Genomic DNA, 72,089 nt, shown 5'->3' with positions numbered 1-72,089 from the left:
CCCCAGCCTGTGGTGCCCCCATACACAACCATCAGCCAAAAACAAAATCAGGCTGGTGTTCCCAATGCGCGCTAGACCTTGCACCACTGTGTTGATACATTTATCTGGGTGAGCCTGAGTTTCTCTTCTGTCCCAGCAAATCCTATCTTAGAGAGTTGACTCAGATCAAGGGTCACTCCTTGTCTGTTCCCAAATTCAGGAAATAGCCAGGGAAGGAATGCCATGAGTTCAGCTGAAGAAGTGCACAATATCGGCAGAGAGAGAGATGGTTAGCAAGTCCTTGGGGTGGGGTGGTTAGTTACAGTCTGGTCAGAGCTGAGAGCTCACAGAACCCCCTCCCTTGGTTTCCTTGCACACCCCTGGCTGCTCCCCCTTAGTCTCTCACTGAAATCCCCTCTCATTGACACTGAGGCTGGAGAGTCCCAGATTCAATCCCCATCTTCTTTCTCTTTCATGTACAGTCACCTCCTTTCCATGGGTCCATCTCTACATCTATACATCCGTCTATACATCTATACATGATCTATACATCCGTCTCTCCAGCCTCAGCCTCTCCACAGCTTCAATGAGTGCATCCGACTCCCTACGCCACAGATCCACAGAAGTTTCTGGAAGGCATGCATACCTTATCATATTCAAAACTTATTATTTTCTCCTCCAAACTTGCTCCTTTCATTGTTCTTCCCATCTTGGCCAATGGTATTACCCACCCACAGAGTCGCCCGGACCTCAAATCTAGAAGCCATCCTTCATTTCTCTCTTTACCCTGCAGTTCGTATGTAATTCATATCTGCCAGTTCCATCTCAAAAATATATCCGGATCCTGCCCTCTCCTCACCAATTCTCCTACTTCTTCCCACGTCTGAGCCATCCAGATCTCTTGCACAACAGATGCAGCATCGCACCTGGCTCTGAGCCTCACATCAAGACCCAGACCACCAGGGCTTGACTCTTACCTCTGCCCCTTATTAGCTGGGTTAAGTCTGTGCCTTCGTTTCCACAGCTGTAAAATGGGGGAAGTAATATCTCCCAGTCTCCTGGGGTTGCTGAGGGGCACATAGTGAACACCCTCTCACACGATCTTAGTCTTCAATAGACCTCCTGACCGGTCTCTCCTCTTCCACTGTCGTCCCCTCACAGCCCATCTCCTTGGCAGCAGCCAGGGTAAACCAACATAAACAAATCACATGGCTTCCTCGCTTCCACATCACCCTACATTGGCTTCCACTTTTTATTAGAATCAAATCCACCCTCTTTCCTGGGGCGCACGAGTGTGATCTCTCTCCTGCACCATCTCTGACTGCATCTGCTACCAGGACCCTCTTGGTTCAATACCATCCAACACGTCCACCCATCCTTGTGTTTCCCGCACACTCCAGTTACATTCTTCCTAGGAGCCAGTGTACTCTCTCTATCTGGAATGTTCCACCTGCAGTCTCCACCGGGCTGGCTTCTACAGGACTCAGCCCAGATGTCACTTGCTCGGAGGATTTGCCTTGACCGTCCTATTCTGCCCCGTCCCAGCCACTCTCCCTATGTCACTGCTATGTTGTGTTGCATTCACGACACTCACCATCCCTCTCTCTCCCCTCTAAAGACCCCAGCTTTGAATCTCATGTCCCCAGACTATATTACCCACTAACCCTAATGAGGCTGCCAACTCTCCCTCTCATTTCTAGCAGGTATGATTTCCTAAGTCAGTGTCACTCTCCCAATGCCACTCTCTTTTATGCTGGGCAACTTCAATACATCTATAGTCCAGGCTGTGGACTCTTGCTTAGTTCCTTGAATTCCTCTCTTCCACAACGCCTGAGCCCTTTCACCTTTCTTCCCTCTCTCCCTCCTTACTCAGCTCCCATTCCTCGGGTGATCATTACAATTTTTCTTTGCCCATATCCCTGACTCTTTTGGCTTCATGCATTGTCATCCTTGCTTGGCAAAACCACTACCTGGAAATCCATCTCTGCCAATTGAATGTAGCTGGAGAAAAACACATGCTGACTGATCTCACTTGAAATTCACGATGAAGAAACTCAGGTGGACCTTTAGGAATGTCAAGTATATGATCTATCGACCCTGGTTTACTCACTTTCCCATTTCTCCTGAATGACTGCTTCACCAGCTTTTCCTCTTTCCTCAAATTCCCAAAACCTTCTCTCCTCTCCCCACTTTCAGCTAGTGACCTGGCTTTCTACTTGACTAGGAAACTGGAAGCACTGCGAGGAAGATGTTCAGACTGTCCCCACGCCATCTCTCTTCTTACAAGCATCTGTGTTTACATATTCTGCCTTCCATCTGCTCACCAAAGTCTGTGGTTCTCAGATTGTGACCCTGGACCAGCAGCATCAGGGGCTCTGGGAACTTGTAAGAAATGCAGATTCACAGGCCACATCACAAAACTCTGAACAAGCCCTTGGGGAATTCTGATGCAGGTGCAAGGTTGACAAACACTGCTTGCAAGAAACCCACGATTAGCTACATCAAAGGTCAACATTTTGTGTTTCCCATCCCCTCTGCCCTACTCAAGGGTGTTGCTCTAGCAAGGCCCCCTTTCTCTCCTAAATATATTATGAACCTTCCCCCTTTCTCTGAGATCCTCCCCATCAGCATAGAAACCTGCTATGAATCATCACATCTTACCAAAAAAAATTATTTGACCCTCAGACAGAAGCTGATGCTGCTGTCTTGGGGCAGAATTCCTTCTTCTGTAGAAAACCTCAGTTTCGCTCTTAAGGCCTTCGACTGATTGGGTGAGGCCCACCCACATTGTTGAGGGTAATCTCCTCGACTTAAGGTCAACAGATTTGACCACATCTACATCTAACTATGTGTATAAAATACTTTCAGAGCAATACCCAGATTAGTGTTTGATTAAATTACAGGGTACTATAGCCTAGCCAAGTGGACACATACAACTAACCATCCATGTGCTGTGACTCCCCAGATCCATATTTTAGTCTAGGCCACTTTCCTGTACCACAGACTTGTGTATCTGTCAGCTCAATATCTTCACTTGGAGACTCAATGCAATCTTCAAAGTTGAACTTTACTGCCAATTTCTCCATCTCACTTGGTGGCAACTTCATCCATCCAGCCCCCCATTCTTAAACCTCTGAGTCATTCTTAAGGCCTCCCTTTCACACTCCTCAAGCAAATCTTGTTAAAGCTCCCTTTCTCACAGCCTCCTCTGAGACCACCTTGGCCCCCAGCACCATCACCTCTGGCCTGGATGCTGTAATGGCCTCTGAAACACTTCCACCCTTGTTCCCTAATCTCAACAGCAACCTGAGTGATCCTCTTCATATGTAACATGAAACATGCCATTTCTTTGCTCTGGACCACACTCCATCTCCACCTTGTGCTCAGAATAAAAGGCAAATCCTCACCACAGTCCACCAGCCCTACAGGATCTGCTCACTTTCCCTCACGGACCAGACCTTCTGCTCTGCCCTTTATGTGTACCTCTCTGACCACACTGGCCCCTGGTGCTCCTTAGATACAGCAGACAATCTCCAGGACCTTGACACCAGAACACTCCCTCTGCCTGGGATGCTCTTCCTCAGATACCCACATGCTCACTCCCTCCTCCTTCAAGTCTTTACTTGCAGCTCACTTCTCATCAAGGCCTCCTGAGCCTGTTATTCCAACCTGCACACCTGTCCACTCCAGTGCTCTGACCATCTTCATCCTGCTCTGACTCCCCCTTGGGTTCATAACCTCCTCACTACATTTATTTCACTCCTCACTTGCATGGTCTAGCCCTCCCTCTAGAATGCAGCCTTTCTGTCCCTTACATGACATCTCCCACATGCACAGAGGGCACCTGGCACGTGTGGAAGGAATTAGCCATCTTGTGAATGTATCTTCTCGATGCGTTTTTGCCTTATTTCTCTCCTGAGCTAGAGTAGAAGCCCCTTGAGGACAAGGACTTGCCTCTCATTCAAGTGCCTTGAACAGTCCCTGGCACAAGGCAGGCTCCCATCTTTAGGGGGTGCTGGGAGCTTGTCTTAGTCCATCAGGCTGGTATAACAAAATACTTTCAAACATACTATAAACCACAAAATCCATTTCTCACAGTTCTGGAGGCTGAATGTTTGAGATCAGGGCACCAGTGTGGTTGGATAGGGGTCCGCTTTCAGGTCACAGACTTTCCTTGTGTCTTCATGTGGCAGAAAGGGTGTGGGCTATCTTTTATGAGGCATTAATCCCATTCCTATGGCTCTAACCTCATGACTTCAGCATCTCCCAAAATCCCTACCTCCTAGTACCATGACTTGGGGGTTAGGACTTCAACATACCAATTTTAGGGGGACACAAACAATCAGACCGTGGAAGAGCTCCCCTGACTAATGATGGTCTTCAGGGATGAAAGACAGGCCAGTTCCTGCGAGTTGCACTAACTCATCATCCTCTTGCCCAGGTGCAGTGGGCTGGGCTTGCTGGCTTCTGGAAGGTTTGGAAATGAGCACTACTTTTAACAACACAATATCCAGTTTACAGACAGCCCCCACTCTGCTCTTTTCCCTTCAAAATCAGATGCTCAATATCATATAGCATCACTTCTATGTGGAGGCTAGAAAAATGGTACAGACTAGCTTATTTGCAAAGCAGAAATAGAGTCACAGATGTAGAGAACAAACGTATGGTTACCAAGGAGGGAAGTCGGGGTAGGATGAATTGGGGGATCGGGATTGACATATATACACTACTATGTGTAAAATAGATAAGTAATGCAAACCTACTGTACAGCACAGGGAACTCTGCTCAATGATCTGTGGTGACCTAAATGTGAAGGGAATCTAAAAAAGAATAGAACTGATTCACCTTGTTGCACAGCAGAAACTAACACAACATTGTAGAGCAACTATACTCCAATTAAAAAAAGAAAAAAGGTGTCCATATTAAACTGATTTCTCCTGGGTGGGCATCCTGATAGGGTAGGAGAGGTCCCACCCACACAATAAGTCCTGTCTTGCTGAAACTGACCTGAACATTTGAGCCTCAGAGCAGGTCAAAAGAGGCCCCTGGAACCCAGCCAGGCATCCCTTTAGAACCCTGGATCTATCAGCTGCTCCATCTCCAGGCATCGGAGGCCTGTCTTCCCCATCACTCAAGAGCACCTTAGCCAGAGACTAAAAGGTATTCGTATTAGAACTCACATCTACCTCATCCGTGACTTCAAAACACTTTTAAAGGCAATAGCTTTTTCTTTTCCTTCTAATGCTGGAACTAAATGTTGTGTTGTCAAGGAAAAGGATTCTGACTTATAAAAAACATCCTTTGGGGAAAGGAGGGATGATTTTTATCTGGAAACCGATGGGGCAAAAAGGCTAACAATTGACACGCTGCAATCCAAACCAGGAAAACTCTTCCAAATGAGGACAGCTGGGGAAGGGCAGACACTCCTGAACAAGAAGACAGAGCTATGGCCCTTGGGTGGGTGTTGCTGGAGCTGACAAAGAGCAGGCGTCCGTGAGGTCTGCAGACGGTCCTCTCCTCCCGATGGCTGTGTAAGGGGCTTGTCTCCAGCCTCCATCAAAGTGCTGCAGCCCCACTGCCTTCCCCTCTCTTCCCTCGATTGGCTTCTGAGTATGACATTCACTTTTAAACCTGGCCGTTTAAAGGCTTGCCATAGCCTGACTCCCCGTCACCTAAAAGAATCATTACAACCTGTGTCTCTCCTCAGACACGTGAACCATCTCACTCAGGCACGTGATAAGATCATCTCAATGATTCTACTTTAACTCCTTAGCTATTAAGAAAAGCAGTAACGTCAGCAGGCCCAACTGGCCCTCGAAACAGGAGTTGCTCCCAAGAGCATCTGGTTAGCTTAGCAGATGCAAAGGCCTGGCTGGCCCGGGGGACACCCCAGCCAGAGTCGTCTTCTGGAAACCAGATGGCCTCGAGACTGTGTCCATCTGAACTCCACTGGGGCCAGGGGTGGGGTTCTACTTAATCACCTTTGGGCCTGCCCTGCGGGAAGTCCTTCCTCATGTCTCACCTGAACTCCTCAAGTCCATGTCCTCTTCTCTGCATGACCATTTCCTGAATAGGCTTTTGGGTCCGATTTCCTCTAGAATAAAAGTATTCTATACCTCTTTAAAGGAATAAGATTATTCCATGTTTTCTTTTTTTTTTTTTTTCCCTTTTGGTTATTTCTAGAGCTTTAAAATGTAAACATAAAACACCAAAACTGTGTTATCATCTCAGAAAGGCCAGAATGTTGTGAAATATACAATAGCCAAATGAGTCTCAGTTCACAAGCTCATATTTCAGAAGAAACCACACGCAGTCAAGGAGTTAATGATCGTGACACTTTTAGAACATGACACCTTCAGAACGGGTACTTGCTCAGTACTAGAGTGCCCAGGAGTATTGGGGTTGCATCATCCAGGGGTCATGATCCAGCCCCTGGGAGCTGAGCTGCCTGCATTCAAATCCCAGCTCCTCCTCTTGTTAGCTCTGTGACCTTGGGCAAGTGGCTTCACCTCTCTCTGCTTCAGTTTTACATCAGTAAAATGAGGATGGCAACAGTACCTAAGGCATCAGGAAGTGGTGAGGTTTAAATAAGCTAATTAACATAAAGAACAAAGTATGGTACTGAACATCTTGTACCATAGAAAGGTCTACTAAGATCATTCATTCTTAATTTTCTATGAATAAATATAATTTTGATTCGAGAATCCATCTAACCAGACTAGCAGGAAACTTACTTCTGGTCTTCAGGGGTTTCTCTTGGGAAGGGAGAGTCTCTGAGCCCCTGGGATGTCAGCAGACCCAGGTCTGCCTGCACAGACCCCTGCCAGGCCCTGGGATCTCCAGCAGGCCCTGGGGTCCTGGGCCAGGCTTGGACCAAAGCACTCTGCCCAGGTCTCCCAAGAGTCCACATGCCAGGACACACCTCAGGCACAGGTATTCCCAGCATCTGGTACAAGGCCTGGAGTGTGCCCTGCACTCAACACAGGCAAAGAAGAAATGACAACAGTCAGGCAGTAGGAATAGCCTTCTACTTAAGCATCAGTGAAAAGGATTCCTCCCCAAATCCCCAAACTGCCCTTGAGGACCCAACTGGAACAGAAAATCCCACAGTTCACTTTATAAGGTCAATTTACAGGACACAAAATGCAGCCATACTCTCAGAGTACAGATAAAACTTAATCTTGGATATTGTAGCAGAAACTTTAATGACATGGAAAGATGTTCACAATATTTTGTTAAATGAGAAAGGTCAGGTTATAAAACAGAATCAGGAATTGTGTCTGTATGAAGTTTCCAGGGCTGCTGTAACCAAGTACCACAAAGTTTGTGGCTGAAAACGAGAGAAATTTATTCTCTCATAGTTCTGGAGGCCAGAAGTCCAAAATCAAGATGTGAGCTGGGCCATGCTCCCTCTGAAGGCTCTAAGGGAGGACACTTCCTCACGCCCCCAGCTTCTGCTGTTTGCCAGTCCTTGGAGCCCCTTTGTCGTGCTAACGTCATTCATGCAATGCTCCCCCGTGCGTCTGTCTTCACACGGCCATCTTCGTATAAGGACAGGGGTCATACTGGATTAGCAGTCCACTCTACTCAGATGACCTCATCTCAGTTTAACCACGTATGTCTGCAATGACTCTAGTTCTAAATGAAGTCATAATCTGAAGCTGAGGACTTCAATGTATCTTTTTTGGGAGACACAATTCAGCCTGTAACAGTCTCCCATGTTAAATTAAAGAACCTATGTCGTTTTCAACAACAAAACATGAATGCATCTCTTTATGAAGCCATACATACACATACTTTTACCTGAATGAGATCTTACCCCACATGCTGTTTTCACCACTGCTACCACCTCCTCCCCAGCTCCTCCCATCACCCCACTCCCAGTACCAGGTGAGCTATGTTGACACCTGTATCCTTCCATATGCCTATATTTACCCATAGGTTCCTGCCCCTGCCTTTGGAGACATACACTCATGATGTAAATGTGCATCTCCAGGGGAGGGTTTGGTGTTTTAAAAAATAAAATATTTGCTGTGCCTTTTCTGAATCTTGTTTTTCTCACACAATAACATCTAGGAGAAATCCCTTCAAGCCACCTAATAAGGCTCTCTATCATTATTTTTAACAACTGTGTAATACATTCTCCAGTGTGGGCATTAGACAAACATTAACTGTGATTATCTTAAGATACTTGGGGACAGGGATGCTCTTCCATTATCTCTGTTTATCTGAGCCTAGCACGGCACCTAAGATAGGATAGCTCTCCAATAAACATGTGTGTCTTTGAGTTGCAGCTAAAGCATTTTTCAGAAATGTCAACTCTAACTCCAGTAGAACTGAGACCTAAGTAATCTCATTCCTGCCTGAGAAGGACACTGACATTTTAGGATCCAAGAGACTAGTGTTTAACATTCTACATAAACCATCAAATTTAGTTATCCTAGCAGTTCAAGGGGGTAAAGTTCAGCTACAGATAAGGAAAGGGTCTCTGAGATGTGAACACCAAGCTGTGTAGTCTAGTGGTCAGACTGAGGACTCAACCCCTAATCTACTGATCCTGCAAGAACATCACTCGGGTTTCATAAGAGAAAGCCCATCTCATTTGCTAGAACTGTCTCAGAAAAACCGAGATTTGGCTGTTCCCAAACCCACCTTGCAAAGTTTTATGACTATTGAAAATATACAAAACAAGGAAGCAGACCAAAAATTTTTGAAGTTTTGGCTATCCAGGATGCAGCCACTCTGCAGAGAACTGTTTCAATTCTCCTTTGCTTATTTAAAATCAATGACTTGACTTTAGAGCCAGATGTGTTACACAAAAAGGGTCTAGATTCTAAGGGCAGAATAGAAACATTAGCTCATACACAATGGGGCAGTGAGTCATCAGGAAGTGGTGAGAGAGGCAGGAACCTGGGATTTCAGGCTCTGAATTGAGGATGGACAGTGGTGACCCGTGAAATCTTAACAGGGCTAAAGTTGCTATGTATGCCTGCCATTTCTGGGAGAATATTTCCTAGGAAGATGTTTGAGAGCTTTTAACAAAGATACCATATGAAATTTCCATTCCTTTAGTTACTTATAAATTTATGTGTGACTTTGACAGATACTGTAAACCTTGATGCAAAAAGTGACAGAGGACCATTGTAATTAGGAAGGGATGTGAATTTCATAGGTGAGTGCCTAGAATTTTCCTTTCTTACCTTCCTTAAATAGCAGATAGTAATGTGGTTCTCAACCCGGGCTGAACATCGTAACCACCCAGAAGGCTTTGAAAGTACTGATGCCTGAGTCCCAATTAAATAGTATTGGATGCAGCTGAGCATTGAGAGTCTAGAAAGCTCTTCAAGTGACTCTAATGTGCAGCAGAAGTTGAGATCCACATCCCTAGAATATTAAAGGATTAAATCTTTAGTTTAAGAAGTGGAAAGGATTAAAACTGCTAAAAACTAGAAGGGCTGTTTGTGAAATAAGATAATGTAAAGAATGAAAAATAACCTCCTTCAAGTGGCAACACAGCCTTCTATGATCTGATCCACACCTCCCTCAACACAGCCTTCTATGATCTGATCCACACCTCCCTCCCACTTCCCTCCAATGACTTCTTGCACTTTCTTGCAGCAGCTGAACTGATCTTTCTCTACATAAACCACACCATTTCTCTCCTCCGTTCCTTCACGTGTCCTTACACTCTTCCAGGAATCTTTCCTTAAAGACCTGTGATCGTTCTTGGCAATTCAACCCATGGTCTATCTCAGTGAAGCTTCCCTATGATCCTCTAAGGTGTGAACTCACTGCATTGCATTTAGTGATCTGTTCTGGTGCAGGTTCTCCACTTGACACATCCTAAAAGCAGAGATTCTGCCCATTCATTTCAGGTTCCCATCACCTATGCTAGCAGGGGGCCCATCAACAAATGATTGTGAGATGAAGTCAGGAAGCAAGACCACATTAGGAAGCATTGTAATATCGATATCATCAATTGTAATATTGGGAAATGTATAGTCTTGACAGGTATACACATTTAAAAGAAAATTTGCTTTGTAGACAATAGCATCCAAAAGCTTAGATGAGAACATTATGGAAAAGGAGGGCAATATAGAATTAGTTGCATTTTATACAGTGTTTATAAATTTGTCTGCATTTCCCCCCTTTGTCCTTATTTTAAAAAGCCAAGTAACACTCTATGGGGAAGCTTTTCACAATGTATACATGTATCAAATCATGATGTACACTTTAAAAATCTTACAATTTTATGTCAGTTATACCTCAATAAAGCTGAATTTTTTTTAAAAAAAGGCCAAGTAACATAAAACCATCTTAGTAGCCAGGAATTTTTTCCAGCCTGTTGGAAATATAAGATACTCAATTTCTACAAGTGGCCCTTCAGATGAAAAGCTTTCCCTTGGGGAGATTGCAATGCCCTGAAACATGGCTGCAAACATTTGCTGACCTGCCAATCATCTCTTGCAAGTGAAGTAGCCAAATGGCAGTGACACTTTAGAAATATCAGAACCTGGTAATTTATTCCTTGACTGTCTGCCCAGACAATTAAGAACCGAACATTTCCTGTGTGCTCAGTAACCCCCGGGGTACTCCTTTCCAGCAACTTCGCAAGAGACACTGTCAGAACTCCTTACCAACAATCAGGTCTGAAAAGGGGTCTCTGGAGAGCGTCTGCATCTGAGCAAACAGTGCTGGAGCCGAAGCAAGGGCAAACTTCTCCTGCCAAGTGCAGCGCGTGCTGTTAAAGATGAAGTTCTTATCCCGGGTTTCTCACAATCATGTGGCACTCTGGATTAGACTTTGCAGAATGACAGCAATTGGACCAACAGTGCTTGGCTGGCGGATGCTTTATGTATCCTGTCAAGCTTAATGTGGCACGCTCCAGGCGATTCCACAGTGCTGGGCACGTGGCGAGCCTGTTGAAGGCTGTCAAGTGTCCCACAGGATGAGGATGGAGCAGAATCACAGGGTGGTCAGCATTCAAAGGGGGTCAAGAGATCATCTCTGTCCACCCCTTCATATTGCAGATGAACTAAGAGAGACCAGAGACTTAATGGTTTCTTGATGAAGGATCACACAGATAAGTAGATATGTGCGTGCCCGATCCAGATTTGCAGGCTTAACTGGAGTTCTCTGCCTGCATGCTCTAAATTGGCTGTTTGCACTGTCCAAACACAGCAGCTGCTTTTCAGAACTTCATTTGACTCTTCACCCTATAGGCAGCTTAAGGATGACTGACTGTATCAACTTGGGCAAGTCAAGCTGGAGCTGTACAGAAGGTTTATATCCAATCACTTCTGCAGTGTATCCCTAATACGTATGGCTCAACTAATCCCCGCTGGCATCCAGTTATTTTGCTGTCACTCACCAAGTCTGGCTGACCCTTATCTTTGACCTAAAACTCCTCGAAAGTTAATTCTTGGAATTTAAAGAGTTTCCAACAGGTATGTGAGGGTAGAAGCACTTCTATTAAGATCTTTGTCTCTTTTCTAAAAAAAATAGGAATAAAGGAGGAGATAGGAAGCCAAAAGGAAATATAATTATAGTTCTCTTTGCCTTGCCTTTCATCTCAGAGGGAAATGTGGAGTCTTGTGTAGCCTGTGGGTTGATTTCAGTTGAACCACGTTCAACTCATTAGAAGCTGTTAGGGTATTTTGGAAGAGACTACAGAGTGGAGGTTGTGAGTGAAAAATGAAAATGTTTTGTGTTCTAAAACAAGAATAAATTGCCTTCAAAATATAGAGACAACATTAAGAGAAAAAGAAAGATAGAAGTACGGTCTCAGATTAATTTCCCGCCCACCCACCCATAGGTAAGAGCTATGCCCAAACAGTGTTTAGTTTATACAGGCACCTGTGTACCCTGAGTATCTATTTTCTCATATGGATCACGATTTCATAATGATAATAGCTGTGCCCTCCTGTTTGAAAGCAAATACAACAAAAGTGAGTTGGCAGAGCAACTCTCTTGACCTATCCCTCCCTCAAGCTGAAATAACGTATCCATTGTTTTAAAAGAATTGCCATCTAAATAAGAAAAAGGAGCATCAGCTGCAAGTGGGGAGAGCTTCCTCTGGGGCATTGGAGACAAAGTAATAACTTCAAAAGCAAGGAAACAACGGGAGGCCTTAGATCTTCCCTCCAGGAACAATTTGACATTTGCTTTAAAAACAACACTATTTATCCTTACTTGGAGGATATACATACACAGAGTCCTTTTCTTCATTAAACTGCCTTGAAGTGAACAAATCCTCTGACAGTTTTTTTAATTCAGAATGCTTGAGAAATGGGCACAAGTGATTCAGCATGTGAAACAAAATGAAACATGGCACCTCAAAGTGGGACAGTGACTGTTTCATGGATTCTAAGAGGACATGATTGCAAGACACACTTTTATTTTTCAAACGACTGAGAAAAACAAATTGTAAATTAGGTTACAGCGGGATGCCTTAATGACAGTGTGAATTAGATGGGTGCATTGATCACACCATTCTCTCCTTACCTGAACACATTTGTTCTATTCTCTGGGATTTGGCGATTTCTCTCACTTTTGGTTGTGTTGGTGGCCCTACACTAGGCAATCCGTCAGCATAGATTTCAGTAGTACTTTATTTCCACCTACTTCTTCTCTTAGGCTGCTCTATTCGTCAGCTTTTGATAAGTTATATGTGGTAAAAACTACCACCAAAATCCCAGGGGCTTACAACAACAAAGGTTCTGTTTTCGCTGGGTTCAGTGTGCTTTCAGGTTGGCTGTGACAGCTCACCTCCACAGGTTCTCATTCTGGGGACCAGACTGAGAGAATGATCCCTACCATGGACGTGCCATTCTCATGGAAGAGGGAAAGTGAACAGTGTGATGGCTCCTAAGTCTTCTGTTCAGGAATATATACATCACTCTGCTCACACGCCACTGACAAAAGGAAGTCACGTGGTCAAGCGTGGCATGATTTGGCTTGAAGTAAGCTCCTCCTACAAGTAGATGCAAGAAGGAGGGAGGGATCCAGTAGAGAAGGGCAGCAAATGTCTTGAACCAATATCATAATCTGCCATTGAGCCTTTGGTGGTCCCTCTGCGAGAAATAGGAGACTATGCCATTCTACTAAAAACCCATGTTTGCTTTACTAACAACACATTATACACTGCTACTCTATTTTCATGCCTTTTTGTGTATTTAATAAATTTTCCTTTAAATGCCAAATCATATGTAATTTTCAGAGTTTTTTGTTTGTTTGTTTTGCGGTACGTGGGCCTCTCCCTGCTGTGGCCTCTCCCGTTGCGGAGCACAGGCTCTGGACGCGCAGGCTCAGTGGCCATGGCTCACGGGCCCAGCTGCTCCATGACATGTGGGATCCTCCCGGACCGGGGCACGAAACTGTGTCCCCTGCATCGGCAGGTGGACTCTCAACCACTGCGCCACCAGGGAAGCCCTTCAGAGATCTTTTGACCATCAGATAAACTCAACTATGTAGTTACTAATCACACTCATGACTCACTGAAGTACCATCAGTGTGACAGCCAGGACCAAGCCTACCTACACATGGGCAATGTCAGCTGTGTTGGCTGTTTCTTGGTCGACAGCAAACATTAAGACATCATTGTCTGGAAGATTGCATATTTACTGAAATATGGGAAAAAATTGAAATATTACAATCAACGAAAAATGGTGTTTGTGTAAAATACGATTCACTGATTAGTCTTTAAGTGCTCTCTATCCTTGCTCCTCAAAAGATGGTTTGTGGCTCAGAGCAATTGGTGTCCCCTGGGAGCTGGTTAGAAATGCAAAACTGCTGGACCCCAACCTAGACCCATTGCCTCAGAACATTAACAAGATCTGCAGGTGATCCTGTGCTCAATAAAGTGTGATAAGTAGTATTATAAATGGCATTGGCCTCAGAGCTGTGAAGTGTATTATGCTAGAGTGAACACACGCACACATGCACACACACACACACACACACACATGTGCACACACACACATGCATGGATCATGGGGACAATAGGATGACTCCCCTCCCCACTCCTCTCTGCATTCTGGAGCCCCAGCATGCAGGATAAGAGGAAAGAGCCTCTAAGGGTTATTCCATTCATCAGAGGAAATGTGATGACGAGGACAGATTAGGTATCTCAACCTCGGCTGCACATTAAAATCACCTGGAGATGTTTTTTAAAAATACTGGTTCCTGGTCCCCACCCTCAGAGATTCATTTGGTTTCGGGCATCCGTTTTTTTAAACACTTCCTAGGTGACTGTGGGTGGGGTTTCTGATGCAGTGGGGGACAGAAGATCCACTTGTGAAGTGAGCTGCTTGTGAGCTAGGAACAGAGCCGTCAAGCTCTCCTGTGAGCACATGAATCCTCGCCATTACTCTCAGGACCGCTACGTAAATATGTTCAACTTTAGGGGCAGGGAAGAGAAAGAGGTTGGATAGTGTTTAGAGCCACCAGGAGTCAGGATCTGAGTAGCACACCCAGCACTCCTGATCTGGTTTGATTACCCCTGAGCCTCATGCTCTGCTCTATTAAATGGGCTTAAAAAGAATAACTACCGGGCTTCCCTGGTGGCGCAGCGGTTGAGAGTCCGCCTGCCGATGCAGGGGACGCGGGTTCGTGCCCCAGTCCGGGAAGGTCCCACATGCCGCGGAGCGGCTGGGCCCATGAGCCATGGCCGCTGAGCCTGCACATCTGGAGCCTGTGTTCCGCAACGGGAGAGGCCACAACAGTGAGAGGCCCGTGTGCCGCAAAAAATAATAATAATAATAATAATAATAATAACTGCCACCTGCCCTCCTCTGTCCACATTTCCTGGGATTCTGAGTTTACAAAGGTGTTCTTTATGGGATGAAACTTATTAATTGTGCCACACAGATACAAAAGCATGCTCATTTTTGTACACATTTTTAGAATTATTCTTGGATTATTTTATCTCTCAAAAGAGGTACCGATTATTTATAGTTAAAAGAGATTGCCTCCTACTTTATATCATTTGAATCTGGGTAGACAACCTAAAATCAAGAGTTTTCAGACTGGGTTCCTTGAGACACTGGGATTTACTAAATTTGGATTGAAGTGTGACTAGCTTTTTTTTTTTTTTTTTTGGTGATTTTATTTCCACACTTTAAATTTATGAGAGGACATTTTATCTGAATTTAGATTTTCTTCTTCTACTTCAAAATTATGTTTCCATATTATGATGACATCATGTGGGTCTGTGTAAAGGAAGCCTAAAATTACACCAGAAAATAAGCAGTCAAAATATTGCCACTAATGGGCAGAATATTTGGAATAGCATTTAACTATTTTGGTGTTATTATCATTTTTTCTGAGTTAATCTAAGTATTTTTTTACTGTATATATATGGGAGGTGTATACATATAATATTGATAGTATTTGCTTTTCCATGTAATTAAAGAAGTATAATTTAAGTTTCATACATGTATATGTATGCACATATATATGTATATACATGCATGAACACTTGTGTTCACAGATGGTAATTTTGAAGAGGTGGTGAACTTCTGCTCTTTTAAACACCTCTTAGGTTGTCAAGGTCATAGATATAGAATGAACCCCCCTGTTCCAGCTGATAGCTTGTAAATATGAAGACATGGGGTGGATTACACTTACTGGAGCAAGAAGACTTTCTTCATGTATTCTAACTTTGAAATGTCTAACCATCTGTGTGGGTTACAAATGTTATCAACAATCAACCAGACTTTTGAAGAGGAAAAATTACTTGCACTGAAGCTACTGACAACAGACCTTTTATTCCAAAAGGATAAAATATTCAAAAGTGAGTATGAATGTTGGTGACCCCGCATTTATTTGCTCAGGTGTCAATACTACATCTTTGGTAAGTTCCCAAAAGACTACGCCTGCTTGACCACTTATGAGGAAAGGTGGCAGTGATCATTAATCTCATGGAGAAAGTGATGTGTGTAATGAGAAGAGATCTTTTTAGGAATCTTTACTTTAGGAGGTAAAATAGAGCTGATTAGGAGGAAGAAGGTGAGACCCCTATATAACCTTTTCCATTTTTCATCTTCAAACTGGTGATATTTAATCAAAATTTTCATTTTACCTCAAATCCAAGTGTATGCTCTTGGAAGTTAAGACAATCTTAAGATTAAAAGCAAGAAGCCCAGGGAGTTCCCTGGTGGTCCAGTGGCTAAGACTCCACGCTTCCAGTGCAAGGGGCATGGGTTCCATCCCTGGTTGGGGAACTAAGATCCCACATGCTGCGTGGCACGGCAAAAAATAAAATAAAATCCAATGTCTAATTATTATTATTGTTTTAATCTTTAAAAGCAAGAAGCCCAAATCTCTTCCCTATGTTGATAGGGATAACATAACATAAAAGAGAGCACCTTCATGAAGGAGAATGTCCTTGGGTTCATCTACAAATAGAGCGTGAAGGCAACCAAGAAGCTGCAAAGGACCACATTCAACCAACTAAAGTCCCAGAAAGAAGTGCTAATCAGAATAATGGAGACCTTTTTTTTTTTCTTTTGTAGATTTTATGGAGGAATGGTAGGGGGTCAAGGGAGATAGGATATGTGATGAGGTATATTCTAGAAACAACTGAATGCTACCCACAGTGTTAAGGGCTAATCAGTAAATAGATAGTTCTTTCAACTCAAGTAACAAAGAGAAAACAAAGCTTTGATCACTTCAAAGGAAACCAAATACCACAAATGGGAAAACCTTAAGGACAGATGGAAAAGGAGTGTGTTAGCTTGTGAGGGTGTAATAATAAAGCAGCCCTTGCAAGACACAATAAAATGAGCCCAAATACTCTATATGCATCCATGGTGTAGGTTTCTGCTGCAATTCTTCATTAAGGATGGCATCAAGTCCACAGTCTGAGGGAGGTAAACCCTTTGGCATTGGATGCAGAATGTAGTCAACTGAAGAGAAACCAGATGCAACACTTAAAGCGTGCAGAGTCTTATCAATTTAAGTCAAGACATTAAAGGCTATGAATCGTTAGGATGCTAATTTTTAAAAAGTGGGTAAAGAGACAACATGAAACATCAGGAAGCATGAAAAGTGATGCTCTGAGAAGTCCTATCACCTATGAGTCCATTGTTCTGGACATGGTGCCAGATCTCTGTCTGGATCCAGACTCTGTAAACATACCCTGGATCTTGAACCACTTTCCAGAACTGAGTCTTAAAGGTAAGTGAGCTCCCTTGGGACAGTTAAGCAACTTTGTAATCAGGAAGGTGAAGAAAAAAATTCAGAGATAATGAGGCAAATCTAACCTTCAAAGTTAGTACTTCTGTACTGAATTTAGGAATGAATTACGTAATCTTCATTTTTTAAAAAAATCTGTGTCATTTAAATCACTTGAAAAATCTATAGGATTTCCGCATATCAGAGTATAGGACATATTGGCCCAGGGGTTTGATTTGAATTTTTCAGTTGATTGTACACTTGTGGTTTCAGTGTGAAAGGAAGAGAATTTGATTAAGTTTGTAAAGAGTTGTTGATAGTTTATTAGAACTTGGCTTATTAACTTGTTATATTTATAAGAGATGAGTAAGCGCTTAGAAGGAATTTACATATTGGCTTTGTAAGTCTGTCCTGTGGGAGATATGAAATATTTCAGACATATTAAATTTCGAGAGTAGAGTTTTAAAATGCTTAAGGAAATGTAACTAATTAACTTTCTAAGTCTGATTGGTTGTTTAGGTGACTTCCATTTGTTTAATCCTATTTCTTTAATTTGTTTAAACAAATATTCATAAGCACAAGCAGTTATTTTATTTTATAGCAAAATTATTAAATTTATTAGTTAAAACAAAATTTGACACTAACTTAACAGCTTGAGAAAAAAATTAATTTTCCACATTAAGAACTGAGCATTGATTTAAACAAAATTATTCTAAGTAGTCTTTTATCAGTTGAAATCTTTACTAAAATGTCCTTTAAAAAAATCTAAACTATTGTATACCTCAAATAGACTCAGAAAGAGGTCACATTTTGCTTTGAAATATCAGTAGGGTTGTTTTGGTTTTTTTAAATAGTCATTTGAAGACTGATCCTACTATTGCAGTGAATTTTAAAGCCCATACTGCATTGAAGGCTATATTTTTTAGTGTAGTATCTACGTTGCAACCATTCACCTTCCACTCAATAATAATGTAATAATAATATTTTTTAGCATTTCGGTTCTTGAAGCACATCCACTGGCTGTCTGATCAGTGTTTGCTACATAGCAACCAGAAGCAATTTACAATCTGGTTCTTATTTATGTCCACTTGAAAACTGGAGGCACATGCACTCCACCAGCATCATTGTCAAGTGTCCTTAGATTAGACAGCTAAAACTATTGCATTTCTGGGAGACATTTTTTCCCCTTGGGGCTGGAGAGAAAAGCAATGGCTTCAAAAGCTAAAAGCTCTTTAACAAGAAAAGGGCTCAGCACCACATCTAGCACGCAGTAGGTGCTCAGCATATTGGGGTCCCCCTACTCTCAGCTCCCTGACATCAAACTTTTTTTTTTTGGCCACAGCACGAGGCAGGTGGGATACTAGTTCCCCGACCAGGGATGGAACCCGTGCCCCGCCACACTGGAAGCATGGAGTCTCAACCACTGGACCACCAGGGAAGTCCCCCTGACATCAAGCCTTCATTGCCTTATTCCTCCAGGGGGATAAGGAGCCAAGACGGAAGGCAGGAGCCTTAGAGGGTTTCAGACAGTGTCTCCGGGACTCAGAAGATGCAGCATTTTAGGGCTTCATGCTTAACCTGCCTCCCCTGGGCATGCTCAGCCCCTGGAGAACCCACCCTGGGCAAAGCAGGAACACTTTTCTCCAGCACAGTGCCTTTCTTCAAGTTTCTCCCCTCTGGTCTTTCCTGTGCTCTCAGGGGTCCCTCATGTGGGAACTCTGCCCAGTTCATAGAGCCCCCAAGCTCTGGGTCAGGGTCCTTATCCCGATCCCTATACCCAGGGGACCATGGATGGGACCCAGGGGACCATGGATGGGTCTCAGGGGGAGTCCTTGAACCTGTGTGCCCAAGTGGGGTACATGTAAATACTTATGGGAGAGGTTTCCCATTAGAGAATGGCTGCCACCCTGTTCTCTAAGGGCCCTACAGTCAAAAAGGTTAAGGTCAGCATTCCAGGTACTTCCTAGGCCCTCTCATGGCCAAACCCCCTGAACTTTGTCCATTTCCTGAGATCTCTCTGAGCTAGCTCTGCAGGCAAGTGGATGATAAATCAACCCCAACAGAGATGTCAGGGGCTGCCAGGGGCCTCAACTTACTCTCCAAGACTCAGCATCAACTGTATAGCAAGAGAGTCAACCATGGGGTGTGTCAGGCAAACTGAAGGAGATGAAAATGTTTCTAGATATACACTGACTGAAAGAACTCATCACCAACAGACCTGCACTACCAAACATTTTAAAGCTCTTCAAGCAGAAGGAAAATGACAACAGAACGAAACTGCAACCTATATGAATTAATGAAGACTACTGGAGAGAATCTGTGACGTTTTTAAGGCAAAGTTTTTCTATATACAATGCAAAAATCATGATCCATAAAAGAAAGAAAATTATAAGTTGGACTTCAGCAAAATTAAGAACCTCTGCTCTTTGAAATACCCGAGTAAGAGAATGAAAAGATAACCCACAGACAGGAGATAACATTTCCAAGTCACGTGTTGGATAAAGAACTTAATTTAGAGTATATAAAAGCTCAGTAGGATAATTTGGACGAGCCCACACAGTAGGCACCCGAATGCTCACTGGACTGATGTGCCTTCCATCTTCCATCTCCCTCCACCCTGGACAAAACCCTTTGCACTGACTCATTGCTCACAACTTCTGTCCCGCCCCACCCATGGGCCAGCCCCGCAGGAATGCAGGGATGTGTCACCACACCCACTCTCCATGAGAAGACCCTGCAGCTTCAGGGTGGAGAGGGCTCTTCAAGGTGACAGGGTCACAGGTAGGACTTGCTGCAGCACGCTGCCTCTTCTGAGCAAGGTGACCAACTGTCTTGGCATTAGCCCAGAAAGTCCTGCATCCTGGGAAACCTCTCAGTCCCTGAAAATTTAGGTGATTGTCCTACAAATGAAAATCAAATTCCCCTCTTCGGGGGAAGTATTCAGAGCTCCATCCTAAGCCAAAACAAGGGAGTGGCCCAGAAGTCTTAAAAGTGTGTCATTTGAAAACACACAGGAAAACCTTTCGTGTGGAAAACTGCTCTTTTTTGTGTGTGTGCAAAAGATTAAAGTGTCCCTCTGCCCTTTTGCCAGGGGCACAGATCACCAGTTCCTCTCTAAGTGGCAGACATGGCCATCTGGTGAGCGGCCGTTTTTGACCCAAGCAGCAGTTGACTTCACATCAGAGTTAAATAAAAAGTTATTTCCCCTTCAGGCTGTCGTGTTCTCATCCCCTTGTTTCACATAACATCCTCCTCTGAGCCCAAACATGTTTTCCCTTCATAGTGAAGCTAATGCTGCTCCAGTCATGGGGTAACATGGACCCATTTACAGACCGCCTTTTCTCTGAGCCTTTAGCACCCTCATGGGATCCTCCAGGGTCTGGGTGAGGCTTGGCTAGATCATCAATCCTCAGCCCCTTCAGAGAAAGAGCAGGGAAGGAGGTGGTCTCAAACCCATCCCCTAACATCTCCTTCCAGTGGGATCATTGTGCTCCAGCCCCCAGGGATGTTGGAGTCTTTGTTGTCACTACTGGGAGGTTTACCACTGGCATCCAGTGGGTTGTGGGCTGGAATGCTGCTAACACACCCTACAATGCACAAGACAGCCCTCCAATGCAAAGAATCCAATGTCAGTGGTGCCAAGGGTAATGTGGGGGACTCTCAGGGGCTGGTCCTAGGGCACTTAGGGGACTTCGAAGATAACATAGCCCAAAGCTTGCACATTTATCACCTTCTCTGATGAAGATTCTCACTGTTTCTGAGAAGGAGAAAAAATCTTCCTTTTAGAGGGAGAGAGAGAAGAGAGTATGAATTAATAGCCAAAAAATTCAGTCTATAAGACAAATATATCTCCTACCCATCCCAGGAATTAGAAAGAATTAGAGCCTAATAAAGGCTGTTGGTAATGATCTAATGGTGTTGATTATGTCACTGATGGTTTTCCAGCTCTTCTCACTGTTATCAGTGTGTAAAACCCTGGGACTAGGAGAGGAGGGGAAAAGGATGTTGTATTGGTGTTGTTTTCAGCAGTATAACAAACTCTCTTTGAAACACTTTGCAAATTCCCTTTAAAAATTTATTGATACATCCACACAAAGACTTGTGCCAAATGTTCATAGCAGCATTATTAAAAACAGGCAAAGCAATCCAAATGCCCATCAACTGGTGAATAGATATACAAGATGTGGTATAGCCATCCATACAAGGGAATACTGTTTGGTAATAAAAAGGAATGAAGGGACTTCCCTGGTGGCGCAGTGGTTAGGAATCCACCTGCCAATGCAGGGGACACGAATTCGATCCCTGGTCCAGAAAGATCCCACATGTCACGAAGCAACTAAGCCCCTGTGCCACAACTACTGAAGCCTGTGCGCCTAGAGCCCATGTTCTGCAACAAGAGAAGCCACCGCTATGAGAAGCCTGTGCACCACAATGAAGAGTAGCTCCCACTCAACATAACTAGAGAAAGCTCGCATGCAGCAACAAAGACCCAAAGCAGCCAAAAGTAAATAAATAATTTTTTTAAAAGGAATGAAGTACTGATACAGGCTACAACATGGATGAACTTCAAAAACATTACGCTAAGTGAACGAAGCCATACAGAAAAGACCACATATTGTAAGATTCGATTAATATGAAAAAAAAATTTTTTAAGGCAAATCTATAGAAATTGCAAACTAATGGTTGCCTAGAGCTGGGAGGGGGGGACAGGCATGCAAATTCACTGCAAATTGGCCTTCATGATCTTTTTGGTCTAGTGGAGCCCCACCAAGTGGGCTGGGACATTAGAGACTCCATGTGCAGTTGTTCAGGTTGTTGACTGCACAATGACACCCAGCCAAGGGGACAGGGGTAGGAGGTGAAATCCATCTGTGTTCTGCTTGCTAAGCTCAGTGCCCCATGTATGATGATGACCACGCAGAGGAGGGGCACGTTCTCCTAACTTGAACTAAGACACCTAATTTGAACAAAAACACTGTACGGGCCAGATGCAGCCCTGCACATCGCTGTACTGTGCCCGCGGGGCATCAGATCTTCCCTGCTCTGTGTCTTCTAGAATCTCAGGAAGGGCTGCTCCTGCCCTCTTCCCGCAGCCTCCTCTCTGGCTCAGACATAATCTGTTGGTCAAGCAGGACTCAGACACCTCCTGGCTGTTCTGTCTCCCACCCCAATCCCCTTCCCTCCCTCCATACCCTAATGGCCCCAACTACCCTCCTTCTCCTTCTGTCAAATAGAAAAACCCTCATGTAAAAATTTTCAAATAAACCAATGCCTCTAAGCTGCAGCTGAGAGCTCTTCATGGTGCAGAGGTGACATAAGATGAGGTCCCTTGTGATGTGAGTGCACGGTCTGGCTGGGTGCAAGCGCTGTGCCAGGATCTCAAGGATCTCACAGGACAGCTCTTACTCTCCTTATTTCACAGATGAGAAAACTGAACCTACAAAAGTCAAACAACTCGCCAAAGCCACAGAACCCAAGGCGGTGGCAGGTCTAGTCAACTCCACGCCTCCAGGTCCCTTTGATTCCTTAGTAGACTCTCTAGAGTTAGCTTTCCTCTTCCTTTTGTCTTTCAAAACCCACCCAAGCACCATTCCCACTGAGCACCGCTAGATGATTCCTCGCCCATGATGACCTTCACAATAAAACCATGTAAAGAGGGCCTCTCCTTCTAAGCTGCTTTTATACTGCCCTTTCATCATGCATCTCATCCCCATTAGGGACTGTAATCTGGTTACTTTTCAGTATGTGTCTTTAAAGTGCAAAAGATTAAAAAATTTAAAAATTTTTAAAAGAAAAAAACAAACTGATGATTACCAAAGGGGAAAGGTGGATGGGGTGAGGAGAGATAAATTAGGAGGTTGGGATTAACACATATATACGACTATATATAAAACAGATAATCAACAAGGAATATTCTGTAATAACTGATATGGGGAAAGAATCTGAAAAAGAATGAACATATGTATATGTAGAACTGAATCACTTTGCTGTCCACCTGAAACTAAAACGACATTGTAAATCAACTCTACTCCGAGATAAAATAAAAATTAAATTTAAAAAATAAAATAAAATAAAATGATTTTAAATGATGCCAAAGATGAAGTCCCTTCATGAGACATTTTGGGAAACCCAAATTTATTGTCCTGGCCCCTAAGTCCAAGCAGCCGAGAAAGTTCCATATTTCTGAATTTTGCAAACAGACAGAAAAACACCTTCTCACTACAAAGGTGGAAGAGCATTGGTCTTACCTCATATCTTTTTCAGATCACTAAATGAATGGGAGGCCACCCTAACACAAAATATTGTCCAAAATACAGTCCCTCCCACTCCTGAATTCCCACTCATGTCATACATAGTGATGATAATCCCTTCTTCCCAGTTATCTGACATGATAACCTTCCAAGGAGAGTTCGTTTAGCAGGTAGAGGAGACTTAGCTAGGCTGCATGGAATTGGGAAGATTTGCTATGAAGGCCAAAAACTTAGGGCATCATCAGACAGAGGGTTCACCCTTTACACCAGCTGGTGGCTGACACCATAGAGCATCTTTGTTTAAATGAGAACAAGAAGGAGAGATATACAGCAGTCTGGACATAACTAATTATCTCTTTGACTAAAACAATCCAGCTGTGTCTTTTTATACCGTGTTAACTTCACGAATCCTCTGAAATAATTTTCAACTCTGTCACTGCAGTACTAAATTAGGGGGCATAATTCTTCCAATTAAGCATTTAAGTCAAAAAGGAAGAGGAGAAAGAAAGCAACATCTCGTAGCATCTTTTGCTCCACTTTAAAGAAACTGAAGACTTGTCCTTGCCGAAGAGTGAGTGCTACATCCTGAGGGCTGTCACAGCTTCAAACGCGCTAACACACGTGTTCTCAAGTGCATTTTCCTCTCAGTGGCATTTTGAGGATATTACAAACTTACTGACACAGTAGTTCAGTGGAAATTTTTTTAAAAGATTATTTTGTTATAAAAAAAAGTCCAACAAGCGTTTTTGAATACACGTTAGCCTATGTGAAACAACAGATGAGACTTAGCAACTTGGGGAAAAGGTAGAGACTGCAAAGGTGATGCCTTCACACATGAACTTGGCTGTGAACCTCAGAGCAGGCTTGTTTCTTTCTCTTTGGGATCTCCTCCTCCTGGGTATTCCTAGTATATACCAGAGGTTCTGAACCAGGGGTGATTTTGTCCCCAGTGGGACACTTGGCAATGGCTGGTGACATTTGGGCTGTCCCAACTGGGAGCTGCTACTGGCATCTAGTGAGTAGAGACTAGGGATGCTGCTCAACATCCTACCATGCACAGGGCAGCCCCCAACAAGAGAATGATCCAGCCCCAAGTGCCAGTGGTGTCAAAGCTGAGAGATCCTAGTATAGAGAGAAGGTAATTAAGGTAATTTTACCTGGGTTCACATCACTGCGAATGAGACATGCTTTCTGCCTGTGCTAATCTTGCAGTCTACTCAAGGCACATAAGCACACATTCCCAATGTAATGCAGGGGTATTCTCCAGTACGGGGAGCTCTGTACTGGGGACTCTATCTTGTCGGGAGCAAGAGGGAATGTACTTGACACAGTCAAGGAATAAGGACAGGCCTGTGATGGAAGATTAGTAAGAACTGGCCAAACTAAGGAGAAGGGCAAGGGCAAGCAGATGTGTGGACACCTCCAAGCAGTCCACCTTACCGGGTGGAAAGCAAGGGGAGATAGGGAAAGCTCCTGCAGTACCACGGATGCCAAACGAGGGCTCTGTCTGGTGAGTCATGGTTGTGAAGTTCATGAGCTGAAGGTCATCACCCTGGTGCCTAGGTGGATATTGAATGTCAGGGGGAGGCTTGGAGACAAGGAGACGAGGTGTGAGGTTACTCCTGGGGAGAGAGGAACTGAGCATAGGAGGTGGGTATGGAAAGTATGGATCAGAAGCAAGAATTAGGAGGTAAAATCTTAATGAATTTGCATGGAGGAAGTAAAGAAAAGGAAAGCCCTACCATGACCTCCAAAATTCTGGCTTGGGTGGCTGGTGCTTCCGCTGGATAACTCTTCAAGCTTCCTAGCCTCTTGGTCCCTTGACCTCCTCGCCTCCAGTGACCATTCTCCCCTGTCCCTCGGCCACCTGCACGATAGTCATGCCTTATTATGGGCAGAAATTTCAATCAGAACTTGAGGTTTCAGTCATCCATTTTTTGAGTTCCTTCTCTTCTGCTTCTAGAATATTTGCTCAGCCGTCTTGATGCACCAAAACACCCAGTCCTTCTCATGCCACCTCTTTCTTACTCTCTGCTCGCTGACTCTCTACACTTCACTTTTCTGCATGTCCAGCTTAAAGTCCTTGATCCACTAATAAAAACACTCGATGACACTCTCTGCCCTTTCCACCTCTCTTCTTTCATTGTCAAAACCTGTCAAGACCCTCATCCTTCCATGAGATCTCTCTGTATTTCTTCTTACAGTTGCATGTGATTCTACAGTTGTCTCAAAATGAAAGTTTTCATTTAAAAACTACATCTTAGGGCTTCCCTGGTGGCGCAGTGGTTGAGAGTCCGCCTGCTGATGCAGGGGACGCGGCTTCGTGCCCCGGTCCGGGAAGATCCCACACGCCGCGGAGCGGCTGGGCCCATGAGCCATGGCCGCTGAGCCTGTGCGTCTGGAGCCTGTGCTCCGCAATGGGAGAGGCCACAACAGTGAGAGGCCCGTGTACCGCAAAAGAAAAAAAAAAAAAAAACTACATCTTAATCCTGGATGATGCCAACTCTCTGGCACACCTACAAGTGAACAACTAAAGTTACTAGATATATAATCAGGCTGATTCATGAGCACAAACCTTGCACGGAACGTCTCCCATTTGTCCATTTCCTCTCTTTCGCTTATCCTGTATTTTATTATTGATTCACATGTATGTGAAACACATGTAGACCATAGGTTGATTTTTGCCATGTTCTCTGGGACAGAACAAGCCCACTTTTAGCACATGTGCCAGAGAAAGTTACACCCCAGTCAATCTTCAAAGTACCCCAGTCTGTCTCCTGCTTCCACCATCCAAGGAAACGTCTCTCAGCAAGTTCCCCAAAGTCTCCATCTGCTGAAACCAAAGGAAGTGACTGAGCTATTACTTGACCTCTCATTAACGTTTGATACAGTCCCGTATCTGAAAATATTCTTCTCTCTTGGCTGCTGTGAGTCCTCTGTGGCAGGATATGAACATGTCAGCCTGTAGGAAGATGGGAACTTAGCCATTCTGTTTTTTTCTGCTCGTTTTGCACTGCTTGTGACCTTGGTCCCTGTGACCTCTCAGTCAGCACCACTTTCACAGCTCCCACTAACTCCTCTTCCTTGCCTCCCATGTGGGTCAGGAACGCTGAATGTGGAAGAAATGCTGGCAGGAACAGCAGTGGAAACCTTCCATGTACTCTTTGTCCCACACATTCCCTTAACCCTGTGGCATCCTCGCAGAATGGGACTGAGCCTTCGGGGGGGGGGGGTCTAAATGCACACCTGTATGTGAACTTCCAATGAGAGCTGAGGGTGGAGAGTGACACTAAACCCTCATCAGGGCACCAAGGCTGCTCGCAACTCTTAGTCTGTCATCAAAAAATTGGGGAAACCCCTTAGTTATGAATCACCACGGTAGGTACAGGAAACGAGTGGTGACCAAAACAAACACGGTCCCTGCCCATAGACAGTTCATGGTTGGTGAAAGACAATGGTTTGTTAGTGGAGACTGTGCTTTCCATAAATTCCTTTCTCCTGCAGTTTACCTGGGCAGCTAGCTGCCCAGGTGATAACTATATGTCTCAACCTCCCTTGCAGTTTGTTGTGGACCTGGCTAAATTTTAGTAACAGGATGTGAGCAGAAGTGAGGCATATCATTGTGGGCCGAATTGTGTCACCCCCCAAATTCACAGGTTGAAGTCCTAATCCTCAGTAGCTCAGAATATGACCTTAATTGGAAATAGGGTCTTTATAGAGGTAATCAAGTTAAAATTAGGTCCTTAAGGTAGGTTCTTATCCAATATGACCGGTGTCTTATAAAAAGAGGAAAATTGGACACCAAGTGATGTATAGAGGGAAAATGACATAAAGACATATAGGAGAAGATGGCCATCTCTAAGCAAGGAGAAAGGCCTGGAACAGATTTTTTTCCTCAAAGCCGTAAGAAGGAGCCAACCATGCCAACACCTTGATTTTGGACTTCTGGTTTCCAGAACTGAGAGACAATAAATTTCTGTTGTTTAAACCACTCAGTCTGTGGTACTTTGTTTCAGGAACACTAGCAAACTAATGCAGGTTCCACTTTTAAGTCATGACCCTAGAAAGGGATATGGGTGAACTTCCTGGCCCATTTCCATTCCTGCTGGCCTGCGGATGACTAGATCTAGAGCAGACATCTTTGGTCCAGAGTGGAAACCACATGTTGATTTGGTAGAACCACACCTCTCTGAACAGAGCACCCTAGACTGCTCCACTCTGGACTGTTACAGATGACAGTCTATCTTTTCTGAGCCACTGTGTTTAGGGTCCCTTTGTTACAGTAGCTTAACCTATATCCTAAGTGATACATCTTGCATAGAGGCCATGGCTAGCTATAAATAGATTGACATGTGACTTCCAATGAATTACACTTGGCCTCTCATCATTGTTATACATTATTCATCATATTTATAGAATTTAAAGTACATCTTGTCATAGCCATCCCTGCCTCCTAAATCTCCAATTTCATTGGTCTCATCAACTAACTTGGTTTTCACTGCCAACCTTACTTCTCTTTCCATCTGCAAATAACTTAAAACATCTCTTCCGAGATTTTTTCTTCTTATCTCCTCAACCACAATATTCCCTTTAGTTCACTCCAATCTGGTTTTCAAGTTCAAAATGCTTTGTGGAATACAAGCCTGCCACTGCATGATTCTTCTTTTCTTTTCAACCCAGGCACAGTTGAATGTGACTCAGCCATCATCAATACAGGTAAAGCACTTTCCCAAAATACTCATCCACCTTTTCTTTCTTTTGCTTTGAAGTAAAATCCCCTTTGAAATTAAAGGGACTTCTTCCTGAAATAGAATCCAGTGACAATGGGACTTGGCTAGACATTTTTGGCCTTTTGAAAATGTCGACATTAAAATGCAGATTTGCTGTTAATTGATACCTAGATGCCTGATTTTTCTTAGTCGATAGAAGTAAAAGGAAAAATGCCAAAAAGAAAAAAATACTAGCACAAAATGCTAATTAAACTCTGTCTTACTTTAAGGAAACTCCATGGCAAGAATTTTCTTTTATCTAAGCTGGAATATCTGGAGTAAAAATTTTGAACATCAAACACAGGTTGTTTCTGGGTTTTCCTAATGATGAATTCCATTGTTCCTGAGCCTTTTTCTTGTACAGACAGCCTATGAAAGTTCAAATAAGGGATCCATTCTGCATTTCAGATAAATATTAAAAATCACTGAAACACTTGTCTACAAATGCAAACTAATGAGTCAGTCCTACATTCTTTTTTACTCTGGAATGAAGAGCAACATGGATACATTTGAATCAACCAACAATGACATAACTTACCTTCTCTATGATCCATCTTTACTTACAAAATTTTAGGCTCAATGGACTAAGCAGAAGATAAAATACGGAAAAATTGTATTTCTTTCCCTGGCTCTGTCAGAGAAAGAGTGTGTGACCTTGGGAAAAGAAAATATCCTTTCCCTGACTTTGCTTCCTCATTTGCAAAACAGAGAAAGCAAAGTCCCACTAATTTACTAATAAATTATCTCATTACTGAGTGTAAGCACTGTTATTGTTTAGCATTTATTTTTGCAATCTGTCAGGACACTGAAATTTCTGCATGAAATATACAACTTAATGCAGTGTTTCTCCTTCTCCCTCTCCCATGTCCTCTCAGAGGAGGCAAGGCAGAATGGTGAACACATGGACCATGTAAACGAAATGCTATTTACTTTGAGATGGATAAAAGGAAATATAATTAAGCTTTCTAAAAGCCTTCCAAATAAACTTCCCTTAAAGAAAGAATGGAAAAGATTGTAACTGATCAAAGTAGTGCATCAGGTTCCCTGACACTGGAGATAAAAGGCAGATTGGGGTAACCAACAGAGAATCTATGCTGTGTAATCTAAAGACTTTACAGGATGGAGAAGTATGGCTCAGATACTTGTCAGCATGGAGAAACAAACTCCATGTCTGAAACCTTGAGTTCAGGTTGACAATTGGTATAAGTGAACTCTTCCTCTTTCTCTCTCTCTCTCTTTCTTTTCTTTATGTATGTACAATTAAATATATATAAAACCTATGTTTTTATTTAATGGTGAAAAGCCAAGATGACTCACAAAAAGGAGAGAGAAAGTTCTACATATCTGCAGACACTTAGAGAAAGATTTCCTTCTGCTACATATGCAAGCTATCAAGGATAGCAGAGGATCTACAGAAAGTAACCACAGAGGTCTGTGTTGTTGGTTGACTAAATTCTGGTCCCTGGCAAAAAAAAAAAAAAAAAAAAAAACTTTAGTAAAAACAAGTACAAGCATAAACATACTCAACAGCCCACATATATTTTTAGCTTCTCTTCAGGTTACATTTGCAAACTGGTTCATAAACTCCACAAAATGAATATGGTTTATATTTGTTCCAAAATTTTTCAGCCTTCAGGAAACTCAAGTTAAAGCAAATCTATATTTATTTCCCAGGACTCTATAATTCTACTTCCTTTGAAATTACACATATAGGAAGTGGTCACCCTCTTAGGGTCATTAATGTTCGTGAAACGTACCATCATAGAAACTGGCATTTTAATCCTTTTTAAAATATATGTGCATGCTTCAACTTATCAATAGCCTGAACACATGGAGGGACCTCACTTTGAACTGATTGTGGAATTAACTGTTAGGTGTCAAAAGAGATAAATTTTTCAAGATGTAAGTTTCCTCTCTCAAGGGTTATATGTCTTTATTGTAAAACAAAATTATGAGTTTTCATTAAAGAGTGAATATTTTGTGACCTATAATTTATCAACTGTCACCTACACTCTGTGTTGATTATTTTCTTTCCCCCTTTTCAACATTCATACCATATGAATATGGTATTAAGCCTGAATCCATCTAGCACATTATTCTTGAAAAAATAATATACAATGTTAATCTGCCCATAAAATAACATATTACTATGCAGGATAATCAGTTACAATTGATTTTTTTGTTCATTGTCTTTCAATCAAAGACAGTGAAGATCTGAAACATACCCTTGTTAAAGTAAGGTTTTAAAAACTGGAATAAATATGAAACAATGATCAGAAATGGAACAAAATTAAAGCACAATATAAAATCCTTGTAATAAAAACAGCCTTTGAATCATGGATGACCATAAATTGAAAAATCTATTGTTTTTTTTCTGTAGACATTTCTCAGGATAGTGTCGTGCTACCAATCATCGGAGTTACTTATCAGAGATAGCCAGAAATAATTTATCTCAGGGAGAAACATTTCATTATTAGGTGTGATATAAAGCAATATTGTTATAGAGACATTCTAATCATCAAGTTCTCTCAGCCTGTTCAAGGTTTTTGTAAAGGATATCCACACATATGCATGAGAACCACAAAACATCAAAGCAGTTCATGATTTTAATAATAATATAGTTTATAATTTATATATTTTAAGTATAATTTTCTACAAGCTCATCCCAATTCTTAAAGTTTAAATTAAAATGTGCAAAATAAATGTTTAAATGAAATACACCAAGATGATAACAGTGGCTAACTTAAGGTGGGTCTCATTAAGGGTCATTTTAATTTTATTTACTGTAGTTTCTAAATTTCTGCTATATACAGTTAATATTTTATAATAAAACATTTCAATATTATATTTAATTTTTCCAAATTTATTAATATTTTCATTACCTACAAAATGTCTCCCTATATATGGTGCTTTATGTGAGTCAAAGTCTTTAATAAGATTCTGAGGTCTACAAAATTAAGCAGAATATGATGAAAATTATTTTCAAACTCATGTGTCACAAGTTGAAGGAATGTGTAGATGAGCATTAATATCTGTAAAAACATCCTCTTCTCCTAGAAAAATATACCCTAAACTGAAAACAGCAGTTGTCTCCATGGAGATGGGAGTGAGAGTGGATTTTACTTTCCATTTTACACGTACCCACTTTTAATCTTCACATTGCTTTTATTTCCATATTTCTCCTATTTGAGAAAAAAAATCCTGTTTTCCTTGAAAAAGTTTTACTTTTTCAATGAAAATCCTACATGACTCACAAATGTACACATTTTCTGATTGCACAGTAAGAACTGTTGTAGAAAAATTCAGCTTGGAAACTCTGCAAACTGAAAAAATGTTTAGGAAGTCACTGAGGTAATGAGTATGGAGTTTCTTTGGGGAGTGATGGAAATGTTATAGAGTTAGATATTTGCACAACATTGTGAATATACCACTGAACATTACATTTTAAAATGGTGAATTTTATTGTATGTGAATTGTATCTGAAGGAGAAGGAGAAGAAGAAAAAGAAGGAGGAGGAGGAAGGGAGGGGGAAGGAGGAGAAAGACGAAGAAGAAGAAGAAGAAGAAGAAGAAGAAGAAGAAGAAGAAGAAGAAGAGGAAGAGGAAGAGGAAGGAGAAGGAGGACGAGGAGGACGAGGAGGACAAGGAAGAAGAGACAAAATTACCTGGGCACGTTCCCCCATAATCACTGTGTCTCCTTCCAGCCAAAAAGTAGAAGATGAGGAACAGACACAGGATGCTCAAGACGACCAGCAGAGGCTGTAGAATTCTCAAGCCCATCTTTTGCACAACTAAGACCTTTTTAACCAAATTGCATTGTACAGGTAGACACCTTGGTTACACCAAGAAGAGACTCTCAGTGAAGACATTTCACCTCATGTCTGAAATGTCCTCCCTAACTCAGAGTTAGAGAATTTTGCAAGACCGTGTGCCTTTGGTGTGGTCACCCTGAGCCTTTTATCATGTTCTATAGCCATGTTGATGCCTCTATCAGCTGGCTTTTGCTGAAAATTTAACCATCTCCAAATTTAGTGGCTTAAAACGACAGCCATTTATGTAGCTCATGACTGTTGCAGGTTAGTCATTGGGCTGGGGCTCAGCGGGACTCACTCAGCATCCACATTCAGCTGCAGGTCAGGTAGGTTGGCTGGCTGTGAGCTGGGGGATTGGGGTGATGACCACATCTCCCTCTTCATCTGGCAGGCTAGCCCAGTCATGTTCACACAACACAGTAGGCTTCCAAGTGGACAAGTGATTCTTGCAAGGCCTCTTGAGCTGAGCCTCTTAACCAGCACAGGCCACTTCATCCACATTCTTGTGATCAGTGAATCACAGCCCAGTCCAGACACCAGCAGTGGGGACATAATCTCCACCTCTTAATGGGAGGAACTATGGCATCACCTTGTGAGGCATGGGATACAGGGAGGTGAATCATGGTAGCTGCATTTTGAAAGCAACCCACAACATGCCCCTAACAGGAGACCCCAAAATTGTAAACACAAGGAAATAAACATTCAAAGGCTCTCAATTCACAGGGCTAATCTTCCTAGAGGGACACAAGGAACATGATGATTTAATGACTTCAATGCCATGTATTATTCAAAGAGAGAGAAAGAGTTTTCACTAGAGAAAACATACCTAAGTGAATTGAAATGCATCTGTATCCCTCATCATTGTGTACCCCCCTTTTCTTTATAGCTCCTCAGTTACTATTTTAGGTAGATAGAAGGAAGTTTGATTCAACAGGAAGGAAGGCTGTAGCCCTTATGTAACCTCAGATGAGGATTGCTGAGGGAGGTCTAGGGATGGACAAGGGAGACTTAGAGACATCTCAATGAGTTGGCGTCAAGAGAAGGTTCTGAGTTTTTGGTATTTAAAACAAAGGATTATTTATATGCTTGAGTTCACCATCCCTTGAACATGAGGCTATCAGGTTAAGTCACATGTTTCTCCAGATCCATTTCATGTGGCTTAATTTTATAGGGTGAGAGCAAATAACTGGGAAAATAGCAATAATCTCAAAATAAAGAATTGAGTAGAAGCACATCAGAATTGGTCAGTAAATTTATTAGAAATGCTTCTTCTTGGGCTCCATTCTCAGATATTATGACCCCAAAAGTTTGGGGTTTAGTACAAAAACCTGGAAGTTTAGCAAGTGTCCCAGTTTGGCCAAGTTTAGTCTTATTATGTAAGAAATGGGACTAATTGTATCTTCTCCATGCCATTTAAAGGGGTGAACAAATAGGCATGGATGGGTGCAGCATGACGACCTGAGGGTCTTTAAGCAGATCTTATAAGCCAGATTAATCATAGAGGAAAAAACTCTGAAATAGTCAAGCTTATATAGGGCACATTACTACCTTACTTTCCAGGATTTCTATTTTCTCTTGCCATCTACTGATCACGCATTAAAGCCTAGTACCTTCATGTTATCCCAGGTATACTGTAGGATTGCATACAACTGCAAGTTACAAAGACCTCAAAAAATAATACTAAGATAGAAATGTATTTGTTATCAGTAAGGAGCCCAGCACTGACATGAAACCATATGGGATTCCACTTTTCCCACCTCACCTTGTTGCCACTATTCAACTTCATGGTGTAAGGTGGAATTGGGTCTCCAGACATCACTGGAAGAAGGAGAAGGAAGAAGCAGATATCCCTTTCCTTTAAAGAAACTTCCTGGAGTTTGCACTTTTCACTTCCACTCACACCCCATTCATCAGAAATTAGGCACATGGAAAGGAAATCACTACAAAAGAAGACTGGAAGATACAATCTCTGTCTTAGACTGAGAGATGGGAGATGAATTTCTATGGAAGAGGGAGAAACAGAAATCATAGGACAAGAAGAAATCCCTGACTTAACCAGGCTATGTCAGAACATCTACCCATGTTCACAGCCTATAAAAAGTTTTATGCACAAAGGTGTTCACTACAGGACTATTCATAACAATAGTACATATTGGGAAATACATCAAATGGTCCACATGGGAAATCATTAAGTCAACTATGTTGCATCAGTTTAATGAAGTAACATAGAGCCATCAGAAATGTTGGTTATGAAGATCACATAATCATTTTCAACTTGAAATGGTATCTAGCTGTTTCCAACTTCTCTCCTAAATGAAGCACGAAATCTCATAGCACTAAAAACTAAAAATGAGGGACAGGCTGATTCTGCAGTCTTGGAGGAAATAACCATATGTAGCACGAAGAGTTTAAGATAAATCCAACCAGGCTTCAGTTCATGGCAACCTCAAATGGTACTTTATAAAACACATTCATTCTAAAAGTGAAAACAAAAGGACTAAAAGAAGAAGACATATTCCATCCCCTAAACAGTGTCCCAAGACACTGACATTCTGGCCCATAATCCCAGGCCACTCTTGAAGCACCGTCAGATGAGTGGGCTTTACTTCCCATCAACATTCCTATGCTCTCTTGCCATTGTCAACTGATATCTACACAGAAATACAAATCCCAGGAAACAGCTTGGCAGGAAGTAAAGGGGAAGATGCTAGCAGAACCTTGGTGCTTTCTGGTTGATGCTGTCTCAGGGTAAAGCTTTAGAGGTGGGAGCAGAGACAGAGTCTTGACAGTAGTGCAAGCCAAGAATTGTAGCTTTTCATATACTTTGTTGGATCTGAGTATAAGAAACTACACAGGCAGGGTCTCTCTCAGGAGAACAGATGTACAAGAGGAAAGACTTAGAGACTGGGAATCCTAGCAGGAGGACATCAATAGCACCCCCTTCCAACTGTAGATTCAAGAAGAGATCCATTCATCTCACAAATGGGCAGAGAGAAGATTCAAGAACACCCCCGCTTGCCTTCTTTCTTCACAAGCACTCTATTGGAACAGATGTTTCCTTGTTTGATGATGAGTATCAATGAAAACACTACTTCAAATCTGAAAGACCAATGGTGGAACAGATCTTGGATGAACGTTTTGCATTGGACAGATGAGTTTTGCAGGCATTATTTGCCAATTTTAGAGGAATGCAAAGTCTGGCTATTTTGAAACACCTGCAGAATATCTATAAGACAAAAATGAAAGATGAGAAAACAAGAGCATGATAATAAGTGGGAGATGGTGGAGTAGGGTTGCAAAGAGATTTGAGATACTATGACAAAGTTACGATTGCAAGGAGGGATAAACGCTTTTGCTGCTGTAGAAAGTAGACAGTGATGAGTGGCTAAAACTGGACCCCTCTCTCAAAATGAAAACAACCCCTCCACCCCCCAAAAAATATCTGAACTTGGAAAAACAGAATAAGAAATGTACAAACTTATGTTTTTCAAAAAATAACCACAAAACATCACTATGAAAAGAAAAAGGACTTGAACAAAGACAGATTTTCTGTCCTTTTGTTTTGCTTTGTTTTTTGATTAGAGACTTAAAAATAGAAAGGAAACAAGTCTCCCTCTGTTGGTAGGAGTGTAAAACGCTGTGACAGTTCTTGAGAGGAGGCACTTTGGAAGTATATCACAGTGTTTCCCAACTTTTTTTCTTTTATCATCTTCATCCCCTCTTCAGACATTTTAGACTTGTTCTCCAATCGCCCCCTACCCCCAAAATTTGAATACTACAGGTTTGCTGAATATCTGTTCATGTACTGTATGTGTAACTGTGCTCTTTACATAGAAGAAGCAAGTTTTATCCACCCTCTCCCCAAAAAATGTTATAGATGCATGGATTTTCAATATACACCCTATAGAAATCAACCAAAATCACTTTTATGCTCAAATTGTTATGACTGGCCAATGGGAGCACATTCTAGCTTAACCCTGTGTCTTTTTGTCGATTAATCTGAGAAATCTTCCTGGCTCTCTGGCATAACAAGCTGTTCCAGTCTCAAGTTGTACCTTTCCTAGCCTGAAATAAGTCATTTATCTAAGACGCCATGGTCCCCTCTGGGGTGAATAGTATCGATATTAAAGGCCAAGATCTGATTGTAAGGGGTGCTCATTACAACTGAGGTGATATTGTTTCTAGGTCATATCAGTGGACAGAAATAAAAAATGTAATTTTTAAATTATAAACATATAAGCTGTTTTCAATTTAATTTTACCATTACACTGTCCTTAGCTTTATCTTACAACATATATAAAATAAATTTAAAATAATGACACTAATATTATAACTACTAATAAAACCACTGAATGAATTTTACAATTTTTTACAACTCTTTTATCTTTAGATGAATGACATTAAAGATTTATATTTAGTACTATATATTAATCACTTGAAATAAATCCTTTCTCTGTTATGTTACCAATTTGATATATAAGTATATCTGTTTCAATTTGCTTTAAAATTTACTAATACCTATATGATTCAAAAGTTAATGTAAGAACGAATACACTGAAATGTCTCAGTAGGTAACTATTTCATTGGTCCCTTGTTTATCCTTTCACTGTTTGTTTTTACAAATATGTACATAAGAAATAAGAATGTCTCACTCTTGCAAAGTTAACTTTACTAATTAGTAAAGTTTTCATTTAATATATATTATAGATAAGTTAGCATCTTTTAAAAACTCAGACAAGATATTTTTTATAACTACACATCAGTTTGCTTTATTTATTTTTTCAGTGATCATGTACTACTTTTGACCTTAAAACAGAGTTAAAATTTTTTTTTAATTGAGACACATTTTAGTCTTAACCTTGCTTGTCCTCTAAGCAGCATTTGACTTTTCCCTCCTTTTGGAAACATTCTCTTTTTCATTTCCATGGAACACGCTCCTTGATATTCCTGCCACCAAATTCTCAGGTTCCTTTGAAGTCTCCTCTTCTCCTTACCCCTTAAATGTAAGTGTTCTTTGGGAACTTCCTGATTTGATTCATATTCTCATTATTCTGTGCTTGAAGCTAAAAAATCTTGTGAGTGTCTAACTTGTAGCATCATGTAGAGATAGGTGGGAAAAAATCTTTCTGAATAATACAGTTGGAATCCAGATCATTGTAAAAAGCTATCTATTCTTAATTAAATGCAGTAAATCATACTTTATCATATATTCATATTCCCAAACTGCTGCAAATCAGAAAGATGATGCATTAACCTTGTAACATCACACTTAATAACAAGACCCCAAAAATAAGGTATAGCCTCTTGTATTATTTCAGGTTAGTAGAGAATAGTTTTATTACATCTATTTGGTATATGGACCCTTCTCTGTAGGCACATTCACTGTGAGGCTAAGATTACAGAAGTGCTATGTCATGAATACAGAGGACATGTGTTTCTGCATAGTGTGAGTGATAATTAGCCATTAATAAAGAATCTCAGCTGTGTTGAGAATTTGAAATAAATGGATTTATGTCAAAAGAGAAGCCAGGAAATGTAAGCTTGTATACTGCTAGGGAGAAAAATTACTGCAAAGTAATGATTGTTTAGCCAGAGGCCAATATTTCTGCAAAAGCTCTGAAATAAAAATTTTGAATAATCGAAGGCATTAAAGCCTCTTGTTTTATTAAGCTATAGCTCTGATAATTCCTACTAAAAACAAAACAAAAATGCCATGCCATGACAAGTGGGTAACATAAAGAGACAAGAATCATGGAACAGGAAAGTCTTGCAGACATGCTACCCGGTCATTCCTCTGAGAACATCTCAAGACTTTGAGACTTTATCCTATCTTTGCAATCATAGACAAAAACATTTCTCATCCTCAAAAGTCATTTATATGATTCAAAATGAAAATCTCCTCTTGATGACCAATTAATTTAACTATAATTGTTGAAATTAGAATCCAAATATATCTCTTTTTCTGCTTTCAATTGCAAGAGAGAACAATGACCCCTACTAATTTCTGCCTCAGCACCCTGCTGGAAAGGCAGAAACCTGGGCTGCTAAACCCCAGCTGAGGGGTCAGGTCCTGGAGGGACAGGAACTGTCCCTTCAGTTCTAGAACTGTCCAAGTAGCCCAGACAAGAAGACCCTGCAGAGATCAGGACAGAGAGATATAGTTGAAGTATAAGTCAAAACCAGAGGCAGTACAGCAGCAGAAACAGGGGGTTCAGAAGAGAAGGCAACAGAGATGGGGGAGATAACCTGAGCAATGGTATGAGGTCACAAGGGCTGTTGTGTACAACACCTACAGCTCTGTCTGTGGAGGGAAGCAGTAGGTGTTAAGGGCACTAGGCTTGCTCAAGGAGTTACTGAATAAAGAGAGACAAGACATAGGCAGATAGATAGATAGACCCATAGATAAAAGCAGACATCTTGGTATCAAATTATCAAATCTTTCTTGGAAGATTCCTTTGCTGGAATCTTGTTGGAAAGGATCTTGAGGTCTATCTGATACCAAAATAAGAGTCATTGCTCTGGTATTTCCAACCGATAGGCCACTAACTCTGAGGTCTCTTTACTCCATCTTCTCCAAGAGCATAGTTTAGTGGTCATTAAGATGATCTCATTTGATGCCTATTTAACAGAGTTGAATACAGATGTGGGGAAGAAAAGTGACTTGCTCAAGCTGTGACATTTTTCCTGAGGCTGCATTCACTCAGAGGTTTTAGTCTTTCTGATAAATTCCTATGCACCAAGCATTTTTAAAAATCATCTCATGTGTGCAGGTCCTTGGGAAAACTAAGTTTCCAGTGACTGGTCAAAACAACTAAGACATCAATAAATAAATGGATAAAGGACTTAAAAAGACGTTTACAAAAAGAAGAAAGGAATCTTGTTAACAAACTATGTAAAAGTATTCGTGTGTGTGTGTGTGTGTGTGTATGTGAAAGAGAGAGAGAGAGAGAGAGAGAGAGAGAGAGAGAAAATTGAAGCAAGTAATAGTTTTCTCTATCAAATTAGCCTCTAATTATAACATAATTACATAATTAAAATATGATATAAAATTATAATTATAATTGCTGGAGAGTACACTGGTGAGACCGAAAACACATGGTTTTTAGGAATGCAACTTGATAGAACTTTTCTGGAAGGCAATTTCACAATATAAGCTACAACCTCAAACTTTTTCATTTCTATTGATCCGGGAAGCTCAGGAATAACATCCCATTATGGAGAAATAGTGAGAATCTAGAGTAAAGTGTTATGTAAGATGTCTTCTACAGGGTTATCACAAGAAGCAAAAAATTATATGACTATATAAATGGTGGCATAATCTCAGAAAAGACTAATATGTAGCCATACAAATGTTTACAAAAAATAACATTTAGAAATGCTCATTTTAATATAAATACAAAATAACAAGACACTGAATTGAATATATACAACATTATTTAGACTTTTTTTAACCAGAGAAAAGTGCTAAAAAAAAAATCCAATGAAAGATTAAAGGTGAGTTTGGGGGTTCAATTATGTTTTTGCTTTTTTTATATATTATATATATTTATATACAAGTATAACTGAATCACTGTACTGTACACCTGAAACTAACACAACACTGTAAATCAACCACTCTCCAACAAAAAAAATGGGGAAAAACTTTTAAAAATATTAAAGTGATGAATGCTCATAAAAATTTACCTTTTTTTAAATATATTTCAATAGCCATTTTAATTCCATCTGAACAATTTCATCATTTCCTAGGAAATTTGTAAACTATTACTGAATAAATAGTCACATTACTTCCTGAAATCATGTGCAGCTGGAAATCCTGCTGGCTCCAAAAACAGGAAAATGAGAAATCTCTTCTCTCCTTTTAATGGATTTACACACTGCTCTTCAAAAATATTACAGCCATTATTGTCCTCAGCATTGTCTCAAGAGTCATTAAGAATCACATTCCCATTTAGTTTAGCTAGCTGTGTGGTACAGCTCTTACTTCCTGCCTCTGAGTATCCCTTTATTATAATAGGTTTTAAATTAAGACCACAAAGCTACGCTAGCCCCTTATCTATAGCAACAACATCCATTTGTGCCATTTCTTCCCTTAATTCTTCCTTAAGTGAAAGATGGGCACCATGGAGTAGAAGCTACTGTCATGATAATACATGATGGGGAGCATCCTCTTAGCTGAGGAGTAATATACAGCACTGGCCTTCTGATGCATTGATGACCAAACCGAACCCAGGAACTATAATGGGGTCCCATTAATGAAAGCACTACATAAATTGTACAGTCTGTCAGCAGCCAAATCCAAGGAGAAACACAAGTTTCACTTGGGCACTGTTGTCTTAGTTACACATGACAACTCCTGGATACAAATTGTGCTTAAGGCAAAGCTGTGAAACACACACACACACACGCAGTCTCACACACTGCCTATATATCATCCGAAGCTCCTTAGCACTTGGTCTATACTTCCATATGCACCTTCACCTTCACTGCCCCAGGCCTTGGGATTCACCCTAGTTACTTAGGCCACACCCAGCTTCACTTAAAGAAAAACAAACAAACAAACAAAAGCTTCAGTGAAAACAACTTACCTGTACTTCTACTTTCTTGGCATATGCTTCAGACCTGGACCTCTCTAGACAAAATAGGCTGCATACCTAATAAATTAATTTGTACTGAGGTATTAAGTTACTATATTATGCATTTCCCATACCATATACATTTTTTATCTCTAAATATTTCAGTGTATATTTCTTAAGAATAAGTACATTCTCTTATATAACCACAATATAGACATCAACTTCAGGAAATTTAACATTAATAAATATACTTATTTATCTACAATCTATACTCTAATTTTTTTCACTTCACTCAATCATGTCCAGGGGTGATCTGTTCTAGAATTACACATTGCATTTAGTTACCTTGTCTCTTTAGTCTCCTATAATCTGGAACAACTCCTTGGTTCTTCTTTGTCTTTTGTGACACTGACATTTTGAAGGGCAGATTTTCCTTTTTTTTTAAACATCTTTGTTGGAGTATAATTGCTTCACAATGGTGTGTTAGTTTCTGCTTTATAACAAAGTTCATCATTTATACATATACATAAGTTCCCATATCTCTTCCCTTTTGCATCTCCCTCCCCACCACCCTCCCTATCCCACCCCTCTAGGTGGTCACAAAACACCGAGCTGACCTCCCTGTGCTATGCGGCTGCTTCCCACTAGCTATCTACTGTACATTTGGTAGTGTATATAGGTACATGACACTCTCTCACTTTGTCACAGCTTCCCCTTCCCCCTCCCCATATCCTCAAGTCCATTCTCTAGTACGTCTGTGTCGTTATTCCCATCTTAAACCTAGGTTCTTCATGAGTTTTTTTTTTTCTTAGATTCCATATATATGTGTTAGCATACAGTATTTGTTTTTCTCTTTCTGACTTCCTTCACTCTGTATGACAGACTCTAGCTCCATCCACCTCACTACAAATATCTCAATTTCGTTTCTTTTTATGGTTGAGTAATATTCCATTATATATATGTGTCACATCTTCTTTATCAATTCATCTACCAATGGACACTTAGCTTGCTTCCATGTCCTGGCTATCATAAATAGAGCTGCAATGAACATTGTGGTACATGAGTCTTTTTGAATTATGGTTTTCTCAGGGTATATGCCCAGTAGTGGGATTGCTGGGTCATATGGTAGTTCTACTTTTAGTTTTTTAAGGAACCTCCATACTGTTCTCCATAGTGACTGTATCAATTTACATTCGCACGAACAGTGCAAGAGGGTTCCCTTTTCTCCAAACCCTCTCCAGCATTTATTGTTTCTAGATTTTTTTGATGATGGCCATTCTGACTGGTGTGAGATGACATCTCATAGTAGTTTTGATTTGCATTTCTCTAAAGAATAATGATGTTGAGCATTCCTTCATGTGTTTGTTGGCCATCTGTATATCTTCTTTGGAGAAATGTCTATTTAGGTCTTCTGCCCATTTTTGGATTGGGTTGTTTCTTTTTCTGTTACTGAGCTGCATGGGCTGCTTGTAAATCTTGGAGATTAATCCTTTGTCAGTTGCTTCATTTGAAACTATTTTGTAACATTCTGAGTGTTGTATTTTCATCTTGTTTAGGGTTTTCTTTGCTGTGCAAAAGCTTTTAAGTTTCATTAGGTCCCACTTGTTTATTTTTGTTTTTATTTCCATTTCTCTGGGAGGTGGGTCAAAAAGGATCTTCTTGTGATTTATGTCATAGAGTGTTCTGCCTATGTTTTCCTCTAAGAGTTTGATAGTGTCTGGCCTTACATTTAAGTCTTTAACCCATTTTGAGTTTATTTTTGTGTATGCTGTTAGGGAGTGTTCTAATTTCATATTTTACATGAAACTGTCCAGTTTTCCCAGCACCACTTATTGAAGATGCTATCTTTTCTCCACTGTATATTCTTGCCTCCTTTATCAAAGATAAGTTGACCATATGTGTGTGGGTTTATCTCTGGAATTCCTATCCTGTTCCATTGATCTATCTTTCTGTTTTTTGTGCCAGTACCATACTGTTTGATTAGTGTAGCTTGGTAGTATAGTCTGAAGTCAAGGAGCCTGATTCCTCCAGCTCTGTTTTTGTTTCTCAAGATTGATTTGGCTACTCAGGGTCTTTTGTATTTCCATACAAATTGTGAAATTTTTGTTCTAGTTATGTGAAAAATGCCAGTGGTAGTTTGATAGGGATTGCATTGAATCTGTAGATTGCTTTGGGTAGTAGAGTCATTTTCACAATGTTGATTCTTCCAATCCAAGAACATGACATATCTCTCCATCTATTTGTATCATCTTTCATTTCTTTCATCAGTGTCTTATAATTTTCTGCATATAGGTCTTTTGTCTCCTTAGGTAGGTTTATTCCTAGATATTTTATTCTTTTTGTTGCAATGGTAAGTGGAAGTGTTTTCTTATTTTCACTTTCAAATTTTTCATCATTAATGTATAGGAATGCCAGGGATTTCTGTGCATTAATGTTGTATCCTGCTACTTTACCAAATTAATTGATTAGCTCAAGTAGTTTTCTCGTAGCATCTTAGGGTTCTCTATGTATAGTATCATGTCATCTGCAAACAGTGACAGCTTTACTTCCTCTTTTCTGATTTGGATTCCTTTTATTTCTTTTTTGTCTCTGATTACTGTGGCTAAAACTTCCAAAACTATGTTGAATAAGAGTGGTGAGAGTGGGCAACATTTTCCTGTTCCTGATCTTAGTGGAAATGGTTTCAGGTTTTCACCATTGAGGACGATGTTGGCTGTGGGTTTGTCATATATGGCCTTCATTATGTTGAGGAAAGTTCCCTCTATGCCTACTTTCTGCAGGGTTTTTATCATAAATGGGTGTTGAATTTTGTCAAAAGCTTTCTCTGCATCTATTGAGATGATCATATGTTTTTTATCCTTCAGTTTGTTAATATGGTGTATCACATTGATTGATTTGCATGTACTGAAGAATCCTTGCATTCCTGGAATAAACCCCACTTGATCATGGTGTATGATCCTTTTAACGTGCTGTTGGATTCTGTTTGTTAGTATTTGGTTGAGGATTTTTGCATCTATGCTCATCAGTGATATTGGCCTGTAGTTTTCTTTCTTTGTGACATCTTTGTCTGGTTTTGGTATCAGGGTGATAGTGGCCTCGTAGAATGAGTTTGGGAGTGTTCCTCCCTCTGCTATGTTTTGGAAGACTTTGAGAAGGATAGGTGTTAGCTCTTCTCTAAATATTTGATAGAATTCACCTGTGAAGCCATCTGGTCCTGGGCTTTTGTTTGTTGGAAGATTTTTAATCACAGTTTCAATTTCAGTGCTTGTGATTGGTCTGTTCATATTTTCTATTTCTTCCTGGTTCAGTCTCGGAAGGTTGTGCATTTCTAAGAATTTGTCCATTTCTACCAGGTTGTCCAGTTTATTGGCATAGAGTTGCTTGTAGTAATCTCTCATTATTCTTTGTGTTTCTGCAGTGTCAGTTGTTACTTCTCCTTTTTCATTTCTAATTCTATTGATTTGAGTCTTCTCCCTTTTTTTCTTGATGAGTCTGGCTAATGGTTTATCAATTTTTTTTACCTTCTCAAAGAACCAGCTTTTAGTTTTATTGATCTTTGCTGTCGTTTCCTTCATTTCTTTTTCATTTATTTCTGATCTGATCTTTATGATTTCTTTCCTCCTGTTAACTTTGGGGTTTTTTGTTCTTTCTGTACTTGCTTTAGTTTCAAGGTTAGATTCTTTATTTAAGATGTTTCCTGTTTTTTAATGTAGGATTTTATTGCTATAAACTTCCTTCTTAGAACTGCTTTTGCTGCATCCCATAGGTTTTGGGTTGTCGTGTCTCCATTGTCATTTTTTTCCAGGTATATTTTGATTTCCGCTTTGATTTCTTCTGTGATCACTTCGTTATTAAGTAGTTTATTGTTTAGCCTCCATGTGCTTGTATTTTTTACAGATCTTTTCCTGTAATTGATATCTAGTCTCATAGTCTTGTGGTCGGAAAAGATACTTGATACAATTTCAATTTTCTTAAATTTACCAAGGCTTGATTTGTGACCCAAGATATGATCCATCCTGGAGAGTGTTCCATGAGCACTTGAGAAACATGTGTATTCTGTTGTTTTTGAATGGAATATCCTATATATATCAATTAAGTCCATCTTTTTTAATGTATCATTTATAGCCAGTGTTTCCTTATTTATTTTCATTTTGGATGATCTGTCCATTGGTGGAAGTGGTGTGTTAAAGTCCCCTAATATTTTTGTGTTACTGTCGATTTCCCCTTTTATGGCTGTTAGTATTTGCCTTATGTATTGAGGTGCTCCTATGTTGGGTGCATAAATATTTACAATTGTTATATCTTCTTCTTGGATCAATCTGTTGATCATTATGTAGTGTCCTTCTTTGTCTCTTGTAATAGTCTTTATTTTACAGTCTATTTTTTCTGATATGAGAATTGCTACTCAAGCTTTCTTTTGATTTCCATTTGCATGGAATATCTTTTTCCATCTCCTCACTTTCAGTCTGTATGTGTCCCTAGGTCTGAAATTGTTCTCTTGTAGACAGCATATATATGGATCTTGTTTTTGTATCCATTCAGCCAGAGTGTGCCTTTTGGTGGGAGCATTTAATCCATTTATATTTAAGGTAATTTTCGATATTTATGTTCCTATTCCCATTTTCTTAATTGTTTTGGGTTTGTTATTGTAGGTCTCTTCCTTCTCCTGTGTTTCTTGCCTAGAGAAGTTCCTTTACCATTTGTTGTAAAGCTGGTTTGGCGGTGCTGAACTCTTTCAGCTTTTGCTTGTCTGTAAAGGTTTTAATTTCTCCATCCAATCTGAATCATATCCTTGCTAGGTAGCGTAATCTTGTTTGTAGGTCTTTCTCCTTCATCACTTTAAATATGTCCTGCCACTCCCTTCTGGCTTGCAGAGTTTCTGCTGAAAGATCAGCTGTTAACCTTCTGGGGGCTCCCTTGTGTGTTATTTGTTGTTATTCCCTTGCTGCTTTTAATATGTTTTCTTTGTACTTAATTTTTGACAGTTTGATTAATGTGTGTCTTGGCGTGTTTCTCCTTGGATTTATCCTGTATGAGACTCTCTGTGCTTCCTGGACTTGATTAACTATTTCCTTTCCCATATTAGGGAAGTTTTCAACTATAATCTCTTCAAATATTTTCTCAGTCCCTTTCTTTTTCTCTTCTTCTTCTGGGACCCCTATAATTCGAATGTTGTTGCATTTAATGTTGTCCCAGAGGTCTCTGAGACTCTCCTCAGTTCTTTTCATTCTTTTTTCTTTATTCTGCTCTACAGTAGTTAGTTCCACTATTTTATCTTCCAGGTCACTTATCCATTCTTCTGCTTCAGTTATTCTGCTATTGATCCCTTCTTTAGTATTTTTAATTTCATTTATTGTGTTGTTCATTGTTGCTTGTTTCCTCTTTAGTTCTTTTGGGTCTTTGTTAAATGTTTCACACATTTTCTCTATTCTATTTCCAAGATGTTGGATCATCTTTACTATCATTATTCTGAATTCTTTTTCAGGGAGACTGCTTATTTCCTCTTCATTTGTTAGGTCTGGTGGGTTTTTACTTTGCTCCTTCATCTGCTGTGTGTTTTTCTGTCTTCTCATTTTGCTTATCTTACTGTGTTTGGGGTCTCCTTTTCATAGGCTGCAAGTTCCTAGTTCCCATTGTTTTTGGTGTACGTCCCCAGTACAGTGGGTTGTGTAGGCTTCCTGGTGGAGGGGACTAGTGCCTGTGTTCTGTTGGATGAGTCTGGATCTTGTCTTTCTGGTGGGCAGGTCCACTTCTGGTGGTGTTTTTTGGGGTGTCTGTGGCCTTATGATTTTCGGCAGCCTCTCTTCTAATGGGTGGGGTTGTGTTCCTGTCTTGCTAGTTGTTTGACATTGGGTGTCCAGCACTGTAGCTTGCTGGTCGTTGAGTGAAGCTGGGTCTTGGTGTTGAGATGGAAACCTCTGGGAGATATTTGCCATTTGTTATTACGTGGAGCTGGGAAGTCTCTTGTGGACCAGTGTCCTTGGCTCTGCCACCTCAGAGGCACAGCACTGACTCCTGGCTGTAGCACAAGAGCCTTTCATCTGCATGGCTCAGAATAAAAGGTGAATAAATAGAAAGAAAGAAAGAAAGAAAGAGGATAAAATAAAATAAAGATAAAATGAAGTTATTAAAATAAAAAAATAATTATTAAGAAAACAAATTTTTAAGTTAAAAAAAACAGACGGACAGAACCCTAGTACAAATGGTGAAAGGAAAGCTATACAGACAAAATCTCACACAGAATCATACACATACACACTCACAAAAAGAGGAAAGGGGGGAAAAAAACAATATATCTTGCTCCCAAAGTCCACCACCTCAATTTGGGATGACTAGTTGTCTATTCAGGTATTCCACCGATGCAGGGTACATCAAGTTGACTGTGGAGATTTAATCTGCTGCTCCTGAGGCTCCTGGGAGAGATTTCCCTTTATCTTCTTTGTTTGCACATCTCCTGGGGTTCACATTTGGATGTGGCCCCGCCTCTGTGTGTAGGTCGCTGGAGGGCATCTGTTCTTCGCTCAGAGAGAACGGAGTTAAAGGAGCCGCTGATTCGGGGGCTGTGGCTCACTCAGGCCAGGGGGAAGGAGGGGTACGGATGCGGGGTGAGCCTGCAGTGGCCAAGGCCAGCGTGATGTTGCACCAGCCTGCTGCATGCTGTGCGTTCTCCTGGGGAAGTTGTCCCTGGATCCCGAGACCCTGGCAGTGGCAGGCTGCAGAAGCTCCTTGGAGGGGAGGTGTGGACAGTGATATGTGCTCACACACAGGCCTCTTGGTTGTGGCAGCAGTGGCCTTAGCGTCTCATACCCGTCTCTGGGGTCTGCACTGATAGCCGCGGCTCATGCCCATCTCTGGAGCTCCTTTAAGCAGCGCTCTGAATCCCCTCTCCTCGCGCACCAGGAAACAAAGAGGCAAGAAAAAGTCTGTTGTCTCTCCACAGCTCCAGACGTTTCCCCGGACTCCCTCCCGTCCAGCCGTGGTGCACTAGCCCCTTCAGGCTGTGTTCACACTGCCAACCCCAGTCCTCTCCCTGGGATCCGACCAAAGCCCAAGTCTCAGATCACAGCCCCGCCCACCCCGGTGGGTGAGCAGTCAAGCCTCTCGGGCTGGTGAGTGCCGGTCAGCACCGATCCTCTGTGCAGGAATCTCTCTGCCTTGCCCTCCGCACCCCTGTGGCTGTGCTCTCCTCCGTGGCTCCGAAGCTTCCCCCTCCACCACCCGCAGTCTCCGCCCGTGAAGGGCCTTCCTAGTGTGTGGTAACCTTTCCTCCTTCAGAGCTCCCTCCCACTGGTGCAGGTCCCGTCCCTATTCCTTTGTCTCTGTTTTTTCTTTCTTTTTTTTTTTGCCCTACCCATGTACATGGGGAGTTTCTTGCCTTTGGGGAGGTCTGAGGTCTTCTGTCAGTGTTCAGTAGGTGTTCTGTAGGAGTTGTTCCACGTGTAGATGTATTTCTGATGTATCTGTGGGGAAGAAGGTGATCTCCGCATCTTACTCTTCCACCATTTTCCTCAACTACCTATGTTTTTGCTTTTGTGTGTGTGAATTCTTTGGCGATTTTACAGTTCTCTCTAATGAACATATTGCATTTTTTTCAATTCATAACATACTAGCTATAAAGACAAGCCAGACCTCTTACTAGATTCATTTTTTTTAGATTACTGTGTTATCTTAAAATTATTATCAACCTCTTGTCTTTTCTCTGCCAAGGCACAATAATTTTTGCTTTTTAAACATTTTATTCACAGGTCTTACCTGCCAACTCTTTAATTATATTTATTACTCTTTCCTGAAAAGGTCTCAAGGTCCTTGTTTAAGAACTTTCCAAAGAAAATTCTGACATATTAGAGAGTTCATAGGATCATTAAGTTGTTAGGAGATTCTTAGAGTTATCTTAGTTTAACTCTGACACTTTTTAATGGAAAAAAATACAGGCTGAGAGAAATGACCTGCCCTTCATGTTTTCACAGAGCCAATCAGCACCATGGCTAGGTTTTTCATTTACTCTTCTATTTATATAAAATAGCTGGACCTGTTAGCAAGTCCAGTTCATCTCCAAGTTGGGTTCTCATCCTCTTTGATCTTCAACCTACTCTGGGTCTCATTCTCATAGTTCTGTTGTTGATTAAACATAAGGATAAATGAAACTATGCATATATTGACCTCTTTGCATTGCACCAGTTCTCAATAAAATAAATGAGCAACTTGTTCCTTCCTTTGCTCCCAGACTTTCTCATGCTGTCCTTATGCACATACTGGAAAGGAGCAGAGATGAGTTTTAGCAGAATACAGGAGGCAACTCATATAAAGTACAACTGTGCTTGCCCTGAAATACAATCTGTGACACATGATTGAAAATAAGTATGGATTAATGTTTGGAAATTTTACTAAAAAGATGAATCATGAATTGAAGAAAAAGGCCAGACTCTTGAGAAAGAAAGCTGACAATTCTGCCAACATCTGCTCCTGGCCAAGGTTCTCCTTACAGCTGTTCCACGCTGGAATAGTAGTTTTTCTCTTGGCCCTAATCTGTACAATGATTATGTATTACTTGAAGCAGAGGAGACAGTTAACCATTGAGATTCAAAGAGTTTCCCTCTGGGACACATCACCTACACGTGAACAGAGTAAAGTGAGCAAAAAAAGATATGACACATCAATGGAGCAAGTGACCTCATGCAAGCAGGCAAACTTAGAAATAAAATTAATTAAAAGAACTGAAAATACATAATGAGCCAAAATATTGATAATAGAATTGAAGGGCTCTAAAAATATTTCACTATGTTATGTAACTTCCTTTAACTTTTTCAACATTATTGCTAAGAATATCCTCTACTATAGAAGACTCTTCTTGGTAAGTTGTGAAAAGACTAACTTAAGGTAAAATGACAAAGAAGGATTAAAAATAAAAGGACGACCTAATGTCCATGGTTGAATGCAAACTAGAAGACAGCTGGGTGTCGATTAACATCAGGTTAAAAGGAATGCTGTTATCCCAAAAGAGGGTAAGAGGACTAAGAATAAATACCTATAAAAGAAGAAAAATGCCTGGATGGCATAAAGGAAAAGTCATCCCACCAAATCACCAAAACTGATTAAGCGTTGTTTCCTTTGTATTTATAACTATAAACATAAGCATGTATATGGTTGCATCATATGAAATTGCTGTTTTGGTAGGTCAAGAATAGCTTAATATGCAGGTTGATATGGTTTAAGAAAATGGATTAATATATAAAAGATGCCTATGCTTCCCTTGAGAGTGGGAATTGAGTTCCTTCAAGCCAATCCTTTTGTTATGGCTCTAAACGCCTTAACTTAAAGATGACCTTTACACATCAAGCAAGACCTTTACTAACCAAGCAAGTAAAACAAAAGAGTAGAACAACTTAAGTGAGTGATTCCTTTTGGGGTGGAGAGGGGTGGCCTTCAGCTGGTGATTTCTTAGCTCAGTATGGAGGTTACTTGGCTCCCCAACCCTCCCCTAATCTCCACTTTCACTTTCTAGGTCCATGGCCTGGCGGTCACAAATCCCATAACAGCACAAGGTCCCCTCGCATGTGCAGAAAGGGAAGCAAGCAGAGCATGACCCAGTTTAAGATGCTCAGAGTGTAGACTCAGGAGCCAGACTGCCTGGGATCAAGTCACAGCTGTGTTACTCCCCAGCATTTCTTCAATATCCTGTTTCCTCTTCCTTCCTTGGAAAACAGAGGCACAGAATGTCTGTCTCTGAAGACTAAGAGCCCTGAATTAGCACAAGCAAAGTGCTCATACCAAAAAGTGTCCAGCCCATGAAGAAACTCACTAAATATTAGCTAGTGTTGTGATTCTAATATTTTGGTGGACATGTGTAATTCCAGAAAAGAAATCTACACACACACACAAACAGAATAAAAATATGCCCAGGGTACACAATTCTTTATGTTAAAGAATGTGTTGCAAACTGGAGACCAATTATACCACAGAAGTTCACCCACTGGAGTGAAGGTTCTGAGCCCAACATCAAGCTTCCCAACCTGGGGATCTGGCAATGGGAAGAGGAATTCTCAGAGAATCAGACTTTGAAAGCTAGCATGACTTGATGGCAGGACTTCCACAGGACTGGGGGAAACAGAGACTCCACACTTGGAGGCACACAGAAAATAGTGTGTGCATCAGGACCCAGCAGGAAGGAGCAGTGACCCCATAGGAGACTGAACCAGACCTACCTGCTAGTGTTGGAAGGTCTCCTGCAGAGGTGGGGGGGTGGCTTACCTGTCCCTGCGGTGGCTCATCGCAGGGACAAGGACACGGGCAGCAGAAGTTCTGGGAATTACTCCTTGGCATGAGCCCTCCTAGAGTCCACCATTAACCTCACCAAAGAGCCTGTAGTCTCTAGTGCTGGGTCACCTCAGGCCAAACAACCAACAGGGAGGGAACACAGCCCCACCCATCAGCAGACAAGTTAATTAAACTTTCACTGAGTTCTGTCCACCAGAGCAACACCCAGCTCTACCCACCACCAGCCCTTCCCATCAGGAAGCTTTCACAAGCCTCTTAGATAGCCACATCCACCAGAGGGAAGACAGCAGAAGCAAGAACTACAGTCCTGCAGCCTATGGAACACAAACCACATTCACAGAAAGATAAACCATATAAAAAGGCAGAGAACTATGTACCAGATGAAGGAAAAAGATAAAGCCCCAGAAAAACAACTAAATGAAGTGGAGATAGGCAACCTTCCAGAAAAAGAATTCAGAATAATGGTAGTGAAGATGATCCAGGACCTCGGAAAAAGAATTGAGGCAAAGATTGAGAAGATGTAAGAAATGTTTAGCAAACACCTAGAAGAATTAAAAGAACAAGCAAACAGAGATGAACAACACAATAACTGAAATGAAAAATACACTAGAAGGAATCAATCACAGAATAACTGAGGCAGAAGAATGGATAAGTGACCTGGAAGACAGAAAGGTGGAATTCACTGCCATGGAACAGAATAAAGAAAAAATAATGGAAAGAAATGAAGACAGAATAAGAGACTTCTAGGACAACATTAAATTGCACCAATGTTTGCATTATAGGGGTCCCAGAAGAAGAAAAGAGAGAGCAAGTGCCCAAGAAAATATTTGAAGAGAGTATAGTTGAAAATTTCCCTAACATGGGAAAAGAAGTAGCCACCCAAGTCTAGGAAGCACAGAGAGTCCCAGGCAGGATAAACCCAAAGAGAAACAAGCCAAGGAACATACTAATCAAAATGACAAAAATTAAAGACAAAAAAAAATTATTAAAACCAGCAAGGGAAAAACAACCAATAACGTACAAGGAAACTTCCATAAGGTTAACAGCTGATTTCTCATCAGAAGCTCTACAAGACAGAGGGGAGTGGCACAATATATTTAAAGTGATGAAGGGGAAAAACCTACAAACAAGATTACTCTAACCAGCAAGGATCTCATTCAGATTTGATGGAGAAATTAAAATCTTTACAGACAAGCAAAAGCTGAGAGAGTTCAGAACCACCAAACCAGTTTACAACAATGCTAAAGGAACTCCCCTAGGCAAGAAACACAAGAGAAGGAAAAGACCTACAATGACAAACACACAACAATTAAGAAAATGGTAATGGAACATACATATCAATAATTACCTTAAATGTGAATGGATTAAATGCTCCAACCAAAAGACACAGACTTGCTGAATGGATACAAAAACAAGACCCACATATATGCTATCTACAAGAGACCCACTTCAGACCTAGAGACACATACAGACTGAAAGTGAGGGGATGGGAAAAGATATTCCATGCAAATGGAAATCAAAAGAAAGCTTGAGTAGCAATTCTCATATCAGACAAAATAGACTTTAAAACAAAGACTATTCCAAGAGACAAAGAAGGACACTACATAATGATCAAGGGATCAAACCAAGAAGAAGATATAACAAGTGAAAATATTTAGGCACCCAACATAGGAGCACCTCAATATATAAGGCAAATGCTAACAGCCATAAAAGGGGAAATCAACAGTAACCCAATCATAGCAGGGGACATTAACACCCCACTTTCACCAATGGACAGATCATCCAAAATGAAAATAAATAAGGAAACACTGGTTTTAAATGATACATTAAACAAGATGGACTTAATTGATGTTTATAGGACATTCCATTCAAAAGCAACAGAATACATTTTCTTCTGAAGTGCTCATGGAACATTCTCCGGGATAGATCATAAAAACACATGGAGGCTAAACAATACGCTACTTAATAGCCAAGAGATCACTGAAGAAATCAAAGAGGAAATTTAAAAAATACCTAGAAACAAATGACAATGAAAACACAATGATCTGGGCTTCCCTGGTGGCACAGTGGTTGAGAGTCCGCCTGCTGATGCAGGGGACGCGGGTTCGTGCCCCAGTCCAGGAAGATTCCACATACAGTGCAGCATCTGGGCCCGTAAGCCATGGCCACTGAGCCTGCGCATCCGGAGCCTGTGCTCCGCAGCAGGAGAGGGCACAACAGTGAGAGGCCCGCGTACCGCAAACAAAAAAAAAAAAGAAAACACAATGATCCAAAACCTATGGGATGCAGCAAGATCAGTTCTAAGAGGGAAGTTAATAGCAATATAATCTTACCTTAAGAAACAAGAAATATCTCAAATAAACAACCTAAACTTACTCCTAAAACAATTAGAGAAAGAAGAACAAAAAAGCCCCAAAGTTAGCAGAAGGAAAGAAATCATAAAGATCAGATCAGAAATAAATGAAAAAGAAATGAAGGAAATGATAGCAAAGATCAATAAAACTAAAAGCTGGTTCTTTGAAAAGATAAACAAAATTGATAAACCATTAGCCAGACTCATCAAGAAAAAAAGAAAGACTCAAATCAATAGAATTAGAAATGAAAAAGAAGAAGTAAAAACTGACACTGCAGAAATACAAAGGATCATGAGAGATTACTACAAGCAAGTATATGCCAATAAAATGGACAACCTGGAAGAAACGGGCAAATTCTTAAAAATGCACAATCTTCCGAGACTGAACAATGAAGAAATAGAAAATATGAACAGACCAATCACAAGCACTGAAATTGAAACTGTGATTAAAAATCTTCCAACAAACAAAAGCCCAGGACCAGATGGCTTCACAGGTGAATTCTATCAAACATTTAGAGAAGATCTAACACCTGTTCTTCTCAAACTCTTCCAAAATATAGCAGAGGGAGGAACACTCCGAAACTCATTCTATGAGGCCACCATCACCCTGATACCAAAACCAGACAAAGATGTCACAAAGAAAGAAAACTACAGGCCAATAACACTAATGAACATATATGCAAAAATCCTCAACAAAATACTAGCAAACAGAATCCAACAGCACATTAAAAGGATCATACACCATGATCAAGTGGGGTTTATTCCAGGAATGTAAGGATTCTTCAATATATGCAAATCAATCAACGTGATACACCATATTAACAAATGGAAGGAGAAAAAACATATGAGCATCTCAATAGATGCAGGGAAAGCTTTCAAAAAAATTCAACACCATTTCAACACCTCCAGAAAGTAGGCATAGAGGGAACTTACCTCAACATAATAAAGGCCATATATGACAAACCCACAGCCAACATCATCCTCAATGGTGAAAAACTGAAACCATTTCCACTAAGATCAGGAACAAGACAAGGCTGCCCACTCTCACCGCTATTATGCAACATAGTTTTGGAAGTTTTAGCCACAGCAATCAGAGAAGAAAAAGAAATAAAAGGAATCCAAATTGGAAAAGAAGAAGTAAAGCTGTCACTGTTTGCAGATGACATGATACTCTACATAGAGAATCCTAAAGATGCTACCAGAAAACTACTAGAGCTAATCAATGAATTTGGTAAAGTAGCAGGATACAAAATTAATGCACAGAAATCTCTTGCATTCCTGTACACTAATGATGTAAAATCTGAAAGTGAATTTAGGAAATCACTCCTATTTACCATTGTGAAAAAGAATAAAATATCTAGGAATAAACCTACCTAAGGAGACAAAAGACCAGTATGCAGAAAATTATAAGACACTGATTAAAGAAATTAAAGATGATACAAACTGATGGAGAGATATACCATGTTCTTGGATTGGAAAAATCCTTTTTGTGAAAATCACTATACTACCCAAACTAATTTACAGATTCATTGCAATCCCCATCAAACTGCCAATGGCATTTTTCACAAAACTAGAGCAAAAAAATTCACAATTTGTATGGAAACACAAAGGACCCCGAGTAGCCAAAGCAATCTTGAGAAAGAAAAACAGAGCTGAAGGAATCAGGCTCCCTGACTTCAGACTATACTACAAAGCTACAGTAATCAAGACAGTATGGTACTGGCACAAAAACAGAAATATAGATCAATGGAACAAGATAGAAAGCCCAGAGATAAACTCACGATATATGGTCACCTTATGTTTGATAAAGGAGGCAAGAATATACAGTGGAGAAAAGACAGCCTCTTCAATAAGTGGTGCTGGGAAAACCAGACAGCTACATGTAAAACAATGAAATTAGAACACTCCCTAACACCATACACAGAAATAAACTCAAATTTGATTAAAGATCTAAATGTAAGGCCAGACACTATCAAACTCTTATAGGTAAACATAGGCAGAACAGCCTATGACATAAATCACAGCAAGATCCTTTTTGACCCACCTCCTAGAGAAATGGAAATAAAGACAAAAATAAACAAGTGGGACCTAATGAAACTTAAAAGAATTTGCACAGCAAAGGAAACCGTAAACAAGATGAAAAGACAGCCCTCAGAATGGGAGAAAGTATTTGCAAATGAAGCAACTGACAAAAGATTAATCTTTAAAATTTACAAGCAGCTCATGCAGCTCAATAACAATAAAACAAACAGCCTAATCCAAAAATGGGCAGAAGACCTAAATAGACATTTCTCCAAAGAAGGTATACAGATTGCCAACAAACACATGAAAGAATGCTCAACATCACTAATCATTAGAGAAATGCAAGTCAAAACTACAACGAGATATCATCTCACACCAGTCAGAATGGCCATCATCAAGAAATCTAGAAACAGTAAATGCTGGAGCATGTGTGGAGAAAAGGGAACCCTCTTACACTGTTGGTGATAATGTACACTGATGCAGCCACTATGAAAAATGGAATGGAGGTTCCTTAAAAAACTAAAAATAGAACTACCATATGACCCAGCAATCCCACTACTGGGCGTATACCCTGAGAAAGTCATAACTCAAAAAGAGTCATGTACCTCAATGTTCATTGCAGCTCTATTTACAATAGCCAGGACGTGGAAGCATCCTAAGTGTCCATCAACAGATGAATGGATAAAGAAGATGTGGCACATATATACAATGGAATATTACTCAGCCATAAAATGAAATGAAATTTATTTATTTGTAGTGAGGTGGATGGACCTAGAGTCTGTCATACAGAGTGAAGTAAGTCAGAAAGAGAAAAACAAGTATCGTATGCTAACATTTATATATGGAATCTAAAAATATATATATATCATGAAGAACCTACGGGAAAGAGGAGTAAATATGCAGACCTACCAGAGAATGGACTTGAGGACACGGGGAGGGGGAAGGGTAAGCTGTGACAAAGCGAGAGAGAGGCATGGACATATGTACACTACCAAATGTAAAATAGATAGCTAGTGGGAAGCAGCCGCATAACACAGGTAGATCAGCTCAGTGCTTTGTGACCACCTAGAGGGGTGGGATAGGGAGGGTGGGAGGGAGGGAGATGCAAGAGGGAAACGATATGGGGATTTATGTGTATTTATAACTGATTCACTTTGTTATAAAGCAGAAACTAACACACCATTGTAAAGCAATTATACTCCAATAAAGATGTTTTTTTAAAAAAAGAATCTGCTGTATGAAAATAAAATAAAATAAAATATTTTTTAAATGTGCTAATTCTTTATGCTAATTCACACCTATGGATGAAAAGTTCATAGCATGAAAAAAATTTTTAAAGATCAAACACAGGAAAGCAACCACAGTAAATAGTTTCATTGGTCTAGTTTCATCTCTGTAGACATCCCCCAGGGACGTGGGCAATCCCTCTCCCCCTGCATCATAAAGATGACTGTCAAAACGAATCTGCAGTATTAAGGGCAGTGTTGACAGCCTCATCTCTATAAATGTTATTACTGTATTTTTTTTAAACTCACAAACCTCTGCCCATCTTTCTCCATCCAGGCACTTGAAGGGCTCTTCTGGGAGAGAAGCACTTCTTGTCGATGGAAATTCAATTTGCTGTGCAAGCTGAGGTGCAGTAAACTTCTCTCCCCCTTGCTTTACTGCTGCTTTCACAATCATAAAATGAGCCTAATGTTTAAATGTTAGAAAGCACTTAATGTTTAATCGTTGGAGATTAAGTCTCTTTCATGACGCCTGAGCTGTCCGGCAATAAGTTAGAAATTGATTGCCCCCTTGCTCCAGGGGCACTGCTTGGTCTCAGAGAAACATCTGCCCAGCTTTGCAAGGTTCACAAATACAAAGGGAATGAAAAGTTTCCTTTTCCAAGGCAGTTGCATGTTTCGAGGAGCCAGCACAGGGCAGCACAGGGCAGTATTTGGGCTGGTGAAGGGGAGACATGTACACACAGGATTTTGTGATGTTCTGGGGCCCAAGACTCCAGGTCCCATGCCAGGGGTCTCCCAGAGTATCCTTCCACTGTGGCCAGGAGGGGCCCCGCCAGCACCACACTCATGAATTAAAACAAGCGGCCACCGGCCTCTTGTGAGAAATGCCTGGACATGGCCTATTCAGCATTTGCTCCAAGTCATGTGGCTCAGACCAACTCACAGCCATCCACTGGCACTTACGCCCATAGAAACGTTCTTTTGTGCCTCTGAATAAGACCAGAGAAGACAGGCAAAAGACAGAAAGGAATAATTGCTTGCCCTCACTCATTCAGTCTCTAAAAGAGCCAGTTTTGAAAGAAAAGAATTCAGCACCACTTGTCAGCAGTCTGTTGATGCGGTGAATGACATCACACAGCCAGACCTCAAGTGACCAACGTCGCCTCGTGAAAGAGGAACCCTGCCAAATAAGGACCCCGTGATGCCACCGTGACGGCTGTATCCTGCTGAGTTGGGCCTCGGAAGCAGAGATCCAGAGTTCAAATCCCTGTTCTGCCCCTCAGGGGTGCTCTGAGGTTGGGCAAGAACCTCTCAGAATCACTTTCCTCTTTATAGAAATTGGCTGGTGATGCCTAGAGCCCAGGGTGTCTGGGATAATTGTGCAGGAAGTCATCTAGGAGAAACCCAGTAAATGTTAGCTGACACTGAGTCTGTAATAAATTCATCATCAGAGCCCAGATAAAATCAGGTTTTTGTGTGTTATTGGAGCTTCGGCATTAAATAAAATCTATCATCATTAAATCCTTTTATATCTGAGTTTCCCAGCCTCAGCACTATAGCCGTTTGGGCCTGGATAATTCTGTATTGTGAAGGGCGGTCCTGTGCCTTGTAGGGTGTTAAGAAGCATCCCTGGCCTCCACCTGCTAGATGCCATTAGCATCTCCCCTCCTCAGTAGTAACAACCAAAAAATGGCCCCAGACATTGCCCTCATTGTCCCCTAGGGGGCAAAATTACTCCCAGTTGAGAACCACTGCTGTATATTACCATGGGATGCTAGGACATCTAATTGCAAAAACTATTCTTTGCTGTTCTTCGGATACATATTGAACATAAGGAGATAACAGAGAGCCGCAGAGTCAGGAAATTGGCTTTTCTCAATAGTTAATGATAAACTTTCCACAAAATAAGTAGACCAGCCACCCCCAGTGCCCTTCATGCTCTAGAGGCATAAACAAAGTCTGACCAGGAGGAAATGACTTGTACTCAAGAAGAATTTCAAGATTTTGCCCATTTATATTAGCAGAAACCTGGGGAATGTACATGAGAATAGATTCTAATGTTGTTAGACTACGGAGCATAACACTGGGTTTATGCTCCGTAGTCTAACCCATTTAACACTGGGTTGGTCCTAATTTATCAATCAGGGTGTATTGATGAATGTTTCTGGATTTGTTAGTTTATGTAGGTGGAAGTGGCTCTATCAGTTTACTTCGTTGGTTGGTTGCCTGACTGGACTGTAAGGTCCTTGAAAGCAGAGATCTTCTCTGTCTTGTTCACTGCTGTGTCCCCAGCATCAAGAAAAGCACTAGGCACATAGTAGGTACACAATAAAGAGGTGTTGAAAGAAACATCTGCTTGCTGTTGTGTAAGACAGTGTGTGTCTCTAATGGTCTCCCCTTTTCTCTAATATCTTCAAGTCCCAGGCTTGCTTCTTCAATCTCATCACACCACAGACCAAGCCTTGGCTATGGTGAACATCTCCATTAAGCCCATGGGTGATATACAGGGACTTCTGCCCCAGGGATGTAGCTTCCATACCAGCATGAGGATCAGAATCCATTTGGGGAGCATTCAAAGAGCACAGACCCCTGGGCACAGTCCCTGAAATCCTGGCTCTCTAGTTTGGGACTGGGGCCCGGGAATCTGTAAAAGTGTCTGGGACAGTGTGCTGCTCCGTCCCACTCACACTGTGCATCCCTGACCTCCTCCAGAAACATCAGTGGACCCTGGTTCTTCCCCAGAACCCAAGTCTGAGAACTCAGTGTAGGAACAAGAGTCCCCAAGAGTGTGTGAGAGCACAGGAGATTGGAGAGGGGACTGGTATATTCCTCTTAAAATGCAGATGCCTCATCTAAACAGCCTGAGATGTCCACCCATCGTGACAGCCGAGACATCTCCCAGCCCTATTTTTTTTTTTGCCCTAAGTATGCAAAGAAAAAGCTGCAAACAGAACTTGTGGTATGCAAGTTATGCATAAATAATGTGAAGTGACAGCTCGAGATGCAGAGATTTCTGTTCTTCAGAAACTTGGGGTTATCACTGACATTTGCCTCTGATTTTAATGTCCACAGCTCTCAAGATGGAATCAATCAGAAGTTCTGGGAGCTTTAAACACTGAACAACACTTTCGTTCTGAAAGAGCAGCTCTCCTCAGCATCACACAATAAGCTCAGGGAAAAGAATTCTTTGATATGAATATTTTAGGAAGGGAGTGAGGTGCGATGATCTCATTGTGAAGGAAGCTCAGTACCTTAAGGTCATCTTCAGAGCTGGAAATGATTCACATCGAGAAAACTGACCTTCAGTGTTTTCTCTGCTAGGTGTTTAAACAGCAGCAGCGGACTAAACCAGCGATCTGAAATGCCATGTGAGTGGGGAGGTTGGGAGACTCGAGTTTCAGACTAACTGGATATGTACATGCAGGCTGGAGCGCTTATTACAGAAGCCTGTGAAAAGACATGTCAACTGAAAAAAAAATGTGCAAAGTGAGAGCTGAGAGTTAAGTTTCTTGGGGGGCAAAATAAGGACTATAGCCTGGGAGACAGCATTTCAGAGAGCCCTGAGAAACTGCTCCATAGAGGTAAGGGGGACGGTCAGTTTATATGTTTTTGGTGAAGGGGGAGTCCATGCAATCAAGCTCATATTTTTTGAAGAAGGTTTCTGCTAGTCACGAGGAGCAGTCATCACCATGAAGGATTTTAGTGCTTTTCTAGATACGAGGAGATGCAAGAAGTGGGCTCATAAGATCTTCTCCTGAAAATATCTAATTATCTGAAGACCTGTTCTGCCAGTTTTTCCCAGAGCACAGAGTCCCTCATCTCTGCTCTCCACCCTGAGCTCCTTTCAGGGATTGTTGAAGGTCAGCTGCTGCAGCAGCTCATGATTTAATCCTTGTAGAGGGAGATGGCAAGTGCCAATTTGTAGTTGGCAGACATAATGCTTTAAATTTTAAATTCTTAACTCAGGACCATGACATAGTCAGCATCAGACAGGCCTCTGTCACCACTGCTGTGATGGAGACTGAGCTGCACAGGCACCAGGGGAACCAGGATGCTGTGCTTGCCATTGGGAATCCAAGGAGACAGATGTGCCACATAACCAGGTCTTGTTATAGCAGCAGAGGGGGTGGGCATGAAGGCAGGAGAGGATGATGGGAACTCATTGCACACATGCAAAAAGGAAAAATAATTTAGGCTGAATTCCCAGATTTTTGACTCTCAAGCTGCCGTGTGAAAAGCAAGAGGTAAGAATTCATACATAATATCAGCAATAAAGCAAATCCTATTTTAGAAAACAATGAAATACACTAAAGACAGCCTTAGTCTTTTATAAAGAAAAGCAGATCTCATAAGTGAATGAAAATCTAGTCCATTACTCTTTTTTTCCTTAAGACAAAATAAAGAAGAGAAGCTTTCAGTGAAATGATGGAACTCCTTGAAATTACGATCACAACACCTTTGACAGTTTCAACATGGGGAAGGTGTTTTTCTGCACCAAAACATGAGAACTTGTGCTTGAGGAACCCAGTAAGTGCAAAATGACTCAAAGCTCAGTTATGCTGTCAATAAAGAACGAATGAGCAAAATTCTTCCCAAGTTTCACACCAGAGGGATTGAGTATCTCACAAGACTCAAAAACAGATGGGTATTTTTTATGTACAGTTTTGTCAGGGGGTGTAAAGGTAAACACACCCATGTAAAAAAAAAAAGTAGTCCATTACAGGAAATTATATCTTTAAAATTATAGTCATTATTCTTGCTTTCCAACTTTAACAATTGTGTTTATATCTTGGGTAATTTAATATAGAATATTTAATGTGATATATTATTCATTATGACATATCAAGGGGGAAAGCAACTTTCACCCTCCTTCTCATATCAGACCCAGTTCTACTCACCATTTCAAAACTTCTGTACTCCAAGAAGACCTCTAAATCCAATCATTTAGGAGGGTGACTGTGGATGGATCGTGATTACCAGAAAAAGAGATGACTATGCACTAGAAGCTTTTGACTCTTGTGCCCGTCACTGCCTTGTATTTCAGGTGCATCTGGTTCCTTCCTGGGGATTTGCTACCCATTCCATCAGTCACTTCACTGTAAGTCACAGAGAAGGTGAGATAAACTGAGGACTGACCTGTGCAAATAGAATATTCCTCTCTCTTCTTCAATTCTACCTGGAAAACAGATGGCTCAAAAAAGCTTATCCCTGGCCCAGACATCTCTTCTGAGAGCCACATTAATTCATCCAACCACCAAATTTACATCTCCTCTTAAAACTCTTCCAGAGTTCACCATCTGAATGAACGACACCAATATTCACTTTGTTTATATTTTCCTATCTCTGTCCTCTGTTTTTAGTTTATACATTATCTTACTATCTTTTAGTGGTGACTCTAAAGATTACAACATGCATCCTTGACTCTTTAAAATCTAACATGAATTAAGATTTTGTAATGTTATTCTCCAAATAACATTACAAAACATTAACTCCATTTACTCACTTATGTCTTTTGAAACAGCACAGTCAAGCATTTTAATTCTGTATTTTCTACATATATTTTTAGATCCCCAAACTTTGTTATTATTTTGTAGTCAATATCCATTTATATTTACCATTTCTCTTACTCTTCATTTCTTACTGTATTTTTGTTTTTCCAATGGGATTCATTTTCTTTTGCCTGAAGAACTCCCTGTAGAATTTTTTCATGAAGGTCTGCTAGTGCAAAATCTCTCAGATTTTATTTATCTAAAAATGTCTTTATTTCACATTGAGTTTTAAAAGGCATTTTCACAAGACATAGAAATCTAGGTTGGTCTTTATTTTCTTTCAGTGCTTTAAAGATGTTATTCTATCATCATCTGAATTCCATCATATTCTTTGAGAAGTCAGTTGTCTGTCTTTATTTTTTCTCCTTTGAGAGTAACGTGTCTTGTTTTCCTCTCTGCTTTCTTTCAAGTGTTTTCTCTTTGTCATTTGGTTTTTGCAGTACTATTGCAATATCTTGAATTTATTAAGATTGAGAATCACAGAGCTTCTAGAATATGGGGTTGAATGTGTTTAATCTATCATTTTCTCTTGAAAGATTTCTTATGCCCCTTTCTCTCTCTCTTCTTTGAGGACAACAATTATACATATATTAGTGCTTTTCACAGTAATTCATGTTTCTTACTTTATATGTGTTCAACGTTTTGCCTTTCAGTGCTTCAGCTTGGATATTTTCTATTCTCTTAGTTTAAGTTCACGAATTCTCTCTTCTGATTTGTTAAATTTGCTATTATATTCATCCAATGAGTTTCTAATTGTGTTTATTGAGTATTTTACTTCTAGAGCTTCAAATGATTTTATTTTACAGATTTCAGTACTTGATAACATTCTCCAATCTGTCATCTATTTTCCAGAGCATAGCATATTGGGGAGGCAATCTCTCTTGGGCTCTAAGCATCACTTTCTCTTTCTGCTGTGGATGCCAAGAATGTAAGGCCCTGGCTGCCCTTTACCTAGACCATTTCTCAAGATTGCATTTTCATCCAGCAATTTTGAGGAATAATGTAATGTCTTTCTCTAGGACGAAGAGTAGGCTTTCTTATTGCTAGCTATAAAACAGGGATTTCCTAAGTTCAGTGTTCCTCAGCTGTCATGCAAACCCACTGAATATGTAGCATTCATCTGCGCCATATCACATTGCCCCTGTGGAACTTGAGAGGAAAGGAGCAATGCAAATTTGCCACTGCTCATTCTGCTTGCTGAGCCAAGAGCAGTAAAGTCCTTCCTCTGACCCAGGAGTCTCATGTCTTTTGCCAGCATCCATGAAGCAGCAACAGATTAATATAATTAATTTTAAGTATATAAGTGATTCCAAATTTTTATAGATTTATTCTATTTAAAATTATTACAAAATAATGGCTATATTCCCTAGGCTATACAATATATCCTTGTAGCTTATTTATTTTATACATAGTATTTTGTACCTCTCAATTCCCTACACTTATCTTGACTCTCCTCCCTTCCCTCTCACCACTGGTAACCACTAGTTTGTTTTCTATATCTGTGAGTCTGTTCCTGTTTTGTTTTATATGTTCATTTGTTTTATATTTTATATTCCACATAAAAGTGATAACAAAGAGTATTTGTTTTTCTCTATCTGAGTTATTTCACTAAGCATAATACTCTCTAGATCCATCCATGTTGTTGTAAATGGAAAAATTTCATTCATTTTATGGTTGAGTAGTATTTCATTGTATATATTTACCACATCTTCTTTATCCATTAATCTGTTGATGGACACTTAGGTTGCTTCCATATCTTGGCAATTGTAAATAATGCTGCTATGAACATTGAGGTGCATGGATCTTTTTGAATTAATTTTTTTATATATATACTCAGGAATGTAATTGCTGAATCATGTTTGTTAGTTCTAGTTTTACTTTTTTGAGGACCTTCCATACTGTTTTCCATAGTGGCTGCACAAATTTAAATGGAGCCTACTACAGGGAAGTCTATCCTCACTGGTCAGCTGTAGGTCCAACTTCTAACTAGCCTTAGTCCTTTCCACAGCAGAACACTGTACAAGCTCCCATGTCTTCCCAGCAGTTGCAGATATCACATTTTACCATATTCCTCATGAGCAAACAAAAGCTGGGTCTCACTCCGTAGCATGAGGGTTTCTTCAGAGAATCCTTAATTATCATGGAGCAGACATGCTGGGGAAGGAAGCTACACTGTAATCACAGGGCAGGGGAGGGAGAGCGAAACTTTATTTTGTGTAACTCAAACATCAGTGAAATGGCTGCCACCACCACAAGCTATACATTTAACTCAATGTTTCCAGTGAGCTTGATGTCTTGCTTGGAAAGCGGATGCATATCTGTGTTTGTCATGAAAACTTACCAGCAGAAATTCTCATTCCTTTGCTATAGATTTACTAAAATTTGTCAACTCTTTTCAGTTTAGAAGTTTCCTTAAATATATAGTATTTTAGGGAAAAAAATCAATAAACAGTTGATCTGAAAAAGAAAGTTGGAAAATTAAAGCACAGTTACTTTCATGTACATGTGTGAAAAGTCTATCATCTGTGGTCTGTTTCTATTGTCTTTTTTTTCTCAGTCCTGTTAATTTGTATGTCTGGTAATTTTTTATTGAAAGTCAGGCATTATCTACTAAAAATAGAAAAGTCTCTAGAATACATTATCTCCCTGCAGGGAAAGTTCACCCTACATTCTGGAAGGCAGTCTATATTGAAACAGACCACCTTAACCTAATCTAAGCTCAAATCCCATGCTAAACTGATTTGAGGCAAGGTGGAAGTTTTTGTAAGTCTCTGTCTTTCTCTGGTTCATTTCTACTTCTAGGATATAGCTTTCTATTGGTCCCAATTGGAAGCCTGGTGTATTTGATATTTAACTGGTACCTCTCCTCCTTGGCAAGTCCTGACCTCCAATTTTTGTCTACTGAAAACCTCAAGACAGCCAAAACCTCTTTTCTGCTTTTTAATAGCTTCTTAGCATCTTTCCCAGAGCAGCTTAATAATCAGGCAAATATCCTGAGGGGGGAAATCACTGAAGGTTGGACTTACTTCTCTATGCTATGCTTATTTCCAGGACTTTGGCATCTCCTGTTCTACCTACCTTGTGAATTTCAAATTACAGATTTTTGTTCTCCAACCTCATGCTAGAAGTTTGGTTGTTTTCTCTACCTTTTATCTAGGGATCTCTTCCTGGTTTTCTAACCCCTCACCCACTGTAAATTGTTCTGAAGAAATAAGTAACTCACAGAAAGTTAGCTTACCTCTCTGTAAGTCCCTTCCCTCTAGATTATTTGCCCTTCAAGTCTTGGTTGCTTCCGTATTTCTTCAATGCCTTTAATCATATTTTTTCAATATATTTAATCTGCATTTTCTCAATTTTTCAGGAAAGTCATTGATCCACCACAAGTCAGAATCCAAAGAATCACTTCCTATATACCCTTCTTTTACCCTCTCCACTCAGTACTTCCTAAATGTTTCTCAAATCATGCTACTCCTCTCCATCTCCCCATCTCCCCATCATTACTTCATCTCTCACCTGTGTTACTGATCTGTCCTCATCCACTCTTTTATCTTTCAATCTGTTCTCTAAAAGCAACCACAGGGATGTTACATTAAAATAAAGTATTTGTTTTCTTTTGCTGCATAAAAATTTGCCAAAACTCAGTGGCTTAAAATAACACAATTTATCATTTCACAGCTGGGTCAGAAATTCAGATGCAGCTTAGTTATGTCCTCTCCTTGGGGTCTCACCAGGTTGCAGTATTGTTGTCAGCTGGGCTATATTTTCATCTGAAGGCTTGGCTGGGTAAGAATCTTTTTCTAGGATCCTTCAAGTTGTTGGTGGAATTCATCTTCTTGCAGCTGTGTGACTGAGGGCTCCAGGGTTTTGCTGGTTGACCACTAGAAGCTGCCCTCAGACCCTACAGGTCTCAGTTTCTTGTCATGTGAACCTCCTCAACATGCCTGCTCACTACATCAAACCAGGGGATAATGTCTTACTCTATTTGTTAAGGTAGAGTCTAATGTGGTTTAATGTTATCATCAGAGTGACATTCCATTACCTTATTCTATGAGGTAGAAGAAAGTCACAGGTTCTACCCACACTCAAGGAGAGGGGATTATACCATGGGTATCACCAGGGGGCAGAGATCATCTTAGAAGTCTAAGCATTTACATCAGCCTCCTCAGATTAACCTCCTTTCAATGACTTGCCATTACTGTTAGGAAAAAATTTTTTCTTAGAGTGACTTGTAAAGAGCCGCATGATCTAAACCCAAGCTCACCATCTTTATCTCATGCTATGCCATCCCCTATTAGCTGTACTACAGCCACGTTTTAGTCCTTATGTTTATCCTACTCCCCCTAATCACAGGGCCTTTGCACAGGCAGTTCTTCTACACACATTAGTTTTTACTTAGGTAATGTCTATTCATTCTCAAAGTTTCAATATAAGCACAAGTCCTCTAAAAGTTTTCCCTGACATCCCCAATCAGGAAAAATCCCTGTTACATGGCCCCAAATACATCTCTTTTGTAATTTCAGATACAGTATCCACTTATTTATGGGATGATTTTGTTTTAGTCTGTCTCCTCCTCCTCCTCCCTCCCTCCTCCCCTTCTCCTCCCTCCCCCTCCTCTGTAAAGTCAAGTGTCATGTCTGGTTTTGGTTCCACTGAATCCTCAGTGCCCAGCACACTGCCTGGCACACAGGAGACCCTCAGGATGCATTTGTTCAATAATTGTTCAGCAGATGAACTCAGGTTTTTACCAGCTCTGCACTGTGTATGTGCAACTATTAATAAAGTGGTGTTTTGACTCCTAATTATTGATTGTTTCATATGCTACTTTCACAGAAAACTAAGAGGGTGAAACGATAATTGTCAGGAAAGATTTGAGCATTTCTAGGACAAAAATCTCACCTTAAAAATATCCAGGTGCAAGAGTGAAGAGATATGGGGATCTGTGTATATGTATAGCTGATTCACTTTGCTATACAGCAGAAACTAACACACCATTGTAAAGCAATTATACTCCAATAAAGATGTTAAAAAAATATATACAGGTTCTGCTAAATTTCTTTCACTATTCATGTGCACTGCTGAAACAATAATAATATATATTACAGAATACAATCTAAACACTAAATACTAAACATTGAGCAGACAATTTTAGATAGAGTGTCTCAATTAACACTCACATTGCCTCTATCCTATAAAGTGGGTACCACTATCCTAAGAAATACGAGTTAAATAACTTGCCTGGGGTTAAGCAAATGGCAACTGACAGTGTGAGGATTTGAACAAGAATAGAACAACCTCAGAGTCTGCTATTAATGGCTCTACCAGGTCAGTGCTTCTCAAATGTTCATTAATAAAGGTTCAGTGTATTATCCTTAATTTCCAAGAAACCATGCATCAATACCCTTGTAACGTACAATAAAAATAAATTATTAAAAATAAATACAATAATAAAATGTGAGTCCAACTTTTTAAAATTCAGCAAAAAAAAAAAGTTTCTAAATGCTTATTCTCAATTTCTGTACTAATCTCATGGTCGACCAGCAGCAACCTCTTTGCAAATCAGCACAGACCCATAGGCAACTTCTTCATCAGCTATGAATTCTGTATTCTGCATTTCCTTGCGGCCTTTTGCAGTGGATACACTCTTCTACCAAAAAAAAAAAAAAAGATTATAGTCAAAGTCTTTTCTAAGCCAGCCAGTTCTTGAGGACAGAACGAGGATATCACTGATCATGATATCCTCATGATCAATGGCATTAATGGTATCAATTAACTTCAATTTTTTTTTACATCCATTCCTTATTGGCCTTGAAATGTCCTCTGTAATCTGAGCTTAACCAACTTTTCCAAACCTATTTCTTATTATACCCCAGACTAAATGTTTGTGTTCTTCCCCGCCCCCAAGAGTTCATATGCTGAAGCCTTAATCCCCAATGTGATAGTATTTGGAGATGGGGCCTTTGGGAGGCAATTACATTTAAATGAGGTCATAAGGGGAGACTGCCGATGCACCAAGGAAAGGCCAAGTGGGGCACAGTAAGGAAGCGTGTGTCTACAAACCAGGAGGAGGGCCCTCATCAGACCCTGAGTCTGCTGGCACCCTGATCTTGGACTTCCCAGTTTCCAGAACTGTGAGAAATAAATTTCTGCTGTTCAAAATACCCAGTCTAGGGGCTTCCCTGGTGGCACAGTGGTTGAGCGTCTGCCTGCCAATGCAGAGAACACGGGTTCATGCCACGGTCCGGGAAGATCTCACATGCCGCGGAGCAGCTGGGCCCGTGAGCTATGGCCGCTGAGCCTGCGCGTCCGGAACGTCCGGAGCCTGTGCTTCGCAACGGGAGAGGCCACAACGGTGAGAGGCCCACGTACCGCAAAAAAAAAAAAAAAAAAAAAAAACCCTAGTCAAAATACCCAGTCTATGCTGTTTTGTTCTAACAGTCCGAGCTAAGACACACCCCTCTAAATCCCAGGCTCTGCTGGGCTTTCTGCTGTTCCTCATGTACAAACCAGGCTTTATTATCAGCTCCACCATTTTGTGTCTGTATCTTAGATTCTTTCCCATTATTCAACTCATACAGACCTACAACGATCCTTAAAAACTGAAGTATGTGAGGATACTTGGGAATGTATAAGTGAAGTAATAACAAATAAAAAGCTAGAGCACATGAATATTATATTCTCCATGAATGTCACCACATTAAGTATATGATACAGAAATAAAAGTCAAATTAAACTGCCATTAGATATTCATAGTGGGGCTTTTACATTTTACATGAAACCATGCAGTTTTTTCCACTGTTAAACATATAATAAACTGCTTAGAATCCACAATAACGAATTTTGTTCATTTTTAGTGGCCAATATCTCATATTACATAGGGCACAATTAACCCCAGAGCCCACTTCTGCCACTGGCAGTTATACCATTGCATCTATTTTTCTTCCTGGAGGCCCAAGGCCCCCCAGATTAAGTCCACTGATGTTACTTTTTTTCTATTTCCACCCACTCTGCTTCTCAGGATATAAAGTGGTATACCAAACCCAGTAAGAAGATGTGGTCTTTCTTCGTGGCTCTGGTTGTACAAAAACAGGGGATTATTTTTCTTTTTTTCAACTATTTACTACTGTTCCTTACAGGGAACAAATGGTAAATTTAGAAAAAATTTAAGAAATTCAAAATATTCTATTAGTAGTTATTTCTGACCCATATTCTGGGGCGATGGAGCCAGCTCATACTGGCTTAGCAGAGTCACTTCCGTGCATTTCTTCCCAACTTCACGTCCAGTAACATCAGATTGATAGCTTGAAATCAGCTGTATTAGGAGTATTAACACCACGGTTATGCACAACTGCCACAATAAGCATCGTCCCCCCACCCCCCGCCCCAGCCACCAGAGTCCATTGATAAACATTTACCAGCTTACCACTGTCTGTACTGAAATAAAAGTGGGACTGGCTCAGCTGACTTGAATGATCAGCAGACTAAATTCCTCCTCTGTTGTTTGCTAAAAAATAATTACCTTCAATGAATTCCATCAATTTCTTTTTCTCAACACTCCATTGTCATTGAGTTTATACCTCTCCTAGACTCTTGATTCCATATTGCCTTGTACTGGGTATTATTGCGAGAGTGTTCATTGACAGATTCATTTGTGCTACTAAATAAAAAGCTCAGTTTATTCTGCTTTACCTCCCCCATAGAACCTGGGCTTGTGCTTTGCATGTGGTAAACATCTAATAATATTTGTGGAATAGATTAGATGCAAGTGAAATCAGTTTCTGCTTAAGCTCCTAACTGAAGGCAAAAGAAATGTTAGTGCTCTCCAGGGATAAGACAGTCCTTCAGTGTGTCTTAGTTGTCAAGTTTGAAAAAGATGCAAGGCATCAAGTATGGTGCACTAATTCAAATGAAACTGAGCCTTAAGTACTTCAGAAATGTGACAGACAAGAGCTAGCGTCACATCAGGAGAGCAAAAGAAGGAGGATGCATAGAAGCTGAAACCAAAGTAAATGAACCTGTTTGCAAATTAAGCCTAAACTAAGGACCAAAGTAAGTGATGAAATGAGAAAACACTTGGAAGGTGTCCTCTATGTGCTATTACTGTTATTCTTTTTAATTTGATTTACTGACAGACTTAATGATTATGGATAACATAGTCAAGAATATCCTGGAAACAAAAGAAGCATATTCTGGGAAAGCAATCCAAAACAAGAACAAAAATAAAAATAAATCAAACAAAAGCAGGAGAGGCAATGTCAAATACTAAATAAAATCTGAAAGAAGTGAAAAAATATTACTCCTATATTAGCACAAGCTTGAGAATAATGTTTCACTCTGGGACCAATTACTGAAGGGAAGGAGCTAGAAAATGGAAGCAATAAACTATTTTTTAAAAGAGCAAGAAAGGGAGGAGAGACATAAATATAATTAGATGAGATTTATATGAAACAAGAAGATTTCCAGTGAAGGGCTAGAGAACCAAAAAGGTCTTTCAGTGGAGAAAATGGGGACTTCAAGGGGAAAATAACAATGTGCAAAAGTTTACAAGGTCCTGAAACTTTGAGCACTTATTGATTAATACCTGTGCATTGTTTCCCTAAATAGGACCCTGTCTCTTGGGGACTAGAAAACAAGTCTGGAGAGCAGCAGTCATGTCTTACTCATCCCGGACTCCTCCTCAGACTCTCGGATACTGCCCTACACACAATGAGTGTCAGATAAACTTGAGTTACACTGCTGGCACTTCCCTGACACTTCAGTTCTATGGATTTGCCTTCACACACACCTCTCATCTCTCTTGGAATGAGATAAAATAGCCTGAATAAAGGCCATTTGAAATAACTTTCCCCCATCTGCCCGTCATTGCATGCCTATCTCCTCTTAAAAAATGTTCAGTGTTCACCTTCTCTGAATATATTTATTTAGGATTCTGAGAAACTGCATTTAGGTGAAAATGTTTGTTCATGTCTAAACCAATCACTAAACACACACACACACACACACACACACACAAACACACAAGACAAAAATGAACACTACTTTTAGAGCCTAAAATTGCTCAAAGGCTCAGAAGTTCATAACACCAATATTTCAACATATGTTGAATAAAGTTAAACAACTGAAAACAAAATTGGTCCCCCATTTTCCAGCCTCACTGATCCTTTTTTATAATTCTGTGTAGATTGTCTCCTTACCTTCTTTTAAAGTCTGCTTTTCCCTTGGGTATAACCCAAGTGGGCAGCCTCGAAATTTCTGTCCCAGGCCATCTGTTCTTTGCTTCTCAATGTCTCAGCAACCTCATTAACCCTCACAATCTAACTACAAAGTGTGGAAATGATTCCCAAAGCTGCAGTCCAGCCCTGACAGCTCACCCTCTCTCAAGCTCTGTGTATGCAGGTACATACAGGCAACCTTCACAGACAACCCTAAAACACACAACACTCTCATAAGCCAAAACCCAAGTTGGTCTTCTCTCAAAACAATCTTTTCAAATTGTCCATTATTACAGCGAGCTTCATCATATTCACAGACTTCAGATGTCAACCACCTGGGAAACTTCTGTACTTCTCCTTTGCCCCACGTCTAATCTTATATAAAATGTTACACGTGGTAAGTGGATCTAGGTTAGCTCTTCTTTTTAAACAAAATTTCTTTGGATTGTCCTACTTCTGTTTCCACAAAACAGTGTCCTCAACACCTAATGTCTAAATCCCTGAACAATATACCAATGGGTTTCCTTGTTTGGGGCTCTCCCATCTCTAGACCATCTGTCTCAAGTAAGTTTCACTAGAAGCAGAATCTGATATACAATTTCTTGATCCCTGTGATTGACTGAAGGGGTGCTCTCAGGAGAAGGGGAGGAGGGGACACCCGGGGACAGCAAGGTCAAAATGCTAACAAAAAATATGTTCTAAACCAGAGATTAGCTTGAGTCGATGTCACAGGGAAGCTTTGGAGAATCAGTGACAAGACAGAGTTGATTCCATCTTGAGACAAGAGGACAAGCCTTTGATAGTGTGTACCTGTTGGGTGGGGTGCTTTACCTCCCAGAGGGTTCAATTAGCCAAGGGCAACTCCCTAGAGACAGGGAGTTAGGGTGTGACTAT

This window comes from Hyperoodon ampullatus, assembly GCF_949752795.1.
Source record: "Hyperoodon ampullatus genome assembly, chromosome: 4".
Taxonomy (NCBI): domain Eukaryota; kingdom Metazoa; phylum Chordata; class Mammalia; order Artiodactyla; family Ziphiidae; genus Hyperoodon; species Hyperoodon ampullatus.
This window is presented reverse-complemented; position numbering follows the sequence as displayed.